The sequence below is a fragment of the Moschus berezovskii genome, chromosome X (genome assembly GCF_049115385.1).
Source record: "Moschus berezovskii isolate FMDL1 chromosome X, NW_MosBer_1.0, whole genome shotgun sequence".
NCBI classification, from domain to species: domain Eukaryota; kingdom Metazoa; phylum Chordata; class Mammalia; order Artiodactyla; family Moschidae; genus Moschus; species Moschus berezovskii.
This window is the reverse complement of record NC_142488.1, coordinates 342,093-412,846: the sequence shown is the minus strand read 5'-3', so window position 1 is coordinate 412,846 and position 70,754 is coordinate 342,093. Positions and strand designations below refer to the sequence as shown.

General features: G+C 54.6%; 1 protein-coding gene across 1 annotated transcript; it reads right to left on the bottom strand.

The window, feature by feature from the left end:
* Positions 1–47,208: 47,208 nt before the first annotated feature.
* LOC129535007 (SHOX homeobox) lies at positions 47,209–58,716 on the bottom strand. Its single transcript, XM_055393564.2, has 5 exons — positions 58,440–58,716; positions 54,439–54,647; positions 50,505–50,562; positions 50,313–50,401; positions 47,209–47,454 (listed from the first exon to the last, which is right to left on the bottom strand). The coding sequence occupies exons 1-5, from the start codon at positions 58,714–58,716 to the stop codon at positions 47,209–47,211; spliced, it is 879 nt and encodes a 292-aa protein (XP_055249539.2).
* Positions 58,717–70,754: the final 12,038 nt, after the last annotated feature.

Below are 70,754 nucleotides of genomic sequence, written 5' to 3'. Positions count from 1 at the left end.
AGAGTCGGACACAACTTAGCAACTGAATGACAAGAAGAACAACTCATCCAATTTCATCTTTGGGATAGCTTTATCTTTCATTTGGCGCTCTCCTTTTCTGGCTATTTTCAGACTTATAATGAGTCAGAAAGTTCTAATGGCATTTATTTATCCTCAAATGTGATCCAAAAGCCTAGAAGAACTGGTATATTGCCAAGCTCATCAAAGGAAAGCTATTCACATCAGGGTTATACATTTTCCTTTTAATGATTTGATAACAATTTATGGATTAAGATTCAAAATAATGACAATAAGAAAACCTATTACAGACCTCTTTAACTGTAGAAAAATTGCTTCATAAATATTGAAATATGTTCTTATCTGCTAATGCCCTGGTTTTCTATACTTGGACACACTCTGAACACAATTATTTGGTGATTAATCTATTTTCTAAACTTTCTGTTCATTAGTCTTTTGATGAAAGTTGAGCCAAGCAAAGATCACACGGAGTTGGTACGAATGATTGGGGAGAATGGAATTGTAGCATGTATATTATCATAAGTGACCAGTCCAGGTTCGACGCATAAATTTTCCTCTGTTCATTTCTTTGATTTTTTTCTTTATTTTTTATAATTAAAAAAATTTAAAAAATAAAATAAAATAATAAAAAATCAAAAAAAAAAAAAAAAGAAAGAAATGTGTAATATGGATCACCCCATGAATATAAGAAAACAAGAAAATGCTTCTTAATGTTGACTTGCTAAGACTGTGTCCATCTGTGTGTGCGTTTGTCGCTCAGTGCTGTCCGACTCTGCGACCCCGTGGACCACAGCCCGCCAGGCTCCTCCATCCGCGGGGTTCTCCAGGCAAGGATCCTGGAGTGGGTTGCCATTGCCCTCTCCAGGGGAGCTTCCCAACCCAGGGACCCAACCCTCACTGTTAGCTCAGACCAGCTGGCGGGTCACGGGCCGCGCCCACCAAGCCCTGAGGCGGGACTTCCACCACGAGCATCGGAACGGAACCTGCTCAGCATCTTCGAAGCAAAACGTAAGCAGCTCTCACCCGCTTCCCCTCGGCATCGGGCGCCTGGCCGAGGGGCTGGTGGATGGGGGAGCTGACTGCCCACAGGTTTACGATGTCCCTAATTGGAGTGGACACGTCCGTGAGCTCTGACCCCCACGGTGGTGCCAAGGAGCCCGGCTCGCCGGACAGCCCAGCGGTTATTTAGTACGTGCGAGGAGCCAGCGAGCCCTTTCTTCCATGTGAAAATCGTTAACCGCAGGGCACGTTTCCCCCCCACCGCCACTTTGCAAAACGGCGAAATTAACTTTTCCAGGTTACCGTCGGCCCATGAATTGCCCTGGAAACAGGCTTTTCATTGATTCTGAAGAAAGCGCTTGTCCATGTGTAACAATGATAACCTTTTAGAAGGTTTGGGAAACAAACCTGACACCCCATTAAAAGGCAAATGATTTTTTTTTCCTCCCTCTCCACACAAGAAAGAGAAACTTTTAAAACGTAGAAGGCTATTAATCAATAAGGGGGCTTTAAAAAATAAATAAATATATATAGGAAACACTGGACATGAAAGTGAAGCCGTAAACTTTATCAGAGACGGTGTGTCGAATGTCGTGGCTTAATTGTCAAGCCTGGGACGGTCTCGTGTTTTATTAGCTGCACAAAAGGTATTTTATGGAATGTCACGTCGTAATTTGATTTTAAAAGGAATAGGATGGAAAAGGTGTTTTCTGGGATTCATAATACTGAATGAAAAAAAAAAAAAACAAACCACTGTGTCCACCATAAGCCCCATGGCCACGTACAGCTTGTCAAGAACTCTTACACGCCTGACACACCGAGTGACTATCAGTTTCACTTTGGGCTTCCCAGGTGGCGCTAGTGGTCGGGAACCCACCTGCCAATGTAGGAGACTCAAGAGATGCGGGTTCGATCCCTGGGTGGGGCAGATCCCCTGGAGGAGGGCATGGCCACCCCCTCCAGTGTTCTTGCCTGGAGAACCCCATGGACAGAGGAGCCTGGTGGGCTACGGTTCATGGGGCCACAGAGTTGGACACGACTGAAGCGTCTAACACTCACACACACCCAGATATGTCCCTTGGCTCACGGTCTCTGAAACGGTGGTGAGATTTTTCTTTTTATGTTCATGAAAAGAATGGCACATTTCGTACTTGAGAGGTGGGGGAGGAATCTAGAAAAAAAGGAAAAAAGTTGACGCGCACGACTTTGGAAGTTCTGTTTGTACACATGACTTATTCATAGGTGAGGGTTTTCTGCCATGAGAGGGGTCGTCATTAAAGATTCATGGGCTGAAAGGGTAAACTCGAAATAAGGAAGTCGGCGTCTCTGAGTCCCGGGAAATGCCTGGAACACCTCGATGGCGTCTGAATAATAATAATGAATAGGTGAGCACAAGTCAGCCCCGGAGTCTCCGGAGAATTCCACGTGTCAACCGTCGGGGGAGGGGGGCTGAGCCAGACTATGCGCTGTTTATTAATAACCCACGACTTTTCTGACTTGCATTCGCAAACAGAGAGGTGTCCCAGTTCAGGTTCTGAAAGGCAGATGGTGAAAAAGAGCCTTGTGGAGGGAATGTCCACGTTGGACTATCTGTGGGATTCTCCCCCACAAAGATGAAAAGCGGCGGCCCCAACCCAGTGGCTTCTTTCCTGCTTCGGGCCTTCTCCTTCCACGGTTGTGTGCAATTCCTGCCGAGTCTACAATTAACTTAAATAGATTTATGGTGACTTCCCGGGTAGCCCTAGTGGTAAAGCACATGCCTGCCAAGGCAGGAGACGCAAGAGACCCAGGTTCGATCCCTGGATCGGGAAGATCCCCTGGAGAAGGGAATGGCGACCCACTCCAGTATTCTTGCCCAGAGAATCCCATGGACAGAGGAGCCTGGTGGCGCTACAGTCCATGGGGTTGCCAAGAGTCAGATACGACTGGGCAACTAAGCACTAAGTTCTGTTACTTCCTTGAAACACACACAAGTTAGTGTACCCCATCTTCACTCACTGGCCACTGCCAGGATCTCTCTGCTGCCACCCCTAGAAAATGTGTAAATGTGATTTTATTTCATTTGTTTATTTGTAGCCTCACTCATGGCATGGACTGACCTGGTGGCTCAGATGGTAAAGAACCTACCTACAATGCAGGAGACCCAGGTTCGATCCTTGGGTCAGGAAGATCCCCTGGAGGAGGGCATGGCAACCCACTCCAGTGTTCTTGCCTGGAGACTCCCATGGACAGAGGAGCCTGGTGGGCTACAGTCCACGGGGTCACAAAGAGATGGGCACAACTGAGCAACTAACACATGGAATGTGGAGCGTTAGTTCCCGGACCAGGGATCGAAGCCTGATTTCCCTGCGTTGGAAGTGCAGAGTCTGAACCACTGAACAGCCTGGGAAGTCCCAGGACCGCTGTTTTCATGTCCCTTTGCATAGAGCTAAATCTGACGCTGTGTCAAAATTGTCTGGCAAGAGGGCAAAGACATTCAACCATTGGTTCATTTTGCTTGTTTGTCCTTATTTCTCACAGCCTCAGGTGGGATTAGACTCATTGACATGAATGGTTCTTCAAAGACTGATCAACGTTTGCCTATGGCACCCCTGTTCAGTGGTAGCCATGGCAACCTTTAAAAGCACAAGGGTCACCCCTGGACAGTGGCTCCTACACTCACACTGACCTGTCAGGGGTGACCAGACACGCCTGCTCTATCCTGTCCTGCCCTCTCCCCAAAGACGTGTGTCCCTGCCCCTGCATGTCTCCTGGGTCGCTGAAAAGTCTGTTCCCAGTCTCTGGAGATGTCACAGCTGAATTTTCAAAGAAGACCATTTAAAGATGACACCAAATGCACAAGCCACAAAAGAAAATATAGATAAATTGGACTTCATTAAAATTTAAAACATTTCTGCGTCAAAGGACACTATAAAGAGAATGAAAATAATAACAACAACCAAAAAAAAAAAAAAACTGAAAATGAAAACAAACCCACGTAACGGGAGAAAATGTTTACCAGTCACATAGATAAGGGTTTATAGCTGATACAGGGTTTAGTATTCAGACTTTGCAAACAGACTCCACAGTTCCGCAGTGAAAAAGACAAACAGCTGGTCTTAAAATGGGCAAAACAGCAGAAGAGGTGGTAGTGGTTTTGTCACTCAGCTGAGTCCAACTCACGCGACCCCACGGACTGTAGCCCGCCAGGCTCCTCTGTCCCTGAGATTTCCAAAGCAAGAATACTGAGTGGCTTGCCAGTCCCTTCTCCAGGGGATCTTCCAGACTCAGGGATCGAAGCCACGTCTTGCGTTGCAGGAGGATTCTTTGTGGACTGAGCCACTGGGGAAGTTAAAGGGAAGAGCATTTTGGAAGATGAGCCCGTGGGGAGGCGGGGTCCCCTTGAGGCTGTGACTTGTCTGCGGTAATCACTAAGGAGTTCAGCTCCTCTGTCAGCCTCCAGGAGGGCCAGAGCCCAGCCCCGAGCTCCAAGCTTGACACCATCACAAAAGGGACCCCGAGAAGACACCCCCTCCCTTCCAGAAGCCTTTGTCCCGCAAAAGAGATGTTGGAATGTAGCTCAAGTTTCCAAGGAACACGGAAACAATAGGTCTCCTTCATTTCAAAACCTTTTCACTGCCCTGCCTGGAAGTGGTCCCTTTTTAAACAATAAACAAACCTTGAATCAGCTAGTCACTGTGAAGTGTTCATGAAACACTTTAGCCCAGGAGTGGGCAAGCTTTCTGGCTAAAAGGCTTGTTGTTCACTCTCTGTCATGTCCAACTCTTTGTGACCCCATGAACTGCTGCACACCAGGCCTCCCTGTCGTTCACCATCTCCTGGAGCTTGCTCAAACTCATGTCCACTGAGTCAGTGATGCCATCCCACCATCTCATCCTCTGTCGTCCCCTTCTCCCACCTCCAATCTTTCCCAGCATCAGGGTCTTTTTCAGTGAGTCGCCCTTCCCATCAGGTGGCCAAAGTATTGGAACTTCAGCTTCGCCATCAGTCCTTCCAATGACTATTCAGGACTGATTTCCTTAGGACTGAGAGGTAAAAAGCTAGATGGGTGATATTTTTAACCATGCAGAGTCTGTTATGGACTTCCCAGGTAGCACTAGTGCACTAGTTGTAACGAATCCACCTGCCAATGCAGGAGACTCAAGAGATGTGGGTTCGATCCCTGGGTCGGGAAGATCCCCTGGAGTAGGAAATGGCAGCCCACTCCAGTATTCTTGCCTGGAGAATCCCATGGACAAAGGAGCCTGGAGGGCTACAGTCCATGGGGTCACAAAGAGTCGGACATGAATGAGAAGAGTCTATTACAGCTACTCATCCATGGGATGAAGCAAGAAAGCGCTAACAGGCTACATATAAATAAATGGACACAGTTGTGTGCTAATAAAACTTTATTGAAAATATTAAGCAGGGGGCCAGATTGGCCCAAGGCTGTGGTTTGCTGAACCTTGAATTTGCAACACCCACCCACCCACACACGCACACACACAGACACACAAGTCACATCTACTGCTGGGCTGTGGCCACCTATCCATCACTCCCAAACTCTGTCTCTGATCTGCTACCCTATCCCACCCCCGACCCAACCCTTGGCCATATCTTCCTTAACTGAATTCTCCCAGTCCTCATCTGCTCAGGGTAATATTTCAACAAATGTTTATCAGTTTAAAAGAAAACATGCCTATTTCTCCTGAAACAAATTAATGCCTTCCCCCCCTTTCCTGGTTCATAAAGACCTCATTTTTTTCTAAACAACCTGAATCTGGGACTTATATATTATCCTTATGACATATACGATCACATTATGTTCTGTCTCGGTGTTCTGAGCTAAAAATACCGCAGCTGACCCTGTTTCATGATGAATCCACTGATGATAAATAATGATGCATTCCTGGGCCGCCCCATGGGGGTGGCCCTAATTGAGCCTGGTTAATTTTAGACGCTAACGACCGCATATAAAATGTCATGAGAAACCCTGTGGTGGTGGCCTGGACTGTAGAGCTGAAGACGGGAAGGACGATTGTTGAAAAGTTTCCCTCTTTTTAAAAATTTTTAGTTATTATTTTAATTGGAAGATAATTGCTGTACAATGTTGTGTTGGTTTCTGAAGCAATCCCTGTTAATCTCTGCACCTTCCCCTCAATTTTGCTGTGAAGCTAAAACTGCCATAAAAAAAAACAACCCAGTTGATTTTTTTTTAGAAAAGGGTGTTTCCTTCTCACAGTCACGACAGGACTGTTCTAACATTTGCATCTCAGAAAGACACATTTTTCCCCAAAAAAACACAAATGCATGAGAACAGATTCCATCACCTGAGTGGGCATTTGCGCCCAGGACACGCTGACTCTCGGGACCACCCGGTGTACCCCCAGCCTGTCTCCAGGTCTTTTCAAGGGTAAAACTTTAAAAAAGGACGCACCATTTCCCATCACCATTCTTTCTGGATTTGGGAAGAAAATGGAATCCCTCATCCAAAGTTCAATGGAACAGCCACTCTTGAACACACCTTGGGGGTTTCTTAAAAAAGCTCAAGGTGCGACAACCCTGTATTTGAGCCATGACATTCTTGGGTGTTTGACCCTGAGAAAAGAGGATTCATTCAAATACCTCTGTTCATTGTTGCTGTTCAGGCCTAAGTCGTGTCTGACTCTGCAACCCCATGGACCGCAGCACACCAGGCCTCCCTGTCCATCACCAACTCCCGGAGTTTACCCAAACTCATGTCCATCGAGTCGGTGATGTTATCTAACCATCTCATTTGGGGAAATCCATCCTTAGTTAGGCTGGGCCAGATCCTACTTTGTCCTGAACTGACCAGTGGGTTGATGCTAACCTATATTGGCCTTGAACTTTCAGTCTGCAGGGTGATTGAAATCTGACGTCTGAGGTCAGGGTGTGCCAGGGCTGAGCTCCGTCCAGAGGCTCCAGGGGAGGGTCCTCCCCGCCTCTTCCAGCTTCTGGGGGCTCCAGGCATCCGTCCCTGGGCTGGTGGCCGCCTCCCTCCCGTCTCTGCCTCTGTCTCCACGTGGCTTCTCCTGTGTGTCCGTGTCTCTCCTCTTCGTTGTCTTATAAGGACCCTGTCCCTGGGTTGAGAGCCATCCCCATCCAGGAAGGACCCCATTTCAGACCCTTCACTTCATCACGTCTCCAGAGACCCAGTTTGAAATAAGGCCCCATTCTGAGGTTTCAGGTGAACGTGAATTTTTGAGGAGAATGCTATTCAACCAAGGAAACTGCCCAAGTCTAGGAGGCCCAGAAATTCCCAGGGTATCCCTATCTGTGGGCTTCCCTGGCGGCTCAGATGGTAAAGAATCTGCCTACAATGAAGGAGACACCGGTTCACTGCCTGGGTGGGGAAGATCCCCTGGAGGAGGGCAGGGCAAACCCACTCCTGTGTTCTTGCCTGGAGAATCCCATGGACAGAGGAGCCTGGTGGGCTACAGTCCATGGGGTCACCAAGAGTCGGGCACGACTGAAGAGACTTAGCAATTGCTACTTCAGGAGGGGGGAAAAAGCACTAAATTAAACCCAGAGGGTCTGCTTGCTTTTGCTTTATTACTGTGCACCCAATAGACTCTTTATTTTGCAAAATATATCGATCGCACGCCGAGTCCGGGATAATGGGCTTCTCCAGTCTGTTACGAGGATTAAATTATTAGCGATCAATGGAGCCCCTGGTAGGGAGGCAGAATGTGTCACCGTGTACACAGCCGTGCGAGGCCCCTCACGCTCTGACACTCCCCCTCCTGCATCTGTTTCAAGGCACAAAATCTGCATGTATTTCAAGCAAGAGGGGAAGGGAAGCCGGGAGACAGAGCAACCCTGGGGATCATGCTCGTGGGAGCCCGGCCCCCATGGCAACAGAAAGATGCTTTTATTTAAGCGCATTGTGGGAGAATCCTTCCACGTTTCCTGTCCTTTCTCGTTCCCTCCGTGAGCAGCAAAGGCCTAAATGGCACCAGTCAGTGGTATAAATATGGGCTTCCTGGGTGGCGCTAGTGGCACAAGAACCTGCCTGCTAATGCAGAAGATATAAGAGACCTGGGTTCTATCCCTGGGGCTGGACAATCGGCTGGAGAAGGGGAAGGATACCCACTCCAGTATTCCTGCCTGGAGCATCCCATAGACAGAGAAGCCTGGCAGGCTACAGTCCCTGGGGTCCCAAAGAGTCAGACACAACTTATTGACTGACACTGGAAACGGGACCATGGCCAGGACCAGAGACCAAGGAGGAGGCAGGGGAGGGAGGGAACAAGATTATGTTCAGATGACATGGAGACCCTCCCCAAGGTTCCGAAGGACAGACACGCACGACAGGCTGTGAGGATACCACCCACCCCAGAATTCAGACGGAAGGATCTTAATCTCAAAGCTATGAGTAGTCATGGATGGATGTGAGACTTGGACCATAACGAATCCTGAGCACCAAAAGATGTGATGCTTTTGAACTGTGATGTTGGAGACAACTCTTTGAGAGTCCCTTGAACAGCAAGGAGATCCATCCAGTCCATCCTAAAGGAAATCAGTCCTGAATATTCACCAGAAGGACTGATGCTGAAGCTGACGCTCCAAATCCTTTGGCCACCTGATGTGAAGAGCTGACTCACCGGAAAAGACCCTGACGCTGGGAAAGATTGACGCTGGGAGGAGAAGGGGATGAGATGGTTGGATGGCATCACCGACTCAATGCATGTGAGTTTGAGCAAACTCTGGGAGATGCTGAAGGACAGGGAAGCCTGGCGTGCTGCAGTCTATGGGGTCGCAGAGAGACGGACACGACCGAGCAACTGAAAGACAGCGACCTTCTCGTGTGGTCACCCCCTCCCAGAGCCATGCGCCCTGCACCCCTGGAAAGTCACAACACCAGGTGGGTTTGTACCCCTCTGCACACCACAATCTGTGTGTCTGTGTTACTCTGGCTTCACCCCCTTTGCCTCAGCTGTGTATCGGGCATGACTGCCCACTGGCCACGACGATTTGATTCCATGAACCAGGAAACACCCAGGAACGTCCCTTGCTGCCCTTGCCTCCCAGAGAAGACCATCCGAACCTGCAGACCCTAATCCCCCAGGTAGGACCCTCCTGCGTGGACACCGCCTCAGCCACTTGAAGGGGAAGCCGTGGACAGATGGCAAACCCATCACTAAGACGCCCGCTCCCGGAATGAACCAACCAACAGGGTCAAACCGGACGTCCAGAGCAGGCGGCTGGAGTCCCTGACAGCTGGGGGCTCCGGGAAAGGTCCCCGCCTCGCCCGGAACGCAGCGTCTCGGTCACCTGCCCGGGGCTGCAAACCCATCCGTGACGCGGGGACTTGGGTCAAGGCCACCAGGGCCTCTTTGTCATTTAGTCTACATGCCATGATTTTTTTTTTTTTTCACTTGCAACGTGGAGCCGGTGTCCTGTCTTTAATAGATCTAATTATCCAAAAACGCACTTTGCAATCAGCCCCACACAACACAGGCTGCATTCCTCTGTCGGGGACCAGCTGTGCGGAAAGGTGCCCATCCCAGCCTCCCAGCTCGCTCTCTCTCCAACCAACACGGCCCAGCAGATGAAAGTAATTTTGCGCTCAACTGTCTATAAGTAATTAGGCTACGACGTGAAGGGGTCTTTATGAGTCCGCTCGGAATGAGGCACACGGAGTAATTATCAGCGATGTCTCCTTAGCAAGATACACCTTATGCATTTTGCATGAGCCCCCGTTATTAGCATAACCTGACTATCAAAGCTCCCCGGATCCACCGTCTTCCTTTTCATGTAACGGGCTGAAATTCCCCAGAAATATAATCATTTCAAAACAAGGGGCGATGGTGGTGATCAACTCGAGCTGTTACCCGTGTTACCTTTTTTTTTTTTTCTTCTCCTTTGTATTTCACCCAGCCGGGGTGGCCCCCTCTGTCCCCCCAGACACGAGTTCCTCCATCCCCGGAGAGGTGGGTTTCAATATGTACGCGGGGTCTCATGGCCAGAATGGGTGTCAGACACACAGAGACACACAAACACAGATACACACACCCCCCCAACGCCCTCATCTGATTCATTAGGAGGCCACAAGGAGACACAGCTCCGTTTTGCAAAATAAGTCAGACCGACTCCTGGGCTGTAGTTTTAAAACATGGGTCTCGGTGACCAACGAGACACTTCATCAGGTTGCCTCCGTTCAGACTTTCTGCAGTTTGGGGTGACGGGTCTGCACTGGAGACCTGCCCCCGGGAAGGTGTGTCTGCCTGCCCATGGGAAGGTGTGTCTCACTGTCCGAGCACAGTGTGCAACCTGCCACCCTTTGCTGGTCAGATGTGAGAAGGGGTAGCTCGAACTGAGTTGAAAGCGTGAGCCATCACGTCATGTGGATGTCTGTGGATCCAAAGGGAAATCGATGGGACAGAATGTGCCTGGGTTTTTCACGGCCAAACAGCCTCCTCCAGTGGGCTTCCCTGGTGGCTCAGACGGTAAAGAATCTGCCTGAAACGTTGGAGACCCGTGTTTGATCCCTGGATCAAGAAGATCCCCTGGAGAAAGAAATGGCAACCCACTCCAGCATTCTGGCCTGGAAAATCCCATGGACAGAGGAGCCTGGTGGGCTGTAGTTCATGCGGTTGCAAACAGTTGAACACGACTGAGCAACTAATGCTTACTTCACTCCAATGGGTCAAGCATAAGCATCCTTGAATTTTCTCCAGGTGCTCCCCTGCCTTTCTTGCTCTAGAGTGGCTAGAAGAGGTGACAACAAGAGGTAGACCCAACCCAATGCTCATCAACAGATGGATGAGCGCCATGCATACAGTGGAATAGTATGCAGCCATGAAAAGGAGTGAAGCTCTGATGCAGGCTGCAGCGTGGATGGACCCTGAATACACGCTGCTCAGTGAGAGAAGCAGACACAGAAGGACATACAGTGTGTGAGTCCATTGACAGGAAACGTCCAGAACAGGGAAATGCATGGACACAGAAAGCAGATCAGTGGTTGTCAGGGTCCAGGGGGAAAGAGGCAAGAGTGACTGCTCCTGGGGACAGGGTCTCCTTTCAGGGTGATGGAATTTTTTGGAACCAGACAGAGGTGCTTCCCAGGTGGCTCCGTGGTAAGGAATCCACCTGCCAATGCAGGAGACCCAGGTTCAATCCCTGGGTTGGGAAGATCCCCCTGGCAGAGGGTCATGGCAACCCACTCCAGTATTCTAGCCTGGAGGATCCCATGGACAGAGAAGCCTGGCGGTCTACAGTCCATGGGGTGGCATGGAGTGGGACACAATTTAGCAACTCAACAAACAACCATGTTGTAACAAATTCAATAAACACTTTAGAAATGGTCCACATTAAAAAAAATATTTAAAAATAAATAAAAGATAATGTTGGCTGCTTACACCAATCCCTTCCGAGAAAGAAGCGTTCCTGGAATGAAAAGGAAAAAAAAATCACTGCAGAAAAGATACTCCAGACCACTAACTGTGATGTCTTAGCAACTCTCTGCACCTCCAATGGTGGGGGGGGGGGGCGTAGATATAATTCAGCATACTTCCAAATAACATTAAATTTCAGTCAAAATATTTAGCGGTCCAGTCCCTTTGGCCAAAAGAAGCCAACTGCTTGGAAAGCATTTGTGGCATGAAGAGAAAAATGTCATATGACAGCAATGAGACAAGACCCGTCCCAAATTTTATCAGGCGTCCAAAAATCACAGAGTCATCGGGAAGATTTTTTCAGTGTGATCCACATTCAGTTTCAATAATTCATGTCACTGGGGTCAGGTAAGAAAGGTTTTCATTTTGGTTTTTTGCTTGTTTGTTACCACATCTGAGATTCAGTCTGCCGTCAAATAGCAAGATGGTGCCAGACATTGATAGACTCATCAGTCGTGTTTTCAGATGACGACTCCATTAGGGTGTAACCATGTGTTCTCCCATCTTCCTCCCCTTGTGAGTTCCCTAGGTCATCATGGCATCCACCTGACGTCCCTGAATGTGGGTGACATCATAGACACGCGAGTCTGAGATCTCAGCCAGACGCCCGGAAGTGGTCCTTACTGCTCCTGCCTGCAAAACGCACTGCAAATTGTACAATGCAGAAAGCCTTGCATGCTAAGTCATGTCCGAATTCGTGTGATCCCGTGGACTGTAGCCCATCAGGCTCCTCTGTCCATAGGATTCTCCAGGGAAGAATACTGGAGTGGGTTGCCATTCCCTTCGCCATGGGATCTTCCCAACCCAGGGATCGAACCTGTGTCTCTTTTGTCTCCTGCATTAGGCAGGCGGGATCTTTACCACTAGCGCCACCTGGGAAGCCCAGACAAAGCCTTCCGTTCCCGTCCGTTCCGTTCCGTCGCTCAGTCGTGTCCGACTCTTTGAGACCCCGTGGACTGTAGCCTACCAGGCTTCTCTAGGCAAGAATACCGGAGTGGGTTACCGTTTCCTTCTCCAGGGGATCTTCCCGACCCAGGGATCGAACCCGGGTCTCCCGCATTGGAGGCAGACGCTTCAACCTCTGAGCCACCAGGGAAGCAAAAGCAATGGTATTTCAGAGGGTCACTCCCCTATGAGAAGGGAGCAGACACCCACGACTGACATGTGAAAATGAGGTCCATCATGTTGGCCAGAAACACTCAGACCTGGCCCCGAGGCGCGGTAACATTGGGTGATGTTTGGGATTTGGCAAAAAATATATATATATATGTATAGCAGCCATTATTTTTTTTTCAAACATTTTGGTCCTGGCAAAGTGCAATTTAAAAAAAAAGAAATGTGTTTTCCTTCATTTTTCCTTCATTTTCCCGTGAGTATTTCGAGGGAAATATAATCCATCTGTCAGAAGTATTTTTTTTAGCTCACCACAAATAAAGCGATCATTACAGATTGTTTAGCCATCACTTTCACTGCTGCCTAGAAACGGAAACGTCAGGGAGTGTTGGTCATTTCCCAAACTGAAATGTCGCACAAGGTATGCATAATAATGGTAATTGGAAGAATTCAATGACGTTCCCAGAAGCAGAAGATTCAAAATGGAAATTCAGCAAGGGAACTGGAATTAACTCCAGAATTAACTCCAGCTGAATGATTACTTTGGGGGCTTCGCTGCTGGCTCAGCAGTAAAGAATCTGCCTGCCCATGCAGGAGACCCCGGTTCAATCCCTGGGTCGGGAAGATCCCCTGGAGGAGGGCAAGGCAACCCACTCTGGTATTCTTGCCTAGAGAATCCCATGGACAGAGGAGCCTGGCGGGCTCCAGTCCACGGGGCCACAAAGAGCTGGATACCGCTGAGCGCTCATGCTTGCACGCCTGCAGCATTGCAGGTGAGCCGGGAGACCACAGCTAGAAATGCAAGCATCAGTGCTTCGACAGAAGTGGCATCCATCGCAAGCCTTGGTAGAAGGACAGATTGACATCACTGGCTCTGCGGCCTGGGGTCATCTGTGTCACCCACTTTGGAGCACAAGGAAACTCCACGACAGGAAAATAAGTAACCTGAGTTCTCTTTTTCCAAGTGATCGCTATTGAAAAGTTTCAGCATTTTGTAACTCTGTAAAATTACCTACTGGTGTGAGAGAAGAACAATTGGATATGTGTGTCTTAGTCACTGAGTATGACCCCGTGGTCTGTAGCCCACCGGGCTCCTCTGTCCATGGGATTCTCCGGAATACTGGAGTGGGTTGCCATTTTCTTCTCCAAGGAGTCATCCTGACTGAGGGATCAAGCCCGGGTCTTCTGCACCGCAGGCAGATTCTTTACCGTCTGAGCCACCAGGGAAGGCCAACAATTGGATATCTACCTGGACGTTTCTGAGTGAGTGTTAATTGCTCAGTCATCTCTGACTGTTTGCAACCCCATGGACTGCAGCACACCAGTCCATGGCTCCTGTGCCCATGGAATTCTCCAGACAGGATTACTGGAGTGGGTCACCATTCTCGTCTCCAGGGGATCTTACCGATATAGGGATCAAACCCAAGTCTCCTGCGTTTTGGGCAGATTCTTTACCATCTGAGCCCCCAGGGAAGTCTATTGTTAGGAGACAATTCCAAGTATAAAGACAGGTCAACTTAAAAGGTATCAGCAGGTACATGCTTGACTTTATCTTATAATCTAGAGATAATACATTCAAATATGTAATGAATCCATACACCTTTTCCAAAAGAATACCGGAGACAGAAGTATCAATAAAGTTGTAAATGACAGCCCTCAGTCAGATGAAATAATTTAGAGGAAGCTTGTCTCTCTCAAATAGATAGGGACTAGGCAAGTAGGAAGGAAAGACAATGTGCTTTGAACTTTGCATGAAAAATGATGAAATTTCTGAGCATGTTTTTAAACACAGGACACGTGTTTTAACGCATAAAAGAGCTGAGTCCCAAGGATCCCCCCATCCCCCACACCACACCCCCACCCCCACCCCCACCTAGGCCACGGTCTTTGCTATAAAAACAAAGAATGGGATCATTTGTAGGAAGGGCGTGTTTGATTTAATTTCCTGATGTGTGCAACATGGTCTCCCCGCGCTCAGAGACGTGTGCCCGGCGTGGCTCCCAGCTGAAGCTCCCTGTGCATATTCCATTAGAAATCAATTAATCCCCGTCTGCTCAGAAACACCGCAATCATGCGAGGTTATACGCCGTGCCTGATGCATTTATAACCCCACGTAAGTAGTCCCCGGAGACCCCGTAATGTGTAAACAGCATAAAAAATGATCCTTTATTCCTGCGAGCTTCCCTCGCCACCGTAATTTAATAAATGGGACTGTGATGGGGAAAGACGTCGGCACGCACTCAGCACGGTGACTCACCAGCCTCGAGCCCTCCCCTCGCTGAAGAGATCATGCAAGATGATACCCTTTTATTAAACGACATTCCAGTCCAAATACTGCACCTCCACACTGGTTTCTCCCCCTATGCTGGCCTGCAGAAGGAACATAAATTATATACTACTTAGGGCAACCGCATCCTACCTACTCAACTGTATAGAAAGGACAGGTCTGATGAGGGTGTGGGCGGTGCCCCAGATTTAAGTTGGCTTTACCTTAGACATCAGATGGTAAAGAATCCGCCTGCAATGCAGGAGACGTGGGTTCGATCCCTGGGTGTGGAAGATCCCCTGGAGGAGGTCATGACAGCGCACTGCAGTATTCTTGCCTGAAGAATCCCATGGCCAGAAGAGCCTGGCAGGCTACAGTCCGTGCGGTCTCAAAGAGTGGGACACGACCGAACAACTAACACACATACACACGCATGCACACACACCATGCTGTGTCCTTAACCCTCAGGCACTCTCTGTATCTTAACATTTCTGAAATCAAAATGTCTTTTAGAAAACACATGGGCATGTAATACATGGTGGATTTTTTTTTTTTACAAAAAAGCCCTTTCTTTTCAAGTCACTAGTCTATTTTACAGCCCATGTTGTCATTAGATTGAGAAAATACGGTGTGCGTTCCAAGGAATCGAAGGTGAATATTTTGAAAACATTCTTCACTGTTATGGATTGAATATCTATGTCCTCCCCCAAATTTTATGTTGAAGCTTCAGCCTCCAAGGTGATGATGTTCACAGGTGGGGGCTTTGGGAGGCCATGAGGTCATGTGGGTGGAGCCCCCATGAAGGGGATTAGTGTCCTTATAAGAGAGACCCTAGGGAGCTACCTTGCCCTTTCCACCCGGTAAGGACAGAGCAAGGAGACACCATCTGTGCACCATGAAGAGAGTTTTCATGTGTGAATCTCAGTCGCTTCAGTCGTGTCCAGCTCTTTGTGAGTCCATGGCCTGTAGCCCACCAGGCTCCTCTGTCCATGGGATTCTCCAGGTGAGAAGACTGGAGTGGGTTGCCATGCCCTCTTTTGGGGGATCTTCCCAAGCCAGGGATCGAACCCACACCTGCATTGGCAGGTGGGTTCTTTACCACTAGCACCACACGGCGAGCCCATATCGCCGAGACGGAAAGCCAATTTAGCTTAATCTTTCTCCTGAAATTTCCTAGAAGGCTGACAGCATGGTTTGGTTTTTTAGGGAGAGAACAGTTGATGTGGGAAGTCAGATTAGAAATCTTTGGCGTATGACAAACTTCATCAAGTTCTCGGGGTCCACTCAGAAAGGGCACAGCAGAAGACGTTTTACTTTGATTTTTCCACTTGCCTTAGCCAAGGGGGGTAAAAAAAACGTTAAAAGAGTGGGGGAAAGACAGGGTGTAAGTAACTACGACTCGCACACACCGTCGCATGGAACGAATCACGGTCCGTCGACAATTGCCAGACAGAGGAGCCGGAAGATGGGTGTGCAATTTCGGTAAGGTTGGATTATTAATATAACTGCTTGTTCAGGAGAGGCAGTCTGAGGACCGCCAGAAAGCTTCTTAAAAGTGCATTTTTCCATGAGTCCCCATATAGTTTTAAAGCACACGAGTGAAGTCACCAACCGCCCTGTTGTCCTGAGCCACAGGTAAGCAAGTCCTTTGTTCGTAGGAGATTTCTGAGTCCCCCGCAGAGCTGGAAGTTAGCGGTTTCCGCTGAGGCTCTCGTAAGACGCACTTCCAGTCTGGGCGGTGTTCTCTCCACCACCATCTCTCTGTTTCCCATTTTGAGGTTCCCTGGGAATTAATACTTAACCACTTGGAGCTCGGCACTGCCAACCCAATCTCCTCCTTACCCGGCATTTAGAACAGCTCCTCGGCTTGGTGTGTCCTTAAAATACTCCTCGCTGGTCTTCAGTAAGGAGCGGAAAGCGAGACCGTACGAAACAAAAGCTGGATAAAACCGCTCGAGGCGCTGGATGAGGTGGAGGGGGCTGGCCAAAGAAGCGTCCCCCTGAAAATACTGCCATTCCTGCCTGCTCCATCTACATCCGTCTGCCTGGATCCTTGTCCTCCATCCAACAGGTGGTTGTTCGGTCACTCAGTCGTATCCGACTCTTTGCGACCCCATGGACTGCAGCACGCCAGGCCCCCCTGTCCATCACCAACTCCCGGAGTTCAATCAAACTCATGTCCATTGAGTCGGTGATGCCATCCAACCATCTCATCCTCTATCGTCCCCATCTCCTCGCGCCCCCAATCTTTCCCAGCATCAGGGTCTTTTCTAATGAGTCAGTTCTTCCAATCAGGTGGCCAGAGGATTGGAGCTTCAGCTTCAGCATCCGTCCTTCCAATGAATATTCAGGACTGATGTCCTTTAGGATGGACTGGATGGATCTCCTTGCTAGCCCAGGGATTCTCTAGAATCTTCTCCAGCGTGACTCTTTGAAAGCATCAGTTCTTCAGCGCTCAGCCTTCTTTATGGTCCAGCTCTCACAGACAGAACGGTGTTCCTCCCCCAGACGAAATTCAGTTCCCGGTGGGGCAGCGTCCCGGCCGGTCACACCCGAGGTCTCAGCGTGGTGATTACAGCGCGCTTCGGAAACAGGCGCTATTCCCACACAGCCTCCCTGTGATGTCGCTGTGAACGTCAGTGAGGACCACTCCCGTTTCATGAGGCGCCCTCGGGCTGGTAACGTCAGATGGTTGGGACCCTGCCCGGGGCAGCCGCTGCCCCTCCCTCGGGTGTCCCCGCCAGTTCCACGTGGGCGTCAGGTTCAGCGGGAGCCCTGCAAGGACCGCGGACCCGGAGGAAGCGGCTGCCCATGAGCCCAAAGAGAAGGGGGCACATGTGTGTGTCCCGCTCGTGAGCCCTGGGATGCAAGCCGGCTTCTGTGATTCGCTTCCAGGAGGGAGGGGAGGAAGGGGGAGGGAGAGAGCGGGGGAAGGAGGCGGCAGAGAGAGTAATGGCTGGACAGACAGACGGCAGATCTAATGGGTGAGAGACTAGAGAACAGACGGAGATAGATTCAGAGAGAGAATGCGGGGAGGAAGGGAGAGGAGGTATGAATGGATGGACAGACGGATGGATGACAGACTAGAGAACAGACGGAGATAGAAAGATAGATTCAGAGAGAGAAGAGGGGGAGGGGGGAGGGCAGCTAGACCGACGGAAGGTCAACAGGTAGATCCATAGATCAATGACAGAATACAGAGCTGGGGAGGCAGAGAACCAATGCGTGGACAGCTAGGTACAGATGGCGGATACATTTGATGGAGGGCCGCCCAGCTGGCGCTAGTGGTCAAGAACCCGCCTGACAATGCGGGAGATAGAAGAGACGCCTAGGTCCCCTGGAGGAGGGCACGGCATCCCACGCCAGTCTTCTCGCCTGGAGAATCCCACGGACCGAGGAGCCTGGCGGGGCTACCGTCCGTGGGGTCGCAGAGAGGTGGACAGGACGGAAACCATTTAGCCCGCACACATAACGGATGGATGGGCAGACTGTAGATTAGACAGACGCAGAGAAGTGTGGAGAGAGACAGCGGAGGCGGGGGAGAGACAGCAAGAGAGAAAGACAGGAAGGAAGGGAAGAAGAAAGAACTCTAGGAAAGCAAACTCACCCAGTGCGGGGAGGGGCTGCCGCCGGGGTCAGGGGCCACCGGGGCGTCAACTTATCACAGCCTCCGAGGACAAGATGGATTTTGTAAATGCCTTATGGAAATTAGTCCTTGGCCCACGAGACATAAATCTTGATATCGAAATGATTTACCCCGACTCCACTCCTAGGAGTGCTCTGTAAATTAGGGCCATAAACGCCATTTGTGTAGCCATTAGCGGGAGACGACCCAGCGCGCGCCCCTCCACACGCAGGCGCCCCCCTTCCCCTGCATCCTTAGGGGGCCGGGCAGCCCCTCGGCCCCGGGCACCTGCGCGCACGTGTGCCCGGCCCGCGGCTGCACCAACGTCTCCTTTAAAACCTCCGTTCCTCGGGATCCAGGGGGAGAATTTATCCACTATGAGGGAAACAAAACCCTATCATCGCCGTTCGATCTGAAGCACGCGTTCTGTAGACTCTCCAGGCTTTTGCCGAACAGCACTAGTCAAAGCGGAAGGTCTGCTACAAATGAAGGTGATGGACTTAGATCTCGAGAATCAAGGAAGGGGAGTGCCTGGTTCAGACGGTGGCGGAGGAGGAAAGGGAAGTCTCGGTTTGGATGGGACCTTTCAAAGGGGCTCTGGGGTCGCTGGAGAAAACAGCAGGGGATTGGCGCGGTGGGAATACTTTCTTTTTAAGTTTCTGACCATCTTCTCCGAGATGTCCTGGGCTCAGAATTCCAGACGGAGCCATTGTTCAGTCGCTCAGTCGTGTCCGACTCTTTATGACCCCGTGGACTTCAACACACCGGGCCTCCCTGTCCTTCACCATCTCTGGGAGTTTGCTGAAACTCATGTCCATTGAGTTCGTGATGCCATCCAACCATCTCATTCTCTGTCGTCCCCTTCTCCTCCTGCCCTCAATCTTCCCCAGCAGCAGGGTCTTTTCAAGTGAGTCAGCTCTTTGCATCAGGTGACCAAAGTACTGGAGTTTCAGCTTCAACATCAGTCCTTCCAATGAACATTCAGGACTGATTTCCCTTAGGATGGACTGGTTGTATCTCCTTACAAGATCTTTTCTTACAAGGACACTAATCTCATCATGCGGGGACCCCACCCTCATGACCTCAACTATCCCTAGACATCTCCCAAAGAACCACCTCCTGACACCATCCCATTGCGAATCGGGGCTTCCAAATATGGATTGAAGGTGACACACACATTACGTATGAAAGTGAGTTCCTTTTCTGTGCAGACATCCCATGCACGGTCGTATCTGGGAAGAGCCATTCACCCATCATCATCTGCCGGGGTCCTGGAACTTGGGGGAGGGGGCTTGAAGCTGAAGTGACCTGTCCTACTGTAATTTCAGGTTAGCAGTGATGCCCAGTAATTTCAGGTTAGCAGTGAGATACTCAGGTTTCAAATGCCAGGCTGACTTCTGGTCTCTGTAGCGTGTCTCCGAGGGGCACACACATGACCGCCAGGGTGGTGATCTCCCTACTTTAGCACGACTTCAGCAGGCAGAGCTGTGTCAGGAAGCTAAGTTACACTGAAGACAAATACAGCCCTGTATTGCGCCCAACCTCTGAGTGGGAAACAGTCTCTTTTAAAATAAAGGATTATACAAAACAGAAAATAAAATTAGCAATGATTTTCTGATAAAATGAGCAGATCCTTTGAGACAAAAGAGATATAAAAGAAGACTTAGATATCCACCCTTGCCCTCAAACCTGCACACGGTTTGGCTGAAATTGATTCTGTCCTCGGGGACTTTCCTGGTGGCTCAGACGGTAAAGATTCTGCCTCCAATGTAGGAGACCAAGGTTCGTTCCCTGGGTCAGGAAGATCCCGTGGAGAAAGAAATGGCAACCCACTCCAGAATTCTTGCCTGGAGAATCCCATGGACAGAGGAGCCTGGCGGGCTACAGTCCAGGGGGTCGCAGAGAGCCAGACACAACTGAGCGACTTTCATTTTGACAGTGTGAGTCGCAGGAACAGCCAGCCTGCATGCACTTCACACACAAGAATAGGGCTTGGGGTCCTAGTCTGTTTCCTACACGGATTCAGGAATGACCCAAAGCGTCTTTCTCTGTCTCTCTCCGCAGCTCCGAGGGAGCCGTCCATGGGGACAGGCGTCTGCTCTGCACGGCCACTGAGGAACTCGGGTTGCCTGCTCCATCCGCCCAGCCCTTCACACTTATCCATGGAGGTCTTAGTGGCTGGAAGTTCATACCAACTTTTCCATCTTGTGAGCAGAGAACGGCGTGCAGAGAAGACCCTGTCTTAAAGTCCAGATGCAGGCGGGGCTGTGGTCACTTCCCCTCCTGTTTCACCACCAAGAACTCGGCCACAGGAGGAAACCCAACGCAGATGCGGCCGCAAAACACGGCGTAATCTTGTACTCAGCCAAAAAAAAAAAAAAAAAGAAGAAGGGATGGATTTTGGCAGGACAACCTTCTGCAAAAACGGCTAAATAATCAGAACACAAAGAGACCGCTTTGAAAATAAAAAAATGCCTCATCTGTATCACGCTGACTCTGTTTGCAAAATGTCAGTCAATACTGAATCCCACTTTCTCTTCACCAAAGGACACTGGTGGTACGCTACCCTCATCTGTCGCATGTCTTAGGGCAAGAGAGAGAGAGAGAGAAAAAGAGAGAGGTTGCCCTACAGTGGAGGGAATTTACCTCCAGCCTTCATCAAGCCGTGTCCTTTTAAAGGTAAACTGGCACGGAGCTGTAAGTACATGGGGAAGATTAATGAGATCTTGACCCCCTGGAAATCAGAGACACATGGTCCGGGGCTGTGAGCACCCTCTCGCGTTATTACCAGTCGTTTTTAATCAATGCAAGCAAGGTCCTTGCCTGTGTCTGTTGCACCCAGCACTCCCCCAACAACCGCGAGGCTGCGAAGCTGCCTGACAGTCTTCCTGGAGCCCTGATTGAGGAGCTCTCCGCTCACGTGCTCTGGGCGGGCTCTGAGTCCCGTGCACTGGCCGAGCGCACACCTTGAGCAGCGGTCCTGCGTTTCCACCTGGCATTTCTGCATCCATCCCCCGGGGGCATTGCTGAGACCTGTCACTCTAACATTTTTCCCCCTCAGTGCTCCTGGGGTGGGGGCCAGGAACTCAGGAAGGAGTCGACTGACCCTTACACGTCACCCCTAATGAGCTGTGGCTTTGGGGACACCCTCGAATTCTTCGTGTACACCCAGCTTCACAGGCAAAGTCACGGCCCGCCCTGGGTATAAAATGCTTCCTTAGATCACAAAGTCAAGGGCATGTGTGCATGCGTGCTAAGTCCCATCCAACCCCATGGACTGTAGCCCAGCAGGCTCCTCTGCCTATGGGATTCTCCAGGCAAGAACACTACAGTGGGTTGCCATGCCCTCCTCCAGGGGGCCTTCCCGACCCAGGGATGGAGCCTGTGTCTCTTACGTCTCCTGCATTGGCAAGCACGTTCTTTACGACTAGCGCCACCTGGAAGCCCCAGGGTTGGGGACCCCTGGCCTAAAGGAACATGTTAGGAAAGACCTAGAGAAGCTGGACACGGCACTGCCTGTAGGTGAGTTTCCACACGCCTCTGCCCAGAGGAGAGACTTCCCCGTTTTAACCTCATCTGCACCACTTTATCACCAAATCTCCACAACGGAGCTGATTTTTTATCCCTGCTCCCAACCTGAACTGAGAGGCCGCGGTGTCAAAGAACAAGATAAAAAAAAAAAGATACATGGATCAAAACAAGGGGCAGGATTTCAGCCCCAATGCCTGGGTGCAGAGCCCAACACGCACCCACACCGCTATTTATTGTGTCAATAGCGACTCTGTAACAGCTGAGAGTTGGACTGTAAGGAGGGCTGAGCGCCGGAGATTCATCCTTTTGAACTGTGGTGCTGGAGGAGACGCTTGAGAGTCCCTTGGACTGCAAGGAGATCCAACCAGTCCATCCTAAAGGAGATCAGTCCTGAATATTCGTTGGAAAGACTGATGCTGAAGCTGAAATCCAATCCTTTGGCCCCCTGATGCGAAGAGCTGACTCATTTGAAAAGACCCTGATGCTGGGAAAGATTGAGGGTGGGAGGAGAAGGGGACGACAGAGGATGAGACGGCTGGATGGCATCACCGATTCGGTAAGGTCTGGGAGTTGGTGATGGACAGGGAAGCCTGGCGTGCTGTGGCTCGTGGGGTCGCAGAGAGCAGGACATGACTGAGTGACTGAACTGAACTCAACTCAACTCAACAGCTGAGATCGTGTGTAGTACTGCGCACGGGCGTCTTGAGCTCCTCGCTTGGTCACAGAGTGCTCTGTGCGGCACGCCTGTGTGAGCTCCACCAGAAGCAAGCAGGGGCAGTGGTGCTGGGGCCCGACTGCGTCCGCTGGGTCAGCCACGAGAGGAGAGACTATAGCCTGTCTGCCGCTACGGATGCTGTGCCAGCCAGGAGAGATGAAACACGTCTGCAGTTCCTGCAGCTCCTCGAGCTTCCTTCCAGGCTCTTAGCGCACACCTTGCCTAACCTGGGTTCAGCCAACAGGGAGATACAGCGGTACAGCTGGCGTTGTCGGCAGGATACCCAGCAGGCAGGGGAGCCCGAGGCTCCCCTGGATGGAGGAAGCCAGCGGCCACCACTGAGCACGCGCTACCCAGTGGCCGAGGTTCTCTCGGTGGGAGACTGGGAAGTGGTGGATGGTTCCCCGGACAGCTTTGAAAAGGCTTTACGGGTGGTGAGCTCCTGTTTGCTGAACAAGGCAGCACAGACCACCGCTGGCCCTGTGGGTGGATTTTCCGGACTGGCCTGAAGGCGAGTATGGGCAGCGCGCTCCGTGAGGCCAGGCTGATGCACCATGTGCAGAGACGCTTGGAAAAACCAGAGTCACGTGTACTGGCCTTGGAGCAAGAACCCCATGGCCCTGGAGAATCCAGCATCTCTGACGGTGACGCGGTAAGAGGCGGTGATGAGGAAGGTTATAGATCGCGGGTCCCCACCTCGCAGCGAGGATGTTGTCCAGTAGAAAGTGAAGCGTGAGCAGACAATGGTCCAGCGGGGGGATCCTCAAGGGGCCCCCAGCGTGACTGACATCATGACGTATGGACTCAGGCAGAATGGGTTGACTTGGGCAAGCAGTTTCAGCAAATATTAGGGGAGCCCTTGACAGCTTGGCTTTTGTGACTCTGGGACACGGGGGTGGGCCCGATGCCAGTGGGGGGCTTTGCGGGTCCTTCTGGAGGGGAACAGAGGGGCAGCATGCGAGATGTCATTCTGGGGGTGGGAGGGTGAAGACCCCGCAGGGGTTCCCACTGGGGATACGCAGAGGGAAACGTGGGCTGATTTGTGCGGAGGGTACTGTAAAGGCTGTGTCCTGTGATGGAGATTTAGGACCGTGTACTTGAAGGTGTATCCTGTGATGGAGATTTTAGTGTAAAGGTGTGTCCTGTGATTGAGATTCTAATGTAAAGTCTGTGTCCTGCGATGGAGACTTAGGACAGTGTACTGCAAAGGCTGTGTCCTGTGACGTAGGTTTAGGATAGTGTACTTGAAGGTGTGTCCTGTGATGGAGATTTTACTGGAAAGGCTGTGTCCTGTGATGTAGCTTTTGCTGTAAAGACTGTGTCCTCTGATGGAGATTTTATGGAAAAGATTGTGTCCTCTGATGGAGATTTTACTGTAAAGATTGGGTCCTGTGATGGAGATTTTACTGTAAAGTGTGTGCTGTGATGTAGACTTAGGACACTGAACTGCAAGGGCTGTGTCCTGTGATGTAGTTTTTGCTGTAAAGACCGTGTCCTGCGATGTAGATTCAGGACTGTGTACTGTAAAGGCTGTGCCCTCAGATACAGAAAAATGTAATCACGTGGCTAGACTGTGAACACTGCAAAAAATTCCCTCCTTGGAAGGGCGGGCCCGGAGCCTGTGAGGGCTTTGTGGGTCGTTAATAAGAAACCCCGCAGGGGTGGAGTCGCCCCTGTGGAGGTTTCCCTGCAACCTCAGAAGGACAGACGGTGGGCTGGACGTTGCCCTGGAAGAGAATGGCACTCCAGGTGTGCTGGGTGGTTCTTCCAGCCCCGTCAGGAAAGGATGCAACGTGACTTCCAGCTGATCACGGCACTGGGTTCTGCTGTGTGCTGAGGCTGCAGCACCCGCTGCTGTTGCAGGATGTCAATCCCAGGGTCAGCGTTAGGTTTTGCTGTGTGCTGAGGCTGCAGCACCCGCTGCTGTTGCAGGATGTCAATCCCAGGGTCAGCGTTACCCGCCAAGCGAGCATCACAGAAGATGGGGTGCGCCCACAACGTGAAGCCCGAGACCCAGATGGGGTGGAGAGTGGGGTGGGGGCCAGCGAGCCACGACGGCACGGTCAGGCTCCCTGCTGCACGGTCTGTACACAGCAGATCCTTCTCAGCACTGCACACGGGCGTCAGGAGGTCCTCGCTCGGAGATGGCCTCCTTTGCGTTGGACGCCCCGCCGAAAGCAAGTGCGCAGTGTGACCGCTGCGTCCCGGCTGGCTCCGCTGCGTCGGCCGCGAGAGCAGGGAATACCTCTGCTGCGACGGATGCCGCACCAGCCCGGAGACGAGACTGTCGTGGACGCTGCGCCGGGCGGCAGGGAGGCTGTGCTGTCTTAGCTTGTGCTGTGTCTGGTTCTACGGCTGCTGTGATAACCAGGAGAGGCAAGAAACACATCTGCGGCTCCCACGGCTCCGTGAGTCCGCTTCCAGGCCCTTAGCTCGCACCCTTGCCTACCCGGGGTTCAGCGAGCAGGGAGATACAGTGATTAAAAGCCCCAAATGCCAGGGCTCTGCTCAGAATCCATCTCAAAGCCTGAAGGACCCGGGGCTCTTGTTCCAACGACTCCTTGGGTGTGAATTTACAATCCTTGAAGGAAATCACATGTACGCACTTTGTAAATCAATTGCCCGCTGCCCCCAGTCCCCCGCTTTCCCAAACGCCTCGGTAATTAATCAAATCGAGGGTGGAACAGAACCAGACTAAGAAAAAAAATTTACAACCCCCCCAAAAAAAAAGTCTGAAGGGTCTCTTGGTGTCCAGGTCTGGTGGGATCTTAGTGGGTCTGCTTGGCAACTGGTAATGCCAAGAGTCACACCCCCAATATGGGTTCTGAGCCAGGGCACGGCAGGGTTGGGGGCTGTGGAAACACTGGAGGGTTGACCCCCAGACCCAGTGCGCGTTCTCTGTGGCCATCGTGGGTTGCCTGTGGGTTTTGCCAGAAAGCTCCATAGAGGCTGGGCTTCACACAAGGGTGGCAGGAAGGCCTTTGCCTTTTGCTCCAAGTCCTGCCAAGATCCTGGAGCAATGCTGGCTTCGAACGCTTCTACCCGCTCTGAATTCCACATGGATTTGTCCAATGAATATTCCGGACTGGTTTCCTTTAGGATGGACTGGTTGGATGTCCTTGCAGTCCAAGGGGACTCTCAAGAAGTCTCCAAAAGCATCAATCCTTCGGCACTCAGCCTTCTTGACAGACCAACGCTCACATCTGCACGTGACCACTGGTTTGTCCTGTTCCCTCTCAAATCTCCATTGGGACACTTTGAAAGCTCAGGAATGAGTGTCCCCGACAGACACACCCCAAGTCAGCTGCTTTTGGAAGCACCTCACTAAAGAATCCGCCGGCAGTGCAGCAGACCTGAGTTCCATCCCTGGGTCAGGAAGATCCCCTGGAGAAGGGAATGCCACCCACTCCAGTGTTAATGGTAATCGCTGAGCAAAGATACAACGCAGGGAGCCCCTCTGTCCTGAGACTCAGACTGACAGTGGCCTGGAGCCCCCCCAGCCCCCCAGCCTCTTCCCCAACCTTCCACCAGAGGATAGGGGAGAAACGGCTGCTTAAAGCGCTCGGCGTTCATCACGTTTGACGGCGTGTCCTGGCGGCAGACGCTCCATCGACAGCTCTGCGGGATGAGGCACTGGCCTTCCAGTTCTGCAAACGGGACTCAGTCCTGGCTTCTCGATTTCAGCCTGTTCCCCCCGGCCAGCGGGCGTGAATCTGATAGTCTCGCAGAGTCCCCTCATGAACGTTGACTGAACCACCCCCCCCAAGAAACGGCATGGGTTTCTCTTGGAGGAGACCCAGGAACGGTGGTGGTGAGCAGAGGTGCAGGGTTTGGCTCCAGACACGCGTGTGATTCCTTCCCAGGGCCCCTCGGTGCAGGAACAAGCGCCGGGAGGAATTCCAGCCCTTGTTGGGGTCTCTGCTCTCCCTGGGGCTGGAGGCTGCCCCCGAGTCGACATCCCGATCTTGGGCTACCCCACTCCATCTGTCTTCTTTAGGGGGTGACCTTGGTCTCATCAGGACACCAGCATGGACCCCCCTCTGTGCCGATCTGGAGTGTCCCCCAAAGTCCAGCCCTTCCTGGGGACCCCATCGTGCGTGCTACGTCCATTGAGTCATGTCTGACTCTGTGCAACTCCCACGGACTCTAGCCCGCCAGGCTGCTCTGTCCATGGGATTCTCCAGGCAAGGATACTGGAGTGGGTTACCATGCCCTCCTCCTCCAGGGGATCTTCCCAATCCAGGGATCGAACTCTGGTCTCCTGCACCGACAGGTGGGTTCTTGACCACTAGAGCCACCTGGAAAGTCCGTCGGGGACACCACACCCAGCACCAAACGTCATCCACCCCTGGCGTCCAGAGACATCCCGTCAAGTCTTCTCAAGACTTCGCCTCGGTAAGCTCAGGACCGGCTTCTAACACTTGACTGCGGTTTTCAGGAGCAAGGCCAGTCTCGTCCCTCCCTCCCAGATGGGGGCTGAGGCCAGCTCCCCAGGGGTGAGGCGGGACTGTTCATGGGCGTCCCAAGTAGATAATGGCCTTTGCTCAGTCTCTCAGTCAGCTCTGAATCTTTGCGACCCCGTGGACTGCAGCATGCCAGGCTTCCCTGTCCTTCACTCTCTCCCTGATACTCTGTATAAAACACATGACGAATGACAAGCTCCCGTATAGCACAGAGAGCTCTACTCAACACTCTGTAATGAGCTACATGGGCAAAGGATCTTATAAAGACTGGATCGACGTGTACGTGTAACCGATTCCCTCCGCTGTATACAGCAGAAACGACGGCAACATTGTGAAGCGACTACACACCGACACAACTCTGAAAAGAAAACGATCACTAAACAGGAACGGAAGTCAAGATCAAGATCCAGGTGTCCAGTGAGAGTCCTGGCTTCACCGCCCTGGGGGACGAGCCACCTGTCCGCCTGTGTGAACTCGGGCCAGTGGTCACTCATGTTTCCCCTGCCTGGTGGCTCAGATGGTCAAGAACCCGCCTGCAACGCAAGAGACCCGGGATCGATCCCTGGGTCAGGAAGATCCCCTGGAGGAGGAAATGGCAAGCCACTCCAGTATCCTTGCCCGGAGAATCCCATGGACAGAGGAGCCTGGCGGGCTACACTCCACGGGGTCGCAGACGAGTCGGACACGACCGAGCGACTTAGCACGCACACACTACTGTTCACCCCCGTCCCTGGATGAGTGACGATCCTCCATTATCCACCTTGAACTCGGACCTCGGTTCCGAGAGAGAATCCTCGAGACAGATGGGTCCTCTCGAAGACGCCACTAGCAGGATCCACTTTGCCAAGAGTCGTCAACTTGAGTCAGCCGCTCGTACTTGGCAATCAAGGGAGGGGAGGGAAAAGGAGCCAGGGCCTGGACCTGGTTATTTTCCATGGAGTTTCCGTGGCCCCTGCTCCCCCTGGAGCTGGTGGCCTGTGGGTGGTGAGAGGCTAGGAGAAGACACGGCTCAGCCGTGAGCTGAGCCCCCGGGTCCACGGAGGGGGGATGACCTGCTGGGGGTCCCGAGCCGGGGTCCCCGAGCCTGGCCCTGCTGCTGAGTCAGAGCTGAGAACAGCTGTGTGGCGGGGAATGCACACAGGCTTTTTCTATAACCACAGGTGTCACCGTGCAGGGGACAGCGAGGCCAGAGCGCAGCAAGCCCCTCTGGGTCTCATCGCAGGTTTGGGATCCATCTCGTCAAAAAGCTGTGACCAACCTACGCAGCGTATTAAAAAGCAGAGACATCACTTTGCCGATCAAGGTCCGTCTAGTCAAGGGTATGGTTTTTCCAGTGGTCGTGTATGGATGCGAGAGTTGGGCTGTGAAGAAAGCTGATCGCCAAAGAATTGATGCTTTTGAACTGTGGTGTTGGGGAAGACTCTTGAGAGTCCCTTGGACTGCAAGGAGATCCAACCGGTTCATTCTAAAGGAGACCGATCCTGGGTGTTCAATGGAAGGACTGATGCTAAAGCTGAAGCTCCAATACTTTGGCCACCTCATGCGACGAGTTGACTCACTGGAAAAGACTCTGATGCTGGGAGGGATTGGGGGCGGAAGAAGAAGGGGACGACAGAGAATGAGATGGCTGGATGGCATCACCGACTCAATGGACCTGAGTTTAAGCAAACTCTGGGAGATGGTGATGGACAGGGAGGCCTGGCGTGCTGCGGTCTGTGGGTCACAAAGAGTTGGACACGACCGAGCAGCTGAGCACAAGTTTGATTTCCGTTGCTGCATAGCAGAAACGAACACAACGTAATCATCCTTTTTTAAAAAAATGTTTTTAAGAAGAGAAAGAACCGTAATTGGGTGTCTGTACTTCTTTGAGTCTCACCTGTGGGCATCGAAGTCAGGAACGTGAGAAAAAACCAGTTTTGCGTCAGCTTCAAGCCAACCCTCCTCTTCACCCGCAGAAACCGGGGCGGGGGCGCGGAGCTGGGGGCTGCTTCTCACTGGGGGTGGGGGACAGCTCCAGGCGGACCCTGTGTTTGCTTTGTCTTCACAGGAAAAAGTTCAAAGCGAGTCCCTCCATCGTGTGCTTTTGTTTCTGTCCAAGCTTCATCCCTTATAACCATTATTTAATGAATTTTTATTAGAAAAGCATGGCTCTGCTTATGAATTTTTTTTTTATCCTCTGAAACCGGGAGGGAGGGGGCAGACGTGTGTGTGTGTGTGCACGTGTGTGTGTGCACGTGTGTGTGCGTGTGTGTGTGTGCGCGCACGTGTGTGTTTTCCCCTGCTGTGGCGGCTCTGTTTTTTAATACCGGGTGTGCAGCCGGGAGTTCACGCAGGAATCAAAAGGCAACAGAGAAACTCTGGAAGGGGGAAAGGAATTTGGGAAGATAATGGGGGCGGAGAGCAGCCCCCTTTGAAGTGAGTGCAGGAAATCAGCTCTTGCTTCCCAAGGCCCCACACCCACCCCATCGTCTGCATTGCTGACCCCTGTCCTCTGTCCCCTCCAGCGTCCGGGGAAGGGGAGCAGAGAGACCTGGAGGTGGTCCACAGCAGCCTGGCTTCCCTTCTTCTGAAATTACTTCTACTCTGAGTGTGTGTGTGTGTGTGTGTGTGTGTTTCCCTGCAGGAAATCTCAAAAGACCCAGAGATGGGGGCTTCCCTCGGGGTCCTGTGGTTAAGGCTCCACACTCCCGGCGCAGGGGGGTGTGAGTTCAGTCCCTGGAGGGAGAACTAAGATGCTTCTCGCTGCCGCTGCTGCTGCTTAGTCACTTCAGTCGTGTCCAACTGTGTGCGACCCCATAGACGGAAGCCCACCGGGCTCCCCCGTCCCTGGGATTCTCCAGGCAAGAACACTGGAGCGTGCCTGATAACTCAATGCCCTTGTATCTGACTCTGCAACTTCATGGACTGTAGCCCGCCGGGCTCCTCTGTCCATGGGACTCTCCAGGCCAGGATATGGAGTGGGTTGCCACGCCCTTCTCCAAGGGATCTTCCTGACCCAGGGATCAAACCCAAGTCCCTTACATCTCCTGCACTGGCACATTAGGTTGCACGAGGCATGGCTAAAAGTGAGGTTCCTCAGAGCTGGGAAAGCTCCTAGGATGTGAACTCAGGGCAAATCCAGGGTGGTTTTCTGGACGCTTCCCCGGGGCTCATCCCAGGTGAGTGCAACAGGACTCCATTTTGCACCTTCTGTGTTTTTCCCTCCAAGGAGGGCAGGTCGGTCGGAGGACGGTTCTAGCCCCCTGGCCCCAAGAAGGTCCCTTATCTGCACGTGCCTTGACCCCTTGAGGACAAGTCTCTTTGGGGTAAAGTGCCAACTACCCATTGCCACGGGCACCTGCCATCCAGGATGAGCTCAAGAGCTGCTGCAGCTGCTGACCTTCAACACCCTCCCGAAAGGGGCTCAGGGTGGACGGCAGACATCAGACTTCCTGTGCTCTGGGAAGAACTGGCAGGGCAGGTCTTCAGATACTGAAGATTTTTTTCAGGAGGCAAGTACGTGAGCCCACTTCTTGTATCTGTTCACGTCGAGTGCGTGCGTGCCTGCTAAATCGCTTCCGTCATGTCGGACTCTGTGTGACCCCGTGGACTGCAGCCCGCCAGGCTCCTCTGTCCCTGGGATTCTCCAGGCAAGAACACTGGAGTGGGTTGCCATGCCCTCCTCCAGGGGATCTTCCCCACCCAGGGGTCGAACCTGGGTCGCTCACATCTACGTGCGCTGGTAGGCAGGTTCTTGACCACTCGCGCCACCTGGGAAGCCTCGTATCTAGACAAGCACTGAAACCCTTCACGGTGATGACGGTTTCCTCACGACTAATAGAAGCCTTCTGCAAAAATATGTGCGTGATTGCGTGCATTCCCCCTTCACCAAAACCCCATCTACACTGACCTTCCCTCCTGACTCTGTGGAGCAGCCTCTCAGAGCTGTCTGAGGTGCTGTCTCCTGGGTTGCAGTCCTCATCTTGCCCCAAAGAGAACTTCACGCACAACTCTAACGCCGTGTGCATTCGTAAGTCAGCGGGTGCAGGACTCCCTCTAACTCGGTCCCCCAGCACAGACCCTTCCCTCCCGCGGTGCGTCGTCTCATGCAGAGCCTCGACCGTGTAGGCGTTTGGGCGTCCCCACCTTCGCTCAGGCTGTCTCTGAGCCCCAGACGTCCCCCCCTGTACCTCCAGGCACTTGCAGGTCCGTGCGCGGAGGCCAGGCGCTGTGTGCGGCCATCACTGAGCCAGCGTGCTCGCTCCATAAACACTGATAAATGGAGCCGTGGGAGAGGCAGGAGACACGTTCCTGGTGCTCACCATGCAAACATCCAGACGCAGTTTTGCTGCATCTTCCTCGGAAGGACAAAGATGCTCAGAGGAGCCTTGAATAGACAGTCCAGGGCTTCTTTTTAAACCACAGCACCTGTCCTTAAATACCACCCCATAACGCTCAGTGTGGCTGAATCGCACACTCCTGTTTATTTCAATACAGAATCACTGCTGCTCGGGGCTTCCCTGGGGGCTCAGTAGTTAGCAGTCTGTCTGCAACACAGGAGACCTGGGTTTCATCCCTGGGTCGGGAAGATCCCCTGGAGGAGAGCATGGCAACCCACTCCGGGATTCCTGCTTGGCGAATCCCATGGACAGAGGAGCCTGGCGGGGCTACAGTCCCTGGGGTCGCAGAGAGTCAGACACGACTGAGCGACTAACACTCACTTTCAAGCACTGCCCCCCGCCGGAGAAGAAAACGGCCGATCCCAGATCCACCATCAGTTTCGGCCTGCTTGCACCCCCGTGTCCGTCAGCGAAACATGCCCTGAAAATGGCCAGTGACGGTTGATGTAAATAAATCCCAGAGGGAAAGAATGGCGGCATTTTGTTCAATCGTGACAACAGTAACAGCCAAGCATTTTGTCACTGGCCTGTGTGATAGGAACCATTAAAATAGGGAAATACTTGTAAAAATTACAGTAAACAAATAAGCCTAACTTTCGACTTCTGCGCAAACACCTCACTTTTCCCTCCTGTGTGATGGCCACCTCAGTGGCAGCTGAAAACGAAATACATAATTCTGGAAACCTGAAAACATCTATACATCTTCAACCTGGAATAAATGGGTCAAGATGGACTTGCTTATGTGGAAAAGCCAGACCCCATCTGAAACCTGTAAAATGACATACAGTAGACACACGTGCTGTGTGTACTGAGTCGCTTCCGTCGTGTCCGACTCTTTGTGACCCCACGGGGTGACCCCACACCAGGCTTCCCCATCCTTCACCGTCTCCCAGAGTTTGCTCAAAGTCATGCCCATCAAGTCAACGATGCCATCCAACCATCTCATCCTCTGTCGTCCCCTTCGCCTCCCGCCTTCAATCTTTCCCAGCATCAGGGTCTTTTCCAGAGAGTCAGCTCTTCACATCAGGGGGCCAAAGGACTGGAGCTTCAGCTTCAGCATGAATATTCAGGGTCAATTTCTTTGAGGATTTCAGCCTGGGTGGTATCATGCAACTTAACTCAATTTTCCACTCACATTAAGTGATTTTTTTTTAATTGACTTTTTTTTTTTTTTTGCCTAGTAGATGTTCCCTGTGAAAGAATGAATGTTTGTGTTGGCTGGCACACAGCCCTGGCTCCATGTGGCAGTCGTATTTCTTCATATAAATTAACGCGCCCGACCTCACGCATATGTGTTGGGTGGGAAAAGTCCAAAATTGCATGAAGTATTATTATAACTATGTAAAAATTATGCTCAAAGCCTGGAAAAAAACATAGGAATATTGAAACAGATGGTTCACTAGAAGGGTAAGACGCAGTGGGGGGGGTGTGTATTTTTCCACCATCGTTAATACAGGGAGACCTCCGAAATACCTCCAGTTCAGTTCCAAATCACCTCCATAAAGCGAATATCATGATAAAGTGAGTCACTGAAATTTTTTGGCTTTCCAGGGCTTCTGCAGCTTATGTTTACATGAGACTGGAGTCCATTAAGTGTGCAATGGCATTAGGCTTAAAAACAATAATTACCAGGGCTTTCCTGGTGGCTCAGTGGCTAAGGCTCAGCCTTCCAATGTAGGGGGTGCAGGTTTGCTCCCTGATCTGGGAGCTGAGATCCCACATGCCCCTCCGCCAAAGAAAGAAAAAAAAAAACCCATAAAATTGAAGCTATATTGTAACAAATTCTGTGGAACTCAGAAGAAAAATAGCAGAAATGATATATCCATGCAATAACTGGTATGTAGAAGTATTTTCAAAATAGCCAAAAAGTAGAAACAACAGAAATGTCATTGGATGGATGATGAGTGGGTGGATGGATGGATGGATCAGTGGGCGGATGGATGGATGGATGGATGATGGATGGATAGATCAGTGAGCAGATGGATGGATGGATGGATGGATCAGTGGGTGGATGGATGGATGGATGGATGGATGGATCAGTGGATGGATGGATGGAAGATGGATGGATGATGGATGGATGGAAGATGGATGGATGATGGATGGATGGATCAGTGAGCAGATGGATGTATGTATGAATCAGTGGGTGGGTGGATGGATCAGTGGGTGGATGGATGGATGGATCAGTGGATGGATGGATGGAAGATGGATAGATGATGGATGGATGGATCAGTGAGCAGATGGATGGATGGATGGATGGATGGATCAGTGGGTGGATGGATGGAAGATGGATGGATGATGGATGGATGGAAGATGGATGGATGATGGATGGATGGATCAGTGAGCAGATGGATGGATGGATGGATGGATCAGTGGGCGGATGGATGGATGTATGAATCAGTGGGTGGGTGGATGGATCAGTGGGTGGATGGATGGATGGATCAGTGGATGGATGGATGGAAGATGGATAGATGATGGATGGATGGATCAGTGAGCAGATGGATGGATGGATGGATGGATGGATCAGTGGGTGGATGGATGGAAGATGGATGGATGATGGATGGATGGAAGATGGATGGATGATGGATGGATGGATCAGTGAGCAGATGGATGGATGGATGGATGGATCAGTGGGCGGATGGATGTATGTATGAATCAGTGGGTGGGTGGATGGATCAGTGGGTGGATGGATGGATGGGTGGATGGATAGACAGCATGGGGTCCATGCACACAGTGGAATATTACGCAGCCAGGAAGAGGAGTGAAGCTCTGATGCAGGCTGCGACGTGGAGGCACCTTGAGCACACGCTGCTCAGTGAGACGAGCAGACCCAGAAGGGCGCCCAGCGTGTGATTCTGTCCAGAGGAAACGTGCAGAAGAGGCCAGTGGAGACAGAAGGGTGGTTTGTGGTCGCCTAGCAGTGAAGAGGGTGTGGGAGAGGGTTGGAAAATGAGTGTTTAATGGGTACAGACTTCTCTTTCTGCGGATGACGAAAATCTCCGGAAATTTGATAGTGGTGCGGACTGCACTACACTGTGAATGTGCTTAAAAAAAAACAAAACAAAACACTGAATTGCACACTCGGGTGAATTTCAGGGAATTAGGTTCCAATACTTGGAAGGAAAGTTATGACCAACCTAGATAGCATATTAAAAAGCAGAGACATTACTTTGTCAACAAAGGTCCGTCTAGTCAAGGCTATGGTTTTTCCCGTCGTCATGTATGGACGTGAGAGTTGGACTGTGAAGAAAGCTGATCGCCAAAGAATTTATGCCTTTGAACTGTGGTGTTGGAGAAGACTCTTGAGAGCCCCTTGGACTGCAAGGAGATCCAACCAGTCCATTCTAAAGGAGATCAGTCCTGGGTGTTCATTGGAAGGACTGATGCTAAAGCTGAAACTCCAATACTTTGGCCACCTCATGCGACGAGTTGACTCACTGGAAAAGACTCTGATGCTGGGAAAGGTTGGGGGCGGGAGGAGAAGGGGACGACAGAGGATGAGATGGCTGGATGGCATCACCGACTCGATGGACATGAGTTTGAGTGAACTCCGGGAGTTGGTGATGGACAGGGAGGCCTGGCGTGCTGTGATTCATGGGGTCGCAGAGAGTCGGACACGACTGAGCGACTGAACTGAACTGAAAAAGTAAATGTTGAAGGGAAAAAAAATCAAGATTTAAAGGATGGTGCAGGCCTGTCTGCCAGAGGGCATGACTAATTCGGTCATCAGCGCCCAGCAGCGCCGTGACGACTCAAGGAACTGAGGAGACACCTGTCTCGCCCCGCAGTCCATATCCAGAAACGGGACACCCCACAAGACAGACGCAGCGCTGTGAGGTTCATGAACAGATGCGCTCCCGACGCCCACCCACACAGACCCCCGTGTCAGCACCAGGCATCGGGAAGATGTCAACACAAGGGCCCCCGTGTCCCAGGGTCCGCCCCAGCCCAGAAGCAGCTGTGCGCCCTCTCTCGGGGGCTCACTGCCTGGATATCGAAAATAAATACCCAGTACGCACATTTCCACCTGTGGCTGTGCCTTTGGAAGAGCTATATGTAGAGTGTAAGCGTCTGTACCCATGAAGCGCTGGACACAGAAAGAGCTATGCCCGCTGTGAGCATTTTCACTTGGCTTTTTGAAAATTCACCTCCATATATGATGGGCTTCTCTGGTGGCTCAGATGGTAAAGAATCTGCCTGCAATGCAGGAGACCCAGGTTCGAGCCCTGGGTCGAGAAGATCCCCTGGAAGAAGGGAATGTCAGCCCACTCCAGTATTCTTGCCTGGAGCATCCCATGGACAGAGCTATATTTAAACTCCCAGACACAAAATGTGTTGTGCCCCGCCCACAGCATTTTAACTTTGATTATTGAAAATTCATGTACACACACACACACCCATACACATATAAGCTGCAAAGTTGCTTCAGTCATGTCTGACTCTTTGCGACCCCATGGAGTGTAGCCCAACAGGCTCCCCCGTCCATGGGATTCTCCAGGAAAGAATACCTGAGTGGGTTTGCTATCCTTCCTCCAGGGCATCTTCCCAACTCAGGGACTGAACCTACATCTCCCACGGCTCCTTCACTGCAGGCAGATTCTTTCCTGTCTGAGCCACCAGGGAAGCCCATACACATATACAATGGCTCAGCGGTAAAGAACCTGCCTGCTGTGCAGGAGACCGGGGTTCGATCCCTGGGTGGGGAAGATCCCCTGGAGGAGGGCACGGCAACCCACTCCAGTGTTCTTGCCTGGAGAATCCCATGGACAGAGGAGTCTGTTGGGCTACAGTCCACGGGGTCTCGCAGAATCAGACATGACTTAGCGACTAAACAACAACTACACACACACACACACACGGGTCCTCTGTCTCCATGCGTTTCTCTGAAGTACACGTTAAGCAGGAAGGAGTGAGCCATTATGCTCAGTCGCTTCAGACGTGTCCGACTCTGTGCGACCCTGTGGACAGCAGCCCACCAGGCACCTCTGTCCACAGGATTCTCCAGGTAAGAATACTGAGTGGGTTGCCATTTCCTTCTCCACTATTCTCACCATCATATGCATATATTACATATATATATATTACACTATATACATACATATATTACAAGTTAAGCAGAAATGAGCCCTTGTGTTCTAAGCCAAGATGCAGAGGCTCTCCGTGGAGATAACATGCTGATTCTGTCCCTTCCTTTCAATAAGAAGCTCAGAGAGTTAGCAAATTTCCCAGGCAATAAGGTCCGAGACCCCACTTCCCTGCGGCTCAAAACCTTTCCACCGAGCGCCGTCTCCCTGCCTCAGCCCTGCCGTGTGCTTGGTGCAGAAATCTGGGTGTTTGAAAGTCTCAGAAATAAGTGACTTGTCACCTCCTCCTTCAGGCTGCGTGAAGGTCCACCCAGGTCAGAGAAGCAGCAGCCCAGAGGTGCGATCACAATCTCGGGGAGCCGGGATCACCTACACATGCCCAAGACAGGAGCCCCATGAAACGAGAGGGCTGCAGCCTGCAAATGGGACCTTATGTGGAAGCAGGATCTCTGCAGAGGTGATGGAGTGAAGGTCTGAGATGAGGGCCTCCTGGATGGGGGTGGCCCTAAACCCAGGGACAGGGTCCTTATGAGACGCAGAACAGGAGAGACACGGACACGGAGGAGAAGCCACGTGGAGACAGAGGCAGAGACGGGAGGGAGGCGGCCTCCAGCCCAGGGGCGGACGCCCGGAGCCCCCAGAAGCCGAAAGAGGCGGGGACGACCCTCCGCTGGAGCCTCTGCAGGGAGCTCAGCCCTGGGACCCCTTGAGCTCAGACGTCTGGTCCCCAGGGCTGGGGGAGGCTGCACGCTTCTGGTTTGAAGTCACTGGTCTGTGATCCTTGGTCCCGGGGACCCCACGCACTGTCCCAGCGGAAAGCAAGCCTGAATGCGATGCAAGTCAGCAACGGGGCAGTCTCACCTTCAACTCAGGTGAGCACTGCCGGCATCTCTGTCAGAAGAAGGAATGTCCAGCCGAACTGCTGGGAGAAGGGGCGTCCGTTGGCGTCGTTTGCACCGACGAGGCCACTACAGTGTCTCCACTCAGAGTCTCGTGCCTAATGGCTCCCTGAGACTTAAGCGTAAATATCCAGCGGCTCCTTATGTAGCATTTCTTCTCGGATAAGCTTTGTCAGGTACCTCAGGGAGAGGCTCGGGGCATCTACAGCGTATTGTCGCTGAGTGTGTCTTCCAGAGCCCCGTCTGCAGAGGCAAAAAGCTTCCCTTGAATTGGAGAAAAGAAGCACATGTCCTGTGGTCCCGCACGGCCGGACACGCTGGTGACCACCTGACCTCGGTCACCGCACAACGCCCCTCGGCGACCGAGGAAGGGCAGGAGGCACGTGGCTCCTCCCAGACACTGGGTTCCCTCTCCTGCCCTCCTCCGTAGAATTCTTCCTTCACCCTCCGTCAAGGTGCAGAAACAACGCACGTCCTAGTTTCCCCAGAAAATGACCCAAACCACCAAACACCCTCCAAACCGTGTTGAGCAGACGACACGCATCCATCCAACCCACGGCAGCCTTGGGTCCGCCTGGGGCCTCCCAGCGTGTAACCAAGTCCTGCCCTTGAGTCTCGGTTCGGCATCCACGGCTCCGCTCTGAGACCCGGTCACCCGGATTCGCAGAAACGTTCTGAGTGGCTGGTGTGGTCCCTGCACGGCTCGTTTCCCAAAGTCACGTCTGTCCGCCTGCCAGCGTAGGCATCAAATCAACCCGCCAGGCTGCGTGTGGTCGCACATCACCGAACTTGCTGAACACACCGCGTAATTCCACTCTAACTCATGACTCTGCGTGTGTGTGTCCGTGGATGTGTGCGTGCGTGCATGATAATATATTTTTCCAACGGTTGCTAAAAGCTTGCTGGTATGGTTCCATCACTAAGTCCTGTCTGACTCTCTGCGACCCCCTGGACTGTAGCCCACCAGGCTCCTCTGTCCGTGGGATTTCCCAGGCAAGAATGCTGGAGTGGGTTGCTGTGCCCTCCTCCACGGGACTGTCCTGACCCAGGACCCAGGGATTGAACCTGAGTCTCCTGCATTGGCAGGTGGGTTCTTTACCAGCTGAGCCACCAAGGAAGCCCGATTCTGTCTTCCATGTGTGTTAGTCGCTCAGTCGTGTCCGACTCGTTATGACCCCGTGGACTGCAGCCCACCAGGCTCCTCTGTCCATGGGACTGGCCAAGCAAGAACACTGGAGTGGGCTGCCATTTTCTTCTCTAGATGTTGCATAAATAGTTCTGACGATAAACATCACTTCAAGTCACCGGTGTGGAAATCTCACCGTCCTTCTGGAAGGAAACCGGCCTGTACGTCACCAAAGTCCGTAGGATGGAGGGCGACCTGCCCGTCACAGCAGAGGGTCCCTGTGAGCACCCACACTCTGCTGCCCACAGTGGGGTCCTCATCTCAAGAAAATGGAATAAAAGTAAGAGCGGACCGTGTGCTGGGTCTGGAGACCCCCGAGTTGAGCCAGGACCAGCTGCCCTCGATTTGAGTTAGAAACACACTTGCACGCGTTCCCTGTCTGAGGCGCTCCAGTCAGACGGAGCCTCTGGAAGGGCTGTCTGTCTCAATTGCTTCCTCGTGGCTGAACCACAGTACCTCTATCCCCCTCCAGCTCACTCTCAAAACAGCCTCCTGCGGTAGGGCGCTTTTATTAAACACCGCAAACCCTCTGCGTCTCTTCAGACGTGGGCAGCTTGGGTCGGTGACCTGCCTCCTTTGACCGGGAGAACTAGCACGGTGGTTCCGCCCGACTTTGCTGCATCTCTTGGGCCCAGAGTCACACTCACACCTCCGAGGCCAAGAGATGGTCCAGGAGGGAACGTCACGACAGACGCCCATGGGGTCTCCACTCCCTCCCGCGTGTCTGCTGAGACAACTGTGCATTCACCCCAACACTCCCACGGACCAACGGAGGCCTTTAAGGCCTTTAAGCTCATTCTCTGTGACTTCAGGTAAACAACAGAAGCAAATATACACTAAGAAGAAAAACCTCATCATTTCAATCAATGGCTTAAAAAGAAAAAATCCATTATGTTGATTGAAAAAAAAAAAAATTCCAAAATGTCATCGTACAAACAAGTAAGATTTGGCAACAGGCACTGTGTATCTGCCTCTATTCAAAGAACGTCAGTGTTTCAACAAAAAAGAATGGAGTCATTAAAAAAAAAAAAAACCATAAAGTCAGAAAAGGGCCACGGGATTGGAGGCAGAGACGCACCAATTCTCGTCTGCGCTCCGTCTCCGTGTGAAGAGACAGACATGCTGGGGAAATCGAAAACGACTTTTTTTTTCCCCCCATCGACTGCTCCGACAGCCCTTTGGCAAGCATCAGGGAGTGTCTGCCGGCCAGTCGGTGGTTTTTGCTTCCCATGACTGACTACGAGAGGCAGGCACCCCCCCACCCTGCAACCCCCCGGCAGAAGCCGCGGAAACCTGGATACAGAGCAAATGTGCCTTCGTGTTCAATTCACGGATCTGAGAACCGGGTTGTAAGAAATGGCTGTCCGGCCGTCCAGAAACCCCCGGCCCCATCTTTCTGCAGGGCGTGTCCGTGTGGGCCACCCAAAATCATTTATAAAGAAAAACAAAACTCAGTTTGAATCCAAGGAACAGGCTCAGCACAGGCCACAGTGGGGAGAAGAATAAAAAAGAAACTCAGGGCCGACAAACTGACATTTCGGGCTCAGCTCTGCCAGGGACGTCTCAAGGACAGAGTCAGCTCCATCTCAGATCGGTTCCATCTGGCAGCAAAGTGAGTCTGTGTGGCAGAGAAACTGGTCTCTTAAACAGTATGAAGGCGTTTGCTGAACACAGCTGGACGTTTATGGCTCTCTGCGTGACCAAATAACGGTACCGATGACATCTCGTGGAGACTAGCCTGTCCCCCTGGAGGAGAGGGCATGGCAACCCACTCCAGTATTCTTGCCTGGAGAATCCCACGGTCAGAGGAGCCTAGCGGGCTGCAGCCCCATGGGGTCACAAAGAGTCAGACACGACCGAAGCCACTTAGCAGAGCCTCACCAAAGCTGGCTGCATTTGCCCTCCCCGCCCCCCCCAGAAGGACAGATTAACCAGGAAGCCTGGGATACAGATGCTGAATGCAACCATCAGAAACCGTCCAAGGCTGCGTCCTGGGGCCGCCCATGGGTCAATGACCCGGGCCCGCTGCCTCCTACAGCCAGGACGCAAAACAGGCTTTCGGGAAAGGGCTCTGGGCATGGACCGCTTTTGCAGCGTCCCAGTCAGAAACGAAAATGAAATCCCAAGAGTTATTTAATCGATGTTCGGCATCCAACAACAAGGTCCTTTCTAACTCCCATCCTTGGCTGAGAAGGTTTCTGGGACCAAGAACGAGAGGAGAGATCCAAGCTGCTCTGGGCACAACTGGGCGGTGATGGATACTCCCTTGGGAGGGTCACCTCCCCGACCCCAGCCCCCCGGACGAGCAGGCCCCAGCCGCTCAGCTCCAGCTCACACAGCCTCCCTGGACCCCCAGGCGGCTCCCCCCACGCCACGTCTGCCTGCCTTTTGCTCCCCACGTGTGGTTTTTATCGACACAGAAAACGACACCGCCTTGTAAACCTTCCTCTCCGGAACAAGATAAAAAGCACAGGCCAAAAAGAGAAAAAAAAAAAGGTCTCACTTTTTTTTTTAAGTGTTGCCTTTTTTTTCCATTTATTCTTTTTTTTTCTCCCCCCAAAAGGACTCCACCATCAGTGCAAAGCCACGGCGGAGAACTCGCACACAGTCCCCAAATAAATCACACAAAAGGATCATTTTAAACTGGAAACCAAAGCAGGTGGGCTTTTCTCAAGTCCCCTGGCTGCTCAGCCTCCAATCTGGACCTGATTGCAAGTGGGGATTTTTTTTTTTCTTCTCTCTTTGCTTTCCCCATTTTTCTGGGGGGTGGAGGCGGGTGGAACGTACCTTTCCTCGAGGTCAGGGTTATAGGAGCAGTCGTGAAGGGAAAGCCACACGGCCTCAGAAACACACATACACACACTCTCTGCTGTCCCCTCGCAAACAAAACTGTCAGCCTCCTCCGACTCGGAAATTCACGGCCCTCCCAGCCCGCTACCCACCCACACCAGTCTCCTCTGGGGAGAGGTGCGAATTTTTTTTAACACTTAAATACAAATATTTATAAGTTTATTTATATCTCCGTTTTACAAGATGTACATTCATACTATATGGTTTGACAAAATACACTTTGTAAGTAGAACTAAACTTGAGGGCATTTTGTGTGTGGGGTCGGGGGTAGGGGGTGGGTTGCCGGCGAGCACAGCCAAGAAAACCTTTGGCGTGTTTTTTTTTTTCACCCCACAATAGCGGGGTTGCGGGGTTGGGTGGGGGGTGCTGTGTGATTTCATTTGAGCGATCCCTGAAAACCTGCGTAGGTCCAGACACACCTTGTATGCATAACCCAAACCCGGGCGCTGTGTCCTAAATTACCGTCGCTGCTCGTAAATTCAGGGAAGAAAGGAGAGACAGGCGGGGGAAAAGCAACAGGCTTAAAAAATATATAAAAATAAAGGCAAGGCAACGTCAAATTTACACTCAACATAATTAAGATCGCACATATTTAGGAACTTTCAACCAAAGGGGGTAGGGGGGAAATAAATAACACAGCCATGTTTACCTACTGCCAGGGAGCGAAGGAGCAAGCCCCTCTCGGACACGGGAGTTCTCCGTACCGCGGGGCTGGCTTGGGGAAACCATCGCCTCTCAATAAATAGCGCGTTTTAATAGCTTTGCAACTTGAACATTTTTTTCTACATTCCTCAACCGCTTTCTCGTTAAATATCAAATTTCAATAAAACATTTATAAATTGCATCGTGTTCACGTGTATTGAAAAGTCAGCATATTCCTAAGCTAATTTTTAATAAATTAGGCACCAGTTTTTTTTTTTTCTTTTTTTAATGTCGAGCTTGTCCATGTGATAACCCCTCCGCCAACCCAACCTCCCAAACTTGGTGGGGGGAGGAGAAAAAAAAAAAAGAGCAAAGTGCCTCAAACGTATGTTTGTCATGGAAGTCGGCTTATCCGTAAGGGACGCTGGGACTCAGGGCTTGGGGTTCCCCGTTGACTTGGGGGAGCATTAACAGTGAAGCCGACCAGTGGGAACACTGGGCTAGGGGAGTTACCAGCAGGGCCGGGGTGGCCGTGAGATTAGACACCAACCCCTTCCTGTTTTAGAGTCCAGATGGCCGCACAGGGAACACACTTCATGGCCGAGCACGCAAGTGCCTGCAATCAGGGGCAGCTGGTCAGGGGTCCCAGCTCAGATGGGAGCAAGCTGGGTGGGGGGTCCCTGAACCCACCAGGGACGTGTGAGGCTCTTCTGAAGATCCGCTTCCCAGGTGGGGGATGCTAGCCTCACCAAAGGCGCGACTCTGCGAAGGTTGGAAACACACGCGTGGCCGGTTCCTTCTATTTGCAGCTAGCCTGTGCCACAACCCAGCCTGCACTCGGCCTCGGTCACAGGGAACAAAGTCACCCTATAAAACACGACAGCAAAATGACCTCCGTGACCCCTCCAGAAACGAGCCACCAGTGGGATCTTTGCACCTCTCTGCTGAGCGAGCAAAACTTCTCCAAGGCAGACACTTCATCAACTCAACGGCGAAAGTGAAAGTGTCAGTGGCTCCCACGCGTCCGACTCTTTGCGGCCCCCGGAACTGTAGCCCCGCCAGGCTCCGCTGTCCATGGAAATTCGCCAGGCAAGAACACGGGAGTGGGTTGCCATGTCCTTCTCCAGGGGATCTTCCCGACCCAGACATCAAACCGGGGTCTCCCACATTGCAAGCCGATCCTTTACCATCTGAGCCACCAGGAAAGCCCAACATCAGACGCTAAGACCAATCAAGGCAATCCCTCCCCCGTTGAGATAAAATTGCAAATTTCCCAGCCTCAGAAGGAAAAAAAAAATCTGTAAGAAAGACATGGAACCGCAACAACCCAGCTGAGAACAAGAGTTTTCGCTAAACTGGGAGTCCCCATCGAGAAAGACCTCTCTGACCAGGGTCTCAGGAAACGGAACCGGCTGTGTGGACCGGGGCCCGTCCTGGAGAACACAGCCGCGCGGCCCTGGGCGCGACGCCGCAGAGATCTGGTAGAACGTTTGCACACACGGGCCCGCTTGCACGTGGATTTCACAACCAAAAACCCCACGTCCGGTGCTGTTCGGAGGGAACCCGTCCACTTTTCTTCCTAAGGGATAGTCCTCGCCTGGTCTGCTCCCTCTGGAAGTGGCCGTGAAAGACTTTGAGAAGGGGGCCTTGTCTTCACTCAGAGAACACCGAGAACAGCCAAACTACGTCCACCGCGGTACATTTTCTGTCCCACGGCCGCTGGGAAGAGACCAGGATGGCTCAGAAACCGCCCCGGGGAGACCAGGAGCTACACAGAACATCTGCCCACCCCAGCACGGCCTGCCGCCTGCCGGACAGAGAGAGGGCAGAGACCAGGGAAGAACTGACCACAGCTGGGGCTCCAAAAGCTCGCTTCTGTCCTGGAATTTCTGGGAGACACAGGAGGCCAGGAGCCGCCGTCCACCCTGAGTGCCCTGAACAGTCATCCGCCTGCACCCCCAGACTTTCTTCCTGCCCAGAGAGAGGCCACGCCAGCTCCTCTCACAGCCCCCTACCCCCTCAAACAGCTCAGGCTCCGTTCAGTTATGGGGGCCCCCCATCCAGGAGGGACGCCCCCGGCTCACCCCATTTAAGGCAGAGAAAAGGACGAGATGACACCCCCATCCAGCAGGCCTCCCAGCCTCCCAGTGGGCAGCTCTATTTTAAAACTTCAGTTTCTGCCAGACTAGACCTCACGTGTGGAGAGTCAACGTTTAACTACAATGGATGGATGATAACCCTTCAAAAAAAAAAAAAAAGGCACGAACACATTTCACCTCCAACCTTTGCCTTCGATTCTAGGATAGACGAGGCTCATTTGCTGTCGTGTCCCGCTCTCTGCGACCCCGTGGACTGTAGCCCGCCAGGCTCCTCTGTCCATGGGATTCTCCAGGCAAGAATACTGGAGTGGGCTGCCATGCCCTCCTCCAGGGAATCTTCCCAACCCGGGGACTGAACCTGTGTCTCCTGCATTGCAGGCGGATTCTTTACCGTCTGAGCCAAGGCATTTTGTAAACAATATAAAGCAAAGTTGCAAGTTGTATGGGCTTTCTTGGTGGCTCAATTGGTAAAGAAATTGCCTGCCATGCAGGAGACCCAGGTTCCATCCCTGGGTTGGGAAGATGCCCTGGAGGAGGGCATGGCAACCCACTCCAGTATTCTCGCTGGAAAAATCCCATGGAGAGAACTTTTTTTAATTCACAACCTTTCAGAAGGAGACCTGCACATACGAGGCAAATTCCATAATGCCATGAATGCTGGGAGCAAGGCTTGCAAGTGATTTAAAACTACGCAATTTTTTTTTTTTTACCCCATCTCTCTCTTCATCATCTCAGAGCTTTAGTTGAAATTTCAAAATTAGAAAAAAAAATAATAATACTATGTCAAAGGGGCCTTCTGATTAAAAGAGTTTCAGATGTTGTAAATGAATCTACATTTCAGGTCAGTGCAAAAGTAGAATGTGTTCCCTTACACGGAAGGAGAAAAAAAAATTTTTTTTTCTTCCTTACAGAAATGTAGCCAAAAGAAGGGGTTAGGGGAAACAGTCGGCAAGACTTAACTGCTGTTAAGCTGTTTTAGAAACAGACTGGACCGGCGGGGCTTTGGGGAACTAGGTAGCAAGTTCTGTCTGGGCACGCTGAGGCTGACCAAGGCAAACAAACAGACCAAAAAAAAAAAAAAGACAGAAATGCACATTTTCGAGGTAGACAAGCCCAGCAAGGGTGCACCGCCACCACAACGGGCCTCTCAGCCCAAGCTGACACAGCACATGCAAAGCCCATGGCCTCCAGCTCAACCTGGGAACCTCAACACTTTGGATACGTGGTGTCAAGCGACTGGGGCCCCACCGCCCCTGACCTGTTGCTAAGACAGAGAGCTGTGTGAGGTTCACACAATGGGCGGGCAGGGGAAACCCGTGGACAAGAGGGTAAAAAAAAGACCTGGCTACCCCTAGAAAAGTGAAGGAACGTGAAAGTCACACTGTCATTTCCGACTTGGTGCGACCCCGTGGACTGTAGCCCCACCAGGCTCCTCTGTCCATGGGATTCTCCAGGCAAGAACACTGGAGTGGGTTGCCATTCCCTTCTCCAGGGGATCTTCCCCACCCAGGGATCAAACCCGGGTCTCCTGCACTGGCAGGCAGGTTCTTTACCAACTGAGCCACCAGGGAAGCCCCACACCTTAAAAAAAAAAATCTCTTACAACAGCCTGCCTGGAGGAGGCGTCCCAGAAACAGCTCAGCCCCTCCCCGCCCCCCACCCCCATCCTGGTTTCATTTCAAGCCACACCTAGCTCACTTCCACCTCCCGGAAGCACTCCTCTCCTACCCGGGTCATCCCGGCACTGGGCCCGAAGCATGCAGAGGAGGTGGTGGGGGCCGTGGAGGTAATGCCCTTCAAAGTCCGGAGCTGACAGGGTCAAGAGTGGACAGCTTTCTTTTTTTTTTTTTTTTAAATCTATAATATTTACAATATTGCACTTTCCTGCACATCAATGCATGTCACTCGCGTGGATGCTTCATCAGTTATTCTTATTAAACCTAAACCACCGTGCCCCTCTGTCCCGACTTCAAGTCCTTTCCGCATCGGAATTCTGCAAAACAGCCAAAGACTGTCCATTCGAGGGGGACTCGAAAAGACTGGGGGGAAAGTTATCAAGTCGCCTGTTGTGTGGCCCAAGGAATCCTGAATCTGGTGCGCCGGGGCCAAGCACGGGACGACAGGGGCCCGTCAGGCCGCCGGGCCTCCCCCGGGACGGTCCCAACGCGACACCCTGAGGTCCCCGGTGACCAGCATCACCTTGGCCAGGCCGTGTCAAATGCGCTGCGTTATTGCTACCTTTCAGGCGAGGGGTTAGGGGGGCGGTGGGTGCGCGGGCCGGCCCAGGAGGGAGTCCCTGCTTCCGGATGCCCGAGTCCACACTGAAATCCACACTGGGGTTGGGGGCGGAGGGCGTCCCGTAGCTCCTTCTCCGATGAAACTTTTCCGTCCGTGGCAGGGAATACAACCGCGCGCATCCAAACGTCGGCATCTTCAGAGGAGACCAGCCCCAGATCTTTTTTTTTGTTTCTGTTTCCTAGACTGAGAGATCTTGGAAAGGCGCGTGGCGCAGGCCGCATGCACAGGGTGGGAAGTGGCAGCCGCAGGCGAGGGCGCAGGGCAGCTCCACGTGGCCGAGGGTCGTCCCGGGACGCACGGACCGCCCCAAGAGGGGGCCGAGTGGGGGTGGTCCAACCGTCCCCTGCTCGCTCTTCCCGCCCCCGCGACCGTCTCCGCGACGCCCTGGAGGCGCCGTGCGCTCCCCGATGTCCCCTCCCGAGGCCTGCAGGGGGTGGAGAGGGATCTCCCAGGGCGGCCCCGGGGCGGCGAGTTCGCTGCCCCCTGGCTCCGGGGTGTCCGTGCGGCCCGTCGAGGCGGAGGGTGGGGGGCGGTGCGGGCAGCGGAGGGGCGGGGTGCAGGACGCCGCGGACGGACGGACGGACGGACGGAGGGGCGCACCGGGTGGCGGGGCCCGGGGCGCGCGCGGGGGGCGGCGGGCCGGCGGGTCAGAGCCCCAGGGCCTCCGCGTGCTTGCGCGCCTTCAGCCTTAGGTCGGCGATACTGGAGTTTTTGCTGTTGCTCTTCGCCGCGGCGGCCACGACGGCGGCGGCCGAGGCCGACTCGGCCAGGGAGGCGATGGGCAGCCCGAAGGGCGGCGGCGGGAACATCAGGTAGGGCGCGTGCGCCGCCAGGTGCGGGTGGAGGTGCGGATGCGCGTGCGCCACGCCTTCCAGCTGCAGCTGCGCCTGGACCTGCGATGGGAGACCGCGCACAGTCAGAACTTGTGGGGCGCGCGGGCTCTCCCGCACCGAGGACCCCCCAAGCCAGGGGACCACCTCCCACTGCCCTCCGGACACCCGGTGTCCGGATGGGAGTCACTGCGTGTTCTGGGGTGGGGGGGCGGTGCGCTTTCCTGCTCCGAGGACCCCTCCCCAGACCAGGGAACCACCCCTAACCAAGGGACCACCCACCAGGGGGCCACCACCCAACTGTCCTGTGGACACCCGGTGTCTGGATAAAGGTCATTGCCTGTTCTAAGGGGTGCTTTCCTGCCTCAAGGACGCCCCCCAGACAAGGGGACCACCCCTAACCAAGGGACCACCCACCAGGGGACCACCACCCGCTGTCCTCTGGATACCCGATGTCTGGATGGGGGTCACTGGCTGTTTTGGGGAGGGGGGCTTTCCCACCGCCCCAAGGACACCTCCTCACCAGAGGGACACCTCCCCACCAGCAGACCACCCTCCACCAGGGGACCACCACCCACTGTCCTCTGGACACCCGATGTCTGGATGGGGGTCATTAGCTGTTTTGGGGAGGAGGGCTTCCGCCCCAAGAACAGTTCCCCCATCTAGGGGACCACCACCCATTGTCCTGTGGACACCTGCTGTCTGGATGGAGGTCATTGCCTGTTCTAGGGAGTGCTTTCCTGCCCCGAGGAAATCCCCCCAGACCAGAGAACCACTGCCCAACCACTACCCACTGTCCCCTGGACACCTGATGTCCGGATGGAGGTTGTGGCGGGGGCGGGGGGGTGGGGATTTCCCAGCAGGAGGACCACCCCCCCAGACTAGGGGACCACCCCCCACCAGGGGACCACCACCCACTGTTCTCTGGACAGCTGATGTCTGGATGGGAGTCACGGGCTGTTTGGGGGAGGGGGGCTTTCCCACCCCTAAGGAGCTGGGGGATCTGCACAGATGCCCGGGGCCACTGCAGCATCGGGGTGTCTACAGCTGGGAGCCCCTCCTCACCTGACCGTCAGTTGACTGTTTGACGTGCCCCGGTACTCGGGGTCCTGCCTATAGCTCAGGCCTCGCCCACCCCCACACACAGCCCCTTCCCACGGACCAGAGTCTGGGAATCTTCCAGAAGACTGTTGTTTACTGTCTGAGCCACAGCATTTCATAAAAAATGCAGAGCAAAGTTCCAACTTAGATGGGCTCCCTGGTGGCTCAGATGGTAAAGGAGACCAGAGTTCGATCCCTGGGTCAGGAGGAGAAAATGACCATCCACTTCCAAAAAGAGCACAGCCAAGTCTTCGAGCTCCCAATGGTCTCATTTCAGAGGGCCCAACGCTGACCCCACGCCTGGGCAGCGGCCCCTGTAATAGCCAGGGGCCGTTACAGGCCTGGGGCAGGGGTGCTGGGGTGGGCGAGGGGCCCCGCCCTGGAGGTTGGGGGCGGGGTCCGAACGAGCAGGGTGCAGACCCCTCCCCAGGCCGCAGCCCCGGACTCCCTCTCTGCCTTCAGCCCCAAGGGAGTTCCCAGCCGAAACCACGGTGCCACCCCTAAACGACCCTCCATGGCGAGACGGCCCCCCACGGTGTCACCGCTACACGACCCTCCACTGTGAGACGGCCCCCCACGCTGTCACGCCGAGACAACCCTGCAGGCCAGGTCAGACCCGCAGACCTCCAGGCCCTCGGCACCCACGGGCGGAGACAACCCCCAGGCGTGTCCTGCTTGCTCCACCGGAGCACCCCGACGCTCGCCCCGCAGCGTGCACGCTCCCACCCCCCACGCTGGGCCCCCGCCCACCCCCGACGCCCGCCCACCAGCGTGCACGCCCCCCGAACGCCCTCACACCCCCTCCCCTCGCATGCACGCCCCCCCCACACCCCGCAGCGTGCAGGCCCCCACCTTCCATGCTGGACCCCCGCACCCCCCCACTGATGCCCGCCCACCAGCGTGCACGCCCCCCGCCCCACGCTGTGGTTCCTACCCCCTGGCTGGGGTCCCCCCCCTCCGACGCCCGCCCACCAGCATGCAGGCCCCCGCCCCCACGCTGGGCCCCGTTCCCTCCCGCAGCAGCGGGGCGCCCTGTAGCCCAGCTCCCCCGCAGGTCCGGCCACGCGGCCGCCCACCCGAGGCTGCTCCAGACCAGGGGTGGTGGCGCGGCCCCTGGGGCACCTGGACCCCGAGGGCCTCTGTCCTCCGACGCCCCGGCTGCCCGCTCCTTGCACAGGAGTGCCTGCGCGGCTGGGAGCTGGGCCCGACTCCCCCCTCCGCGCCCCCCCAACTCTGAGGCGCGGGGGCAAGGATCACTGCCCGCTGCAGAGAGGCCGGGCTGGCTGCAGGAAAAGGTCCTCACGCACGAGTGGGAGACGCAACCCCGCTCCGTCCCCGAGAGAATGGGCGCTTGCTGGGTGGGTAGCATTTTTAATTTTCCCCTCTGACTTTCGTAAACAAATAAAAAATCGTGTGGCTTTCTGTCCCAGTCGGCCCTCAAACAGAACTCTCCGGAGTTTTATAGCGTGATCGGGTTTACAGGGCTTCCCTGGTGGCTCAGTGCTAAGGAATCCGCCTGCAATGCCGGAGACCCGGGTTCGATTCCTGGCGGGGGAAGATCCCCTGGAGGAGGGCATGGCAACCCATTCCAGTGTTCTTGCCGGGGAAACATCCCACGGGCCGAGGAGCCTGGCGTGCTGCAGTCCACAGGGCTGCAAAGAGTCGGACGGGACTGTGCAACTAGGCGCACAGCACAGAACAATGGGTTTCTAAATATTGCGCTTGTGAAAAACTGGCTCGCCTTTCGTCCCCTCCCAGGGCGGGTTAGAGGAGGCGGCGGCTCCCCTGGTGGGGGGAAATGAAAATCAAAACCGAGCTACCTGTTGGAAAGGCATCCTCAGCGCGCCCATATTCACGTAGGGGGCCACCCTGCAGGCGTCCAGGTGGCTGGCCGTGCCCAGGATCACGCCTGCGAGCAAGCACAGAAGTGAGCCCTCCGCCGGGCGGCCTCCCCGCCGCCCCCGCCTCCGTCCCCGGCCCTGCCCCCTCCGCCCCCAGCGCCCCGCACCCACCTTTGTGCATCTGGTTTTCCTGCTTGCGGCATTTGGCTCTCCGGTTCTGGAACCAAACCTGGGGGCGGGGCGGACACACGTGCACCCACTTCGTGAGCGCAGGCAAAGCCTGCTTCCCTGACGACGCCAGAGGCTGTGCAAGGCGCCTGGGGTTCCCGCCCCCGCCCCCTGCAAAAAGGCCCCCTCGAGGCCTCCCTCCCCTGCCCCTGTCTCCCCAGCCCCAGCGCAACTGGGCACCTGGAGCTGACAAGCGCCCTCGGCTAAGTGGGGATAGAGCCTTAGCATCCGTGAACCGAAAGCGAGCAGCTGGGCCCTCTCTGCTGTGTGCTCAGCCGCTCAGTCCTGTCTGACTCTGTGGCCCCGTGGACTGCAGCCCACCAGGCTCCTCTGTCCGTGGGATTCTCCAGGCAAGGATACTGGAGGGGGTTGCCATGCCCTCCTCCGGGGCATCTTTCCCACCCAGGCATCGAACCCAGGTCTCCTGCGTTGGCAGGTGGGTTCTTTACCATCTGAGCCACCAGGGAAGCCCAAGAGGATCCTCGGGTGGCCGTGGAGAACCTTCCATCGTTTTGCGCAGGGCAGCTCCCACTCCAGCCCATCAGGCCACTGGTCCAACCTGACCTTCCACCTCCTGACCAGCCTCCTCCCTAATCAAGCTCTGGGGTCCAGGAATTTCCATGTCCTCCAAGGCAGCCCCCCCTCCTTGGAAGCCTGGAGGGTCCCAGCTACACACCCCAGAGTCCTGACCATTCTTGATTCCCAAAGACTGGTGCACACACACCCCCACACACAAAATGCAGACCCTGGACTTCAGGTACAGGAACTGGAACTGGAGGGGCTCAGAGTCTCTGGAAAGGGTGTTGAGACCCACGCAAACGAGCATCGGAGGCCTGACGACAAGATCGGGGTGTGACGCCCCACGCCCCCCCCCAGCGCCCCATCCAGTCCTCCCCCACACTCGCTGCCCCCCTTCCTCCAAACAGTCCCATGCAGATGGCATCCAGGGCTTCCCCTCCGTCTGGGGTCCTCAGCCCTTGACGTTTCCTTCCTGACTTTCTCCAAAACTCCCCCTCCAGCCTCTCACACCCCGTCCCCTCCGTGGTGCTCCAGGATCTCACAGGATAACTTGGGCCACGTCCCACCTCTGGGGGGAACTCGGGGACCCTGCGAGGCTCCAAGCCCAGGGCCTGGGGCCGGACCCTGCCCAGGAAACCTCAATCCCATGGAGGCTGCAATCAGCCTGGACTGCAGGACCCCTGAACTTTTTCCCTCGCAGCCTCTTTTAAGGGCCCGTTTTCCATCCAAGGCTGACCTCTAGGACCCGCCTGTCCTAACAGAACTGACTCCCCCACCCCACCAAGCGTGGGAAAGCTCACCCTGCCACGCTGCAGGGAGCCTGGCAAATTTGGATGCCCCGTTGCTCCAAAAAGAATTCTGCAAAACCGTGCCCCCTCTCAAGATGTGTGGAAATTCACAAATCCTGATTGCGTTTCCAAAGGCTGCACTCCACAAGTCCTTCCCTACCCATGAACCGCCCCAATCGCCGCTGCCTTGCACTCAGCTTGGGACTGGACTGCTCTCGGTTTCCGACCCTTCCCGGACACCTCCGTCTCCTTGGGGTCCGGTACCCGGCCATCCTCAGCACAGGATGTGAAAATTCGGAGCCAGACGAGAAAATTCTGCACCACCACCCCCTCCCCCCGCCACCACCAAGCGCATTTTTTCCCCCGAAAACAGAATCCTATTTAACTCTTAGAAAGAAAACTCACTTTCCCTTCAGCACGGGGAAAGAAGAAAAAAATAAGATTACGGAGAATAAAAGTGATGAATTAGCCGCTGCGTTCGGCGGTAATAAATCAGTCTTGGGGTGATTCACGATCAATTCCAATTAGTCCTGAATATGCTAAGTAAAGCACACGACAGTGGTTTAGACAGTTATTTCTTCATTAAGGATCACTCGCTGATTTCTCTCACAAATGCTGTAATCTGATTTCCTTTTGATTTCCATTACAGACAGTGAATAATGACATTTAATTTAGCTCTGCGCCATAAACCCAAAGATATTTGTCGTAATTAAATTACCGCCCGCGCCTCACCGTGGTCTCATAACTTTCGATTATAACCCTGACAGCTGGGTGATATGAGTTTTCCAGTACAACACTAAAAATAAAAGGTTAATAAGGACCAGCTTCCAAAGGGTCTTCAATTTATTTACAGCAAATTTCCACTCTAAATTGAAACACTATCCTCTAACAACACAGGACAGCCTGTACCGAAAAGGATTACCCAACAGTTCAGACTCAGGATTAAAATATAATGCATTTAAGGCTCTTCCTTTTTGAGTCCACTTCCCCCCCCCCGCCCCCTTCCCTGGCTTCGGCACAGCAGGGTCCGAGTTTTAACTAATTGGTTTTTATGACCACTTTCTGCCTTCTCTTTATTACACGATGCTTTTCCCCGTGGCCAATTGGAAATTATTTCTTCTATTCCCATGTTTATTTTCATTATTATTTACAATCGTTAAATTGTAATCCAACTCTGGATCAATAGGCCTGTACCTCACTTTTCCCATTTTCCCAGCTCCTACCCGCCCCCAACCTTTTTTTTTTTCTTTTTTTTTTAGGGCTTTTCTCAAGATGTGGAGCCACCCAAGAAGCAATTTTCTGCCAACTCGGTCTCTCCTGCGAAGGTGCTATTCAGTAATAGACTACTGAAAGAAATAGTGTGGAATTAAATTACAAGTAATTTATTTTTATAGAAACAGTACATCAAGGCCTGGGAGATATTACAGATCCCGGGCAGAGAGGCTGTGAAATGACATAAAAGTTGATGTCCCCTTCAGCAAAAGTTTAATCTTTTCATTAATTTATATAGGGCAGCCCCATCCATCTTGACGGAGAAAGGTGGCCAGGAGTCCCCCCGCCTCACCGCCGCGCGCCCCTCCGCGCCTCGGCCGCAGACGCCGGGACCAATGGGCTCGGGGACGCGGTCCCCAGAGCCAGCCGGCCCGCGGTCCCGGGCAGGCGGGCAGCATCCCCGCGTCAGGCCACGGAGGATCCTGGACACGCTGGGGGGACTGCGGCATCCGCGCCTAAGAAATCCCGGTTAGCGCGGGCGGCAGGGAGGCAAAGGGAAGGAGGCAGAATGCAAACACCTTCCCCCGCTGCTCCCCAAATGAAAGCCTTTGTAAAAACGCTTTCCGTGTTCTCGTTTCGTGCGTACAATCTCAGCCCTGTCGTGCTCAAGCACGTTGATCCTGCAGCTACAAGACAGCCGTTCTTTCAAAGCCCCGGCTGCACGGCGGTCCCCTCCCCCCCGTGGGCTCCATGAATTCCATTTATTTAAATAACCAGTCCCCGGAGCCCAGAGACCGCGACCCTCTTTTCCTTCTCTCGGGCTCTGCTGTCCTGCCCGGAACCGTCAACGCGGACGGAAAAGCCCAGCACGACTCGCAAGACGCAGCGTCGGCAGCGCCCGCAGAGGGGGGCCCGTCTGCGAGGGGGTCTCTACCACACACACCCCCATCAATAAACTCGTCCGCTTCCCTTCCACGTTTACACCAACCACGAGGTTCAACTGAAAATAATAAAAACGGGAGCGCCCCCTCCCCCGCGCACGTGCGGGCGCACCCCACCCCACCCGCCCGCAGCAGCCGGTGGCTCGCCAGATGGGGACACGGCCAGCTCCATGCGCCCGCGTCGCCGCCCCTGCGCGTCCCCTCCCCGGCCCCCGCCCGGCGCCGCGGCTAATCCGGCCCCGCGCGGGCAGGAGCCTCAGTCACCGAGACGCGGACGGAGGGCGCGCCTGCCAGGCAGGGCGCGCGCGAGACCCCGGGGATGTCCCCGAACGCCCACCCCAGCCCCGGGGTTCCGCGCGCTCCTGGAAAGCGCCCCCAAGGCCGAGGGGGGCGCGCCCCGGGGGCCGCGGGCCTCACCTGCACGCGCGCCTCCGACAGCCCGAGGCGCTGGCTGAGCTCCTCGCGCATGAAGGCGTCGGGGTAGTGCGTCTCGTCGAAGAGCCGCTCCAGCTCGTTGAGCTGCTCCAGCGTGAAGTTGGTGCGGCTGCGCCGCTGCTTCAGCTTGGTCTGCCCGTCCTCGTCCTCCGACTTCACGTCGTCGCGCTTGTCCTTGCACTCGTACAAACCTACGGGCAGGCCGAGGGCACAGCGCTGAGCTCCCCCACCACGCGCCCCGGCCCGAGTTCCCCGGGGCCCCCGGGGGCCGCGCAAAGCCCCTCCGCCGGCCCCCACCTCCCCCGGGCCGGCCCGCCGGTCCTGCGTGCTGGCAACACCGGCCCCGCGCAGTGCGAACAGGCCGCGCGCCGGGAAGCTTGGCTCGACGTGGCCCAACGCTGGGTGCGCCCACGGGGCGCGGGGCCTCGGCGGACCGCGCGCCCTGACGCAAAGCTGCGTGGACCCGATAAAGCACACCCCGCAAGCAGGACGCGCTCTTTTGTAAGGACTCCGAACCCGGGCCGGCTGGTGTATCTTGGCCTAATCTCCGAATAGTTTCCTCAATTATCCACTTCGCCTCTGTTGACACACTGACAGAACCTAACACACACACCCTCCTCTTTTATTTTTTTTTTTTCTGGAAAGGGAATCGGGTGTTAAGTATTATTACATCAAACACGCATAGGCAGAGTCGCCCAAGTATGGGGGTCCCTGGTGGGAGCTCCCACGAAGAGCTCAGGGAGAGGCCAGGCCTGGCAAGGGGGCCAGGCCAAGGAGAAACCCTGTCCCCCAATCAACCCCAGCAGGACAGGGGCGGCTCCAGCCAAGCCAGAGCCTCCGATCGGCGGACCTCATCTCCCTCTGATCAAGAAAGCAAAGAAGAAAACTGTTAGTCGCTCAGTCGTGTCTGACTTTGTGAGCCTACGGACTGTGGCCCGCCAGGCTCCTCTGTCCATGGGATTCTGCAGGCAAGAATGCTGGAGTGGGTTGCCATGCCCTCCCCCAGGGGCTCTTCCCCACCCAGGGATCAAATCCGGGTCTCTGGCACTGCAGGTGCATTCTTGACTGTCTGAGCCACCAGGGAAGCGCCCCCCCCCCACCGCAAGAGAGCAAAGCCATATTTTAAGGCACATGGGTAGGCGTCTAGGGGTGCCCCCAAGAGCACAGTTTCCTGACTTCCTGTTTTGCCCCTCCGTCTCTTGGATATATTGTCACGCCCCAACAGGACTCCAGGAGTGCAAACTCTCTCCGGTCCAAAAATTACAGAAGCATCTGTATTTGCTGGGGGAGGGGGCAGTAAGGTCAGGATCAAACAGATTCTAACACAGACACCTCTGCTTCCCACCTCCAGGAAATGCAGGCCCACACCAAAGTCAGGGATTGAAAATAAAAGTTGGCTCCCCAGTCGCAGAGATGGTGGAAGCCAAAAGACCCTGATGCTGGGAAAGATTGAAGGCAGGAGGAGAAGGGGACGACAGAGAAGGGGATGGTTGGATGGCATCACCGACTCGATGGACACGAGTTTGAGCAAACTCGGGGAGATGGTGATGGACAGGGAGGCCTGGCGTGCTGCAGTCCATGGGGTCCCAACGAGTGAACAACAACATTTTAGCAGCCCTTGTGGTTTTTTTGTCGGATCATAGGGGCTACGGGGGTGCAGGCAGAAAGGTCTCCCAACACCCTCACTAGATGTCCCCTCTGGGTCAAGGAGAAGACAGTGGCTTTCCCTAAACTCTCTCCAAAGTGTCTGGGCTTCCACGACTTCTGAAAAGAGTCCGGAAGCACTGCAGAAGCCCTCAGCCATGAGCCCAAAAACTTGCAAAGGGGGAAAGAGTCAAATTCTCCGTGAGGCTAGGGGAAAATCAGTGAAAACAGCCTGTCCCCCAGCAGGGGTTCCTAAGATGCTCACTAACCCTGAAGTCCTGAAACATCTCTCCTCAAGGCTCCTGGGCACTGGGCACCCAATGCCCTCTCACCTCCTGAGACGAATGCCTTTCCAAGGATGCCCTACTTCTCCGCCACAGGGAAAAATATCCTTTCCCAGAGGTAGTCCCGTCTTGACTTCGTAGTACAGGTGTCTTAAGCCTGAACCCCAGAGACTTGACCCCAGAATGAGAAGCTGGCCTTGAAAGTTCTGCAGAACCCAGGGCAGGCTCTGCAGAAACCACAGGCTCGGCAGTTACACGCGATCCGGGCGCTCAACACCTCCGAGTCTCTCCAGACCCCAGCTTCTCCCGCCTCTCCATTCTGCCAATTTGACCAGGGCGGCTCAGCCCTTCTGGAGGGCCAGGGGGTGGTCTGCAGAGCCAGACAAGCAAGGAGCAACTGCGATTTTGCTTGCTTCTACTTTTTACAGCCCTGTCTTTCTCTTCCTGTCTATTTAAAATAGAAAACAAAAAGGCCTCCATTGTGCTCTGCCCGCTTTCCAGGTGCCAACTGCCAGGGTTCTGCTGTCCTGACTGTCCAGGGGTGAGCCGAGGCAGGCAGAGGGGGAACTCAGCCTTTAAGGAGGATGGGGGAAGCCGTGAAGGGGCCCGGGAGGTCAGTCGCCAGGCGCTGTAAATTAAAAGTAGGCCCTGACCGGGGCTCAGGCCGGCAGACAGCCGCGTCTCCATCAAAGCACACCGTCTTTGTAGGAATTACAGGGCCAGGTGCGCGAGGCCTCGCCAAGGGGTGAGCCCTCAGAGGTAAGACGATCCGAACCCAGTCTGCGCTGGACTCTGACGGGGTCGGGGTCTTATCCGGACTAAGCCTTCGCGAGCCTTCTGCCTCCGCTAAGGTCAAGGTTTCCAAAGGCAGTCAGGGCCAGCCTCGAAGCCCCGCGTGCAGGAACTCCCCCAGAGAAGTGTCGGACCCACGGACTTCCAGGGGTCAGTGCCGACCCCTCTCGACACTGCAAGAGGCAGACACGGGGACCCACGCCCCATATGGCAAGCTTCTGTTTCTCCTCGCTTTGTCATGAGAAATATAGACCTTCGGACGCTTTCAAACGCTCCCCGCTGAGAAATCCAGCCAGTTTTATTCCTCTGATTTATAGCTGCCGGCTGCCCTGTGTACATGGAAATCCGCCCCCGGTGGGGACCATCTCGGCCCCGCTGAGAAAACCCTTGTAAACAAGCCTGCCCTCGCGGCTGCCTCTGCAGTCAACGACAGCGCCGAAACGCCTCGGAGATGTCAGGAAAAGCCGCAGGATGGGGGTCCTGCCGGAGGGCCCGCTGCGCCCTGCCGACCGGGGTCTGGGCCTCCACGTGCGCGCGCGCGAGAGAGAGAGGTTCCCGAGCCTCCCCGGGCCCTTCTGCCCCGCGCAAACCCTGACCACCTGCGGGCACAGGGCTGGTTTTAATTTCACGGGCCCCGCGGCAGCCAACATCAAGGGAAACTTCTCCCCAAGAGGGCCCGGGGCTGAGAGGCGAGGGAGGGGCCGACGCCTGCCAGCCGGCGCTGCCCCCGACGCGGCCCGTTTCTAGCGGGGGAAGCGGGCAGGCGAAGGGCGCCCAGAGAGAGCTCCGGGGCTCGTCCCGGGGCACACAGACAGCCCGGCGGGCACACGAGCGCGCCGCCGCCAGCCTTACCCTCGACCGGCCCTGACAAGCCCACACACCCGGATCGCTCTCCATCCGGGGAAAGGGCCCGCCGCTGGCACCCAGTGCCAACGCCCCCCGGGGAAGCGGTGCGCGCAGGCCCCGCGCCGCTGCCCGCCCTCGGATCCAGTGCCTCCATCCGCCCCTGCCTCCTCGCTTCTCCGGCCGCTTTCTTTCTTAGGAAAAGCCTGGCGACGGGTGGCGGCCGGGACCCTTCTGCGTCCGAGCCGGGGCTGTCACGTTCAGCTTTTTGGGGGGGAGTGAAACGAAGAGCCCACCTCGGCGCCCCCCTCCCCGGGGCCTCCGCGCAGCGCAGAGCGAGACGCCGGGCGGCCGGGCTCGGTGGCCACGGGAAGCGCCGTGCCCGGGAGGGGCCCGGAGCCTGCGCCCGGCCCGGCTTACCTTCCGCCGCCCTCCCCGAACCGAACTCTTTCAGTTTGTCCTTGTCGGCGTCCACGTGGTCTTTAAAGAGATGCACCGGGCAGTGGCCGCCGGCCTCCGTTATGTCGTGGAGGGTGGACTCCGAGACCCCCAGCTCCCGCGAACGCGCCAGTCCGCTCTCCAAAACTTCCCTGTACGTGATGGACTCTTTCTTGCCGCCGCCGCCGCCGCCGCCGCCGCCGCCGTCTTTGCTTTTCTGGTCAAAAGATTTGGATACAAAAGCCGTGAGTTCTTCCATGGCTGCCTGGGGGTGTGGGGGTGGGAACGGGGAGGGGGGCCGCGGGGGTCCGCGGGGCTGGCGAGGAGCCGGGCTGTGGTCCGCACGCCTCCCGCGCGCGGAGAGGACCGTCCGTGTGAAGGCAGGTCCCTCCTGCTGTTATTTATGCCTTTCAATTTGAGATCTCACTATTTATACGCGGCTACCTCTGCGCCCAACCCCCAACGCTCTCTGTCTGCAGCAATTACACCTCGCGGCTCGGCGGCGGGCGCACGCGGAGGCGCTGTCTCTCCCCCACCTCCAGTCCGGCAATTGGTTTTCTTTTGATTTCATCACTGTTTGGCGTCTGTGGCACCTTGGTGTGGAGCGGTAAAGATCAAGTTTTTGAAGGGAGAGAGAGAGACGTATATGGAGCGCGCGCGCGCGCGCGCAGGGGCGCAAAGAGCCAGCGCCGCGGACAGGTATCCGCGTTCTCTCAATGGCCGGCGGAAAGGAAACTCGAGGAGGAGTTTGGGGACGCTGAGGACGTCCTCGGCGGCCCGGCACCGGGAGGAGTGCCGCAGCCTCGCGCCTCGAATCTGTTCCCCGCGGGATGCGGCGTCCGGGCGTGGCCGCGCCGAGACGCCACCGAGGGGACCCCGGGGCGGCGGCGCTGATGCGCCATCCAACCGGGGAGAATTGACTCCCAACTTGGCGATGCGGTGGGGCACGGCGTGGCTGGACCCGCCGGAGCGCCCCCCGGAGAGGGTGTGTGCGCGCGCGCGCGCGCGGCCCGATCGGGGGAACAGTTGGAGAACCCCGAAAGAACGAGAAAGGGCGAACGTGGTTGCCCGAGTCTGCGCGGCGGCGGCGGCGGCTGGGCAGAGCGGCTCGGAGACCTCGGAGGGGCCGGAGACACGGACCCTGCGGCCCTCGGCTGCCTGGGGCGCGCGAGTCCAGACGGGGAGAAGCCCGTGGCTCCCTCGCTGGGAGAACCGGTTCGTACACAGCGGTCCTTGGGGGCGCCGGACCGACGCAGCCTTCTTGTTGAAGCCGTGCTGTCAGCCTGGTGTCTGAGAGATTTATTGGGGGCGGAGTGGGGGGAGACATCTGTGTATTTTTTTTTCCCCCTTGTGCCTTGGTTCTCCTGACCAGACCCTACCTCTCTGGGAACGCTATAACATGCTTTAAAAGGATCCACTTTTTCTCAACTGCAATCCGAAATGCACTTGGCAACCCCGGCAGCGACTCAAGCTATCCACTCTGAAAAATGCAAAATTCCGTCTGCAAATAAAGTGACTTTTCTGCCCCCTACCCGCTTTTTTTTTTTTTTGCTTTCTGTCATCTCTCCTCGCGGCCCCTTCCACCTGCCCTTCCTGTCCGCCACGGAGTTGGGACGAGGGGTTACGGGGGCTGGGGGAGTGTTACGGGTTTTGGAGGAGTTCGTTTTGCAATTTTTCTGGAGTCAGTTCCTCATCGTGCGAAGCGCCGGTGAGCCAGAACCCAGGATCCGGGGCGCCCTGGCGTCCAGCGTTTCCTTCGGTGGGAAAGAAAGTGAAGCCCCAGGGCCAAGGTCGGGTTCGCACCGGGAGTACCTCGATCTGGGGGGTGGGCCCCCAGGAAGGCCGGGAAGAGAGGGACGGGATGCAGACGCAGCGGAGCTTCCTTCTGTCCTTCCTCCGGCGCTTCCGAGGCCCTTGCTCCCCGCCGCCCTCCCTCACCCCTTAGTCTCGCCCCGGGTTTCTGTCCGGTCCTCTGCGCCCGCGGTCCACCCTGCAGGATCGCGGCGCCCGGCGCTCCTGCGCGCGGCCCGGGGTCGGTCGGCCCCGCGTGCGGTGGACGGAGCTGGGGGATGGGGAGGACTTGGGGAGTCGGGGCGGGAGGAGGGCCCGTGGCCTGCTCCCCCGCGGACTTCAAAGGCGGAAAGGCAAAGAGGCGCTCGCAACTTGACAAACAGGGCTTTGTCACCGCCGCTGCTCTCATCAAAGCGGAGGCGCGCGCCTATCACACACAAGTACAAATAGCCCGTCATGTATTAAACATGCAGCCGCCTCGCGGGTCTGCGCCGGGCTGCGGGAGACGCCGAGGGCCGCGGCCGGAGCTGGAGGGGGCGCGCGGGGTGCGGGTGCGGGGCGGCCCCAGGAGCCCCCAGCCCTGGCCACAGGCGCGTGCGCCCCAGGTCTGGCCCCGCGGTCACTCGGTCCACTGCTTGCATCTTCCGGGTCCACCCGGTCAGGGGGCCCGGCCAGCCCACCGGGGAACGCGGCAGTTTGCAAGAAACAGTGAACTGACAGGAGCGGAAGCGGGGTACAGGCGGCCGGGTCCCTAAGCTTGACCACTTCCTGGAGGCCTCAGAGGGAGGGTAGCTCTTCCAGGCCTCAGGTGACCAGGCCGGTTCGCCAGGGACAGCCGGCCTGCAGCCTGCGCCCCTCCTCCCTGACCCTCCCGGCCAAGCCGGGGACCCAGCCTCCCCTGGGGGGCACACAGTAGCTGGGTCTTTCAGGGCCTGAGTTTCACTTGCAGGGAACAGGGGGTGAGAAGTCCCAGGCCCCCAAGCAGGACCGCCCCCATCCCTGGGACTTTGAACCCCACCCAAGAGGGAACACGCTGGGAGTTAGGGTCCGGCGGCTCCCAGGGTTCTCCTCCAGCTGGTGACCCTGGGTATCCAAAACCTCGAGCCCAAGAGAGAATTAAAGTCATCCTCTTCCCAATTTTGATTCCCAGTTGACACCTGGTTCCGAAATAACCCGTCCCGGGAGGAAGGAAGCCATCCAACCGGCTTCTTCCGTCAGTCCGTCCGAGGCCGTGCCTGTGATAAGATTTCCCAAAATCAGTTTCTCTTGATGAGCAAACCCTCTCACTTTCTGGCAGTGAGGAGCCAGATGTCCCCTGAACCCCCTCCCCGTCTGTCCCTAGCCAGGGGCACGCGCATGCACACACACACACACACACACACGTGTACACACACACACACACACAGCTCCTTAACCTTGTCACCTTTCAACCAGAGGCGGCCAAACCCACCCTCAGAGTTATTTTTCATATTTCAGCCTGGGCAAGGACTTTTTCAAACACATTTTTTTGCTAATTCAAGTCGGTGCCCAAGGCCGCAGGGTGGGCATGGTTTATGAAATGTTACATTTACATTTCCGCCGGGGCAAGGTTGGGGGGCGGAGGGGGGGCGGTTTGCGCAGAGCTCAGACCCTCCCGGCATAAGGGGCTCTTGTTTCCAGTTTCTGCAGGCTCTCCACCAACCCCCCCCCACCTTCCCCCAGAGAAGAAGGGGCCCAAAAAGAGACCTTTTTAAAACTCTCAACTTGTCTTGGGAAGTTGTGGATGCTTTCAAGTGTCCAGTGCATTCTGCCAGCTTTGAAAGAGGCTTCAGAAAAGTTTGTGGATAGAAACGAAAGCATAGCTGCTTTCTTAAAAAAAAAGAAAAGAAAAAGACGCCGTGGGATGGGCTGGGTTGGGGAGCGAGAGACTGAGGATCTGGTTTCTGGGAGAAGACGGAAGTTCCAACGTGGATTTCACCAGAAGCTGGGAACACACCCCGGGACTCTCCTGGGTTGTGGATCCGAGGCCCGCTGCTCAGAAACCCCCCCTCCCGTGAACACAGAGTGCCAACACGGGTCCCAGGGTCCGACCGCTGCCCTCGGTCCACCTGGGAAGAGACACAGATGCAACGAATGAAATAATAATGCCAGGGGTACCTTGTGCTGCGGAGGAGGGCAGGGTCTCTGACTAAAGGCGGGAGGACCGGGGTCTTTCTGCAGCTTGGAGACGTCCCCAGGTCTGTGTTGGTCCAGGCGTGCCCACAGACCCAGGCCCCTGCTTGGTAGACGGGGGAAGGGAACATCCCAAGAAGGGTTCACAGCCAGCCTGCCGGGAGGTCCCCCCACCCCACAGTTGGCAGGAGCGAGCCTGGGGGCCCTGGCTGGGAGGGACCCTCCTCGCCCCCAACCTGAACCGTTATACGTGGGCCCTGTCCCTCCAGGTCAGATTTCCTGGATTTCTGAGGACCCCCGCCCAACGCAGGCCGAGACCACACTGGCGTGGGGCGGAGCTGGAATGCTGTGCCCCTCACTCACCCCCAGTTACCCCAGTTAGCCAGCCCGCCCAGGCTTCCTCTCCGAGCCCAGGCTGAGCTAGAAAGCTCAGACACCCTGGTCCCCAGGGGCAGAAACTGCTAGATTCAGCCTCCCGCGTGCGTCCTGGAGCCCTTGGAGCAGGGTGGGCAAGGTGTGGGCGGGGGTGGGGCACGGGGCGGGGGGTTTCCGCCCCTCTCTGTGCTCCCATCACCCGCAGAAAAGAAATGACCCCCGGACTGCTCAGCTGTGCTTCCGTACCTTCATCTGAACTTCAATGTGAATGTTCGTCCAGGCTCCTCCACCCAGCCCCGAGCCTCCAGGATATCTGGGGAAAGAGCCCGTGGACACAGCTGACCACCCCCCAACACCCCCACAGCCACTGTGGTCCAAGGGACCCAGGGGCAGACTGCGGACAGCAGGAGCTGGACACTGGCCACGTCCGATCTTGGGAAATAATCTGACTTTCCCGATGTGAATTAGGTAGATCTTAATGAACTACAGCTGCCGGTTTCCCTGTGTTTGCGAGGCCAGCGGGGCGGGGGAAGGTGATGAATATTCAGACGTTTCATATTTGGTCTATCTGAGGCTTCCAGGGCAGGGCTCCGAGTGTTCACGTTCAGCCCAAGGACACGAAGCTCCTGTGACCCAAACCGATTGACATGAAATGAAATATCATGCCGTGAGCTTCTTAAGAGCAGAGGAGAAGAAGACTCCGTCTGGGGGGGCGGGAGGAGGCCTCCACGCCCCCCCCCCGAGGGTCGGTGGGAGTCACCCACTCACTTCGGTCTCCCCAGAGCCCAGCAACTTTCAGACCCACCGGCCACCCCAGGGGTCATCTTCGCTGCCCACGAAACACAGGCATTTTCAAGGAACGCCCCTTCTGTCTGGCCCACTGTCTCAGCCCCTAATTCAAAAGACAATTTCTATCAAAAATAATAACAGGGTGGAGGGGTTGATGGTTTTTACCCAAGTGTGAGGTTTTTTTTTTTTTTCCTTTTTTTAACAACAATCAGCCCTTACCCACATATTAACTATTTATAAGTATCGATCAGAGAGGCTTGATTTTACAGAGGTCTTCACACTTTTCTTAGCTGGATCTCCTTCCTCCCCCCGCCCCCGACCCCTTTCAAATTTAGAAACCTGCTTTTGTATTCTCCAGTAGGCTGTTTATTGATTGACGCAAACATCCGTGTTTCAAACGGGAGGCTAATAGATTTTCATTACAACGGAGCTCTGTTAATCCAGCTCCTGAATGGATAAGATTGATCCTGTCGACAAATTCGACATCTATAATATTAATAAAGGGCAAGAGGGAGCAGGGTGGGTTTCCGGCTCCTATTTGGAGTGTGGGCTGCCTCTGAGCTGCCAAAGACACACACACCCCCCAAAATATACATATACACATATATTTTTTCCATCTCACGTTTGCTATAAATCCCACCTTGGGGCCAGGACATGTTTTAAAATAACCCTCTGTGCAAAAAAAAAAAAAAAAAAGAGGCAATTTTAACAACATATTTTGTAGGAGGAAATGCTGTTTGCTTTTCAGTGGAATTCTCTCTTTTCCTCGCCGTGTGCTTTGCAAACATATGGTGGACATTAAAACTCTTTCCTTTCAGATTTAATCACAGGCCCGGTCCTCTACGTTTTATTGAAGAAAAACATTATTTTTTTCGGGGAGCAAAGCAGAGTACTGGGGAGGGCGTCTAAAGAGGGCCTTTTTTTTTTTCCTTCCAGGAGACCACCGCTAAACAAACAATGAGCGGCTGTCCAACGGCGATGAATACATTAGGCGACCCCAGGCAGGCGTTTCTGCGGTAATTAATGTTGCAAGAAGCCACCTCCGGGCGGGGTGGTGGATTTCGGTTCTCGCTCGCAATTGTGACCCAGGGCCTCGGCGAGGGCCACGCAAGCCCCTGCCTCCTTCCTGCCGGCGCGCCCTCACCCGGGCTGGCTTCTCCGGCCTTACGCACGGGTCGCCGAGGGCTTTGCAAACGTCTCGCTCCAAACACCGGCTCAGAAAACTCCGGTCTTTTCTCTCCATCCTCAAAATGCAGAAGGACCCCCGTCCCACGCCCACCGCCTGCGAGAACTCGGCTTCGGCCGAAGGCTGGAAGGAAAAAAAAAAGAGCCTCGCAACCGCCGGGCGAGGCGGGGATGGCCGGTCCAGCCCTTCCAGGGGCGCAGGCAGAGCGCGCAGCGGGCTATGTCCCCGCGGGCCCGGCTCCGCGGCCGGCGGCGTCCCCAAGGTGCCCGCGAACGTGACGCAGCGATCGGTACCGTCAGCGCCGGCAGAAAAGGCCTTAGAGGGCTCCCCGGACTTCCAGACCACCTCCACAAAGTTTGCAAAGGGGATCAGCAAAGTGCGATTCACACCCGCCCAGGAGAAAAGCCCTGGGTGGTCCTGCTGCGGCCCAAACGCAGGGCTGCCTCGTGCCCTCCCAGCGGCCAGCGGCTCACAGATGGTCCTGTCTCTAGAAAAATGATCCAGCTCATCCTGGTGGCTCAGACGGTGAAGAATCCGCCTGCAGTGCTGGAGACCTGGGTTCGATCCCTGGGTCGGAAAGACCCCCTGGAGGAGGGCATGGCAACCCACTCCAGTCTTCTTGCCTGGAGAATCCCACGCACAGAGGAGCCTGGAGGGCTGCAGTCCATGGGCTCACAAAGAGGAGCAGAGGACTGAGCGGCTAAGCACCCTCTAGGAGGCAGGCACTAATTAAGCGGCCCATTTGTGCAGAAGCCAACAACCTACCTGTCCTCTGCCTCCTGAACCCACCTTGGAAACAAACATCCTGCCTCCATCCCCCGGGAAGCAGGCCACCGGTCCCTGCGGACAGCCCACTCCCTAAAGACAGCTCCTCTGGCCAGACGGCCAGGGCGCTGGGGTTCCCTCCCCCCAAGACGGCGTGGACCCGTGGTGCCCACCATAGGAGTCCCCACCCCCGTGTATGCGCACGTCACCTACCAACACCCCTGAGTCCAGTGTTAGAACCAGTGGAGGTCACAGAGGCTGTCCCCCTCATCCCCAGGCTCTCCTCCGTCCTGCCCGACTCTCTAGTGCAAGAACCAGTGGTGTCACCTAGCTGCCCCCACCCCAACACACACACATGTGGGTCCCCAGTTGCGTGACAGCTGGATTCGCTCTCCCATCTTTGGTCACCCCAGCCCCAGGGTTTCCCTGGCGGCTCAGTTGGTAAAGAATCCACCTGCAATGCAGGCGACCCCGCTTGGATTCCTGGGTGGGCAAGGTTCCCCTGGAGAAGGGACCGGCTACCCACTCCAGTACTGTTGGGCTTCTCTGGAGGCTGTCAGAAAAGAATCCGCCCCCCCCCCCCCCCGCAATGCGGGAGACCTGGGTTCGATCCCTGGGTGGGGAAGATCCCCTGGAGGAGGGAAAGGCTACCCACTGCAGTAATCTGGCCTGGAGAATCCCATGGACGGAGGAGCCTGGCGGGCTACAGTCCATGCGGTCGCAGAGAGTGGGAAACGACTGATTCTAGACAGGATTTGGACTGGCTTCTCCCAGCCCCAGGTTCAGCATCTCATCCCTCATCAGGGCCTTTGTGAGGCGACCCCCCCTCCCCAGACCTCACTAATGAGAAGCCTGTGCTGAGCGCCCAGGGTTTCCTGTGGCGGGTCCGGGGAACCTGCCGGCCATCGGGTTGGGGGCCAGCGGGGAAGGGACAAGCCGGGGAGCGGCAGGGTCGGAGATTTGTGGGGGGGGGGGGCTGCTAATTGCCGAGCAGAGGCACAGGCCGGGTCAGAGCGCGGGGGGCGGGGGTGGCGGCCCCCGGACGGGAGGGGAGAGAGACTGCCCGTGGGCTGCGCGCTCCTGCAGCGCAGCTCAGCCTCCTGGCCTGCGGCGAAGCCGGGGGCTAGAGGCCTGAGCGCCCGCTGGACACAGGCCGGGAGCCCGCCTGGGCGGGGCCGCGGGGGAGGGCCGCATGGGCAGTCTCTCTCCCCTCCCGCGGGCGGGGCGGGGAAGGGAGGGAGGGTGCCCATTCTGTCCGGGATCCGCGCTCCCGCAGGCTGGCCCACTGGGCCGAAAACGCCACGTTGCAGGCCCGCGCACCAGCCGCTCAGCTCGGGGGGTCCTGGGTGGGCCTGCACCCGGGTCCCTAAGCGCCCCCTCCCCGCCACGGGCTCTTCCCAGCCAGGAGGGTGTGTGCGGAGCTGGGCTTTCCCCCTGTTGCAGGCAAAGGCCTGCCCTGGGCTGCCTCGCTCATCACTCAGAAATGGCAACCCACTGCAGGCCCCTTGCCTGGAGAACCCCATGGACAGAGGAGCCTGCCGGGCTGCAGTCCCTGGGGTCGCCAAGAGTTGGGCACGACCGAGCGGTGAGCACTTCCTTTCTCCATCTGTGTCAGGTCCCTGGCTCGAAAGGCACAGCCCTGCACCTCTGACACGGCCCTGGAGCTGGCTTGTGGCCCCCGGGTCTATTCCTGCTCCTCTCCTCTGTCATTCTGATGGTGAGAGGGAAGGAGATTGCGGTGGGGGTGGGGGGAGCAGCTACAGGAATGTGGGCAGGGAAAAGCCCCAGTCCCCCCTGCCATCACCACCTCCTCCAATTCTAAGTTGCCCTTTATTTCCCAGACTCCTGGGGCTTGTGTGAGGATCAGAAAGGCAGCTGTTGGGGGTGCAAGTGAAGAGGGATGCCCCAGGGCAGAGCAGAAGGGGAGTTAGTTTGGGTCCCTGTGGCTTCAGGACACAACTGGCTGGATAGGATCCTCCCAGGTTCCCCCTGTTGGGACCAGCGCCTGGATTCTTACTGACGCCGGGGTTTGTTCTGTCTGCGTACAGGCCAGAGGAGGGGATCGAGAGAGTTAGAGCACCCCGACGGCGCTCAGCTGGTAAAGAACCCGCCTGCAGTGCGGGAGACCTGGGTTCCATCCCTGGGTTGGGAAGATCCCCTGGAGAAGGGATAGGCTACCCGCTCCAGGATTCTTGCCTGGAGAATCACAGGGACTACAAAGAGTTGGACATGACTGAGTGACTTTCACTTTCAAGGCTGCAGGAACAGCTGGTGAAAGACAGGAGGGGGCTCAGAGGCCAGGGCCCTCTCCTCCCTCTGGAGAAATTACAGAGCTGCACACTTGACGCAGCCTTTGATGAAAAGATGCTTTGTGTGTGTTTGTGTGTGTATGTGTGTGTTTGTGTGTGTCTGTGTGTGTGTCTGTGTGTATGTGTATCTGTGTGTGTACGTGTGTGTATATGTGCATGTGTACGTGTGTGTATATGTGCATGTGTGTATGTGGGTGTGTTTGTGTGTGTCTGTGTGTATGTATATGTGTGTGTATGTACGTGTGTCTGTGTGTGTGTATGTGTGTGTATCTGTGTGTCTGTGTGTGTCTGTGTGTCCATGTGTGTCTGTGTCTGTCTGTGTGTGTGTGTATTTGTGTATGTGTGTGTACGTGTGTGTCTGTGTCTGTGTGTCTGTGCGTATATGTATGTGTGTTTGTGTGTGTATTTGTGTATGTGTGTTTGTTTGTATGTGTGTGTCTGTGTGTATGTGTATGTGCGTGTATGAGTATCTGTGTGTGTGTATTTATGTGTGTGTCTGTGTGTCTGTGTGTGTATGTGTGTCTGTGTCTGTCTGTGTTTCTGTGTGTATTTGTGTATGTGTGTGTGTATGGGTGTGTGTATGTGTGTATGGGTGTGTGTGTGTGTCTGTGTCTCCGTGTGTGTGTATGTGTGTCTGTGTATTTGTGTGTGTCTGTGTGTGTATATGTGTGTATGTGTGTATGTCTATGTGTCTGTGTGTGTCCCTGTGTGTGTGTGTGTGTCTGTGTGTATGTATGTGTGTGTGTATGTATGTCTTTGCGTGTGTTTGTGTGTGTATGTGTGTGTGTGTGGGTATGTGCGTGTGTGTCTGTGTGTGTGTGTCTGTGTGTGTGTGTGTCTATGTCTGTGTGTGTCTGTGTGTATGTGTCTGTGTGTGTATGTGTGTGTGTATGTGTGTATGTGTGTGTTTGTCTCTGTGTGTGTGTCTGTGTGTGTGTCTGTGTGTATATGTACGTGTGTTTGTGTGTGTGTATTTGTGTATGTGTGTTTGTGTGTGTATGTGTGTGTCTGTGTGTATGTGTATATGCGTGTATGGGTATCTGTGTGTGTGTATTTATGTGTGTGTCTATGTGTCTGCGCGTGTATGTGTGTCTGTGTGTGTCTGTGTTTCTGTGTGTGTATTTGTGTATGTGTGTGTATGGGTGTGTGTATGGGTGTGTGTGTGTGTCTGTGTGTCTCTGTGTGTCTTTGTGTGTGTGTCTGTGTGTGTATGTGTATGTGTCTGTGTGTGTCTCTGTGTGTGTGTATGTGTGTGTATGTGTGTTTGTATGTGTATGTATGTCTTTGCGTGTGTCTGTGTGTCTGTGTGTGTGTGTGGGTATGTGCGTGTGTGTCTGTGTGTGTCTGTGTATGTGTGTATGTATGTGTCTATGTGTGTGTGTGTGTTTGTCTCTATGTGTGTGAGTCTATGTGTATGTGTCTGTGTGTGTCTGTGTGTGTATGTGTGTATGTGCGTGTGTATGTGTGTGTTTGTCTCTGTGTGTGTGTATGTGTGTGTGTATTCTTTGAGTTGTATAAAGAAGACGTAGTACATGTATACAATGGAATACTATGCAGCCATGAAAAAGCATGACATACTACATAGAGGGACCTAGACGTTGCCCTACGAAGTGAAGCAAATGAGACAGAGAAAGAGAAATGTCGTATGACGTCACTTACATGTAGAATCTAAAAAGCGGTACAAGTGAACTTAGTGACAGCACAGAAGTAGAGTCACAGATGTAGGAAAAACCTTACGGAAACCAGGGGACAGGAGGCGGGGAGGGATGCATCTTCTAGATTGGAATGGACATCTGCACACTGCCATGGATAAAACAGATAACTATAAGGACCGCTTGATGAAAGTGAAAGAGGAGAGTGAAAAAGCTGGCTTAAAACTCAGCATTCAAAACACTAAGATCATGGCATCCAGTCCCATCACTTCATGGCAAACAGATGGGGAAACAATGGAAACGGTGACAGCCTTTATTGTGTTGGGCTCCAAAATCACTGCAGATGGTGACTGCAGCCATGAAATTAAGACGCTTGCTCCTTGGAAGGAAAGTTATGACCAACCTAGACAGCATATTAAAAAGCAGAGACGTTACTTTGCTGACAAAGGTCCATCTAGTCAAGGCTATGGTTTTTCCAGTGGTCATGTATGGATGTGAGATTTGGACTCTAAAGAAACCTGATCACCGAAGAATTGATGTTTTGAACTGTGGTGCTGGCGAAGACTCTTGAGAGTTCCTTGGACAGCAAGGAGATCCAACCAGTCCATCCTAAAGGAAATCAGTCCTGAATATTCACTGGAAGGATGGATGCTGGAACTGAAGCTCCAATACTTTGGTCACCTGATGCAAAGAACTGGCTCACTGGAAAAGATCCTCACTGGCAAACATTGAAGGTGTGAGGAGAAGGGGACAACAGAGGATGAGATGGTTGGATGGCATCACCGACATGACGGACATGAGTTTGAGCAAGCTCTGGGAGTTGGTGATTCTAAAGGAGGTCAGTCCTGGGTGTTCATTGGAAGGACTGATGCTAAAGCTGAAGCTCCAATACTTTGGCCACCTCATGCGACGAGTTGACTCACTGGAAAAGACTCTGATGCTGGGAGGGATTGGGGACGGGAGGAGAAGGGGACGACAGAGGATGAGATGGCTGGATGGCATCACCGACTCTGTGGACATGAGTTAGAGTGAACTCCGGGAGTTGGTGATGGACAGGGAGGCCTGGCGTGCTGTGATTCATGGGGTTGCAAAGAGTCAGATACGACTGAGCGACTGAACTGAACTGAACTGATGGACAGGGAAGCCTGGCATGCTGCAGTCCATGGGGTCACAAACAGTGGGACATGACTGAGAGACTGAACTGAACTAAATAAGCACCTACTGTATGGCACAGGGAACGCTAGTCAATACTCTGCAATGATCTGTATGGGAAAGAACC

Coding starts and splice junctions, on each gene's coding strand:
- LOC129535007 (XM_055393564.2), bottom strand. CDS start 58,716: ATGGAAGAACTCACGGCTTTTGTATCCAAATCTTTTGACCAGAAAAGC. Junction 54,648..58,439: donor TTCGGGGAGGGCGGCGGAAG/GTAAGCCGGGCC, acceptor GCCTGCCCGTAG/GTTTGTACGAGTGCAAGGAC. Junction 47,455..50,312: donor TGAGGATGCCTTTCCAACAG/GTAGCTCGGTTT, acceptor CTCCCATCGCAG/GTCCAGGCGCAGCTGCAGCT.